Genomic DNA, 72,089 nt, shown 5'->3' with positions numbered 1-72,089 from the left:
AATCCTTAGAATTTGGGAAGCATATATAAAAGATCTGTATAATCAGAAGATCCGCCCCAAAGGTATTTCGATCGAAGCAGAGGAAGAGGTACACCTAGTATTTTGAAAAGTGAAGTAGTACAAGGAATCAAAGACATGCGAAGAAGAAAGAGCACTGGAGACGACGACATATCAGTAGATTTGCTCAAGGGATTAGGACACAATGCAATGAAAGTACTGACTTCACTTATTAACAAGATCCACGTGAGTGGAGAATGACTGAAGGATTTTCTTGATGTTACAATGATTGCATTGCCCAAGAAAAAGCAAGCAAAAGGTGCAGCGATTACAGAACCATTAGCCTGATTTTATACACTGGAAAGATCATCGCACGCGTACTGGACAGGCGACTCGAAAGTAAGGTAGATGAGAGTTTAGAACAAGATCAATTTGGATTCCGGAAATGAAAAGGCACCAGAAATGCTATTGGATTGATGAAAATTATATCAGAAAGAATTCTTGATGTAAAGGAAGAGTTGTGTTTGTGCTTCATCGACTGGCGGAAAGCTTTCCATCAAGTCAATTGTGCGAAACTTCTGAAAATACTGCTGGTGGAAAAGGGATACTACTGGTGGAATGGCTCCCTCCCAATACGTCCATCGACAATGAGAGCTACTGCAATTCACTGCATAAACTCCGCCAACGCATCCAACAACGCCGACAAGGAAAATGGGGCCGTGGCGTTCTTCTCCAACACGACAATGCACGGCCACATGTCAATCGCTAGACAATTGCCACAGTGCATGAACTTGGGTTTAGGGTACTGCCGCATCCTCCATATTCGCCGGATCTGGTTCCTAGCGACTATGCTTTATTCGACACAATGAAAGAGGGCATGAGAGGTAGAAAGTTCAACACAAATGATGAACTCCACGCATTTGTCCGCTAGTGGCAGTGAGATACCCCCAGAGAATGGTTTGGTACACAAATAAGGAAGCTCCCAGAACTTTGGCAAAGGTGCATAGACATTGCCGGGGAATACCTCTAAAATAAACTGTAATCGTTTGTTCAACAAATGGTTCCTGTGAAAACAAATTAATTGTAGTGCCAATCATTTCTGAACGCCCGAAGTACCTCTATGTGGAGCTCCTTTCAAAGCTTATAAGATTTATGTCCAGATATTGCAAATAATTTTTACAAAGTAAAAAAAAAATAATCTTTTTAATGTAAATAAGGATACAGTACAAACTTCACGTCTGTTTTTCTCGCAATTTTGATAACTGGATTTGATTTCCTTGGACAATGAAGACTACATATCACCAAGGTTTCTTAATCAATCTGCACAACCAAACGAACATAAAAGTCATTTTCATCGAAGAACTATATGTAGCTGATCTTAAAAGTAAACATTTGCTGAGCACTGGCGGCGGTGAACTTTGTGGTGGACAGACACCGTGTGCTTTGGTTTTCTCTTGGTTCTACCGTTTCCTTTCGCTTTCACCATTTCATTCAGTTCTCATCATCACCGTCTCCTTTAGCCTAGCCGGCATAACCATGGCACGTAAAACTGAAAGATTTGATTTCATTTTCTGAGCACATACGAAAGTTACTGACCTCTTACAGGTATAAGGAGTATTGCCCACGAGACTCGAGAAACTTCTAGTCTCTCCTTCACTATCATCTGGAATTTTGAACTAGAACTGTGCAGTTTTCCTTCTCGTTTCGAATTTACAGATGTACTTCGCGTCTCATGAGCGTCATTGTTAGTACTTTCAACAATCGATTTTCATAGCCGGCTGGCGTCGCATTCACAGGTGTAGCTACCGTGACATTTCTTGTCTTGTGTGTTCTGGGTAGTAACTTAGTTGTATCTTGATTAGCATGGTGCAGTCTGCTACATTTTACTTTCGTTCCCATGGTATGCTGCTATATTTTTTACGAGACAAGACGAGACGGGACAAAACCTCTCGAGACGAGACACGAGTCGGGACGAACACATTTTCGTGACGATACGATACATGCTTTGCACGAGACGAGACAAGACAGCCTGAAGTCTCGTCTCGTCTCGTCTCGTGGCAACACTAAAATGCATGCGTGTAAAGTAATTGTAAATGTGTATAAATGTTTTCGTGTTTAAATGTGATGAGTGTAGATGATGTATGATGAATATTTTTCACTTTAACCACTTCTTCTTCAGCAGCTCACTATCGGAGGTGTTCACACTTTCACAATCACCGCGGAACTCCATCTTGGACTTGGTCACCTCCAAGGAGGTGTTTTATACTGGCACAGATGTTGAAACCCGTCTCGCCAACAACGCTAGAAAGGTGCTTTCACTAATTTGTACAAAACTTGTTAATCTTGATAAACTTGATGAGTATCCGGTGAAAATAAATAAATTGTCATGATTTTTAAATTATGGTTATTATTAAATTATTATGATTGTTATTTTTCATTTTTAACCAGATTGGAATTTACAGAAAAGTATAGTTTACACGTCGTTATTGTAGTTTCCAGTCTTTTGAGCTTTTTTAAGAAAATATTTACATTGTTTGTAAGAAAGATATTAAAGCTTTATTAATTTTTACATTGTTTAATGACAAAAGATTTTGGACCTTATGAGGGCCAATGCCGTGATATTTTTTGATTATATCAAATAGAATATTTCTGTATTTACTAGTGGAAGAGTAGTTAAAGATAATATGGTCTATATCAGCCTTTTCCTCCCCTACACCAACAGCCGGGGGTGTCTTTTTTTTATTGATTTTAAATAATTGAGCTGGAGTTAGTTCCGTATGTAGACGAAGCTTAAAGAGGTTTATATTTTCCGAGCGTTTACAGTGTTGAATTTCATCCCATGGTTTACTACTTTGTGGTTTTGAGATATCCCAATAATATATACCGGGGCCCATCCTGATTTTTTGTCGATATTGATCTAAGTATATTTTAAATTTAGCTTCACTAATAGCCATAAAATTGTCATATGGGACTTTTATGTTAGCAGGAATCCTTCTCTAGGTGCTAGTTTGGTTGCTGTGTCAGTTAGTTCATTAAAAATAATGTTATTGTGGGCTCTTGTGTATAAAAAAATGATTTCTACTCCATTAGAGTGGAGGGATAGAATATGCAGCGAATATGCAGATTATTAAATCACATTTCACATGCTTTCTTAACTATCAACATCAAATACAGAAGTAATATCAGACTTCTTTTTTTTTTCTAGTACTTTTCAGTACTTTTCTAATAAAGCAGTTGCCTGAAATGCACATTTATCCCTGATAATAATTTAATAATTTAATTGTAGTTAGACTTCATACTTTCGAGTTCAACTACTTAAAATTAAATTACATATACACTGGAGCTAGAATTGTCCGAGGTAATGTAGACCTGATTATCTAAGGGCTATAGATAGGGGATATTCATAGGGAGGACTCGAGAAGCGACGGTGGGTATGTGCATAACGTAATACAATTACGATGACGACGCACCAGCCTGTGCTAAGTCTGTTCAGGGTAATGGGTCCGTGCGAGTGTGCGCCAATAGAGAGTAGACGCGAAGAAACAATGGATTTGTATATAAAGTAAGATTTGCTAAAGATTCAAATACGTGCTAGCTGATCACTTCAAGCTAGCTTGGTTGTACAATTGCATATATGTTTACATTGTTTTACCTGGTTGTTCATGCACGAAGATAGAATATATGTATAGGAGATAGTTTTACTATATATATCCGAAACGGCTGAGAATAAAAAGATGAAACAAAAACTGAGATAGGAAAATGTCATAGGGCGCATCACATGGTGTTGTTGTGGTGACTAACAGGGCCCTCCTTCAAGGGGTCCAGGGGCCAACTTCAAATTTTCAAATAGGAACATGTATTGATTCATACCTCATTCAATAGCACTGTAAAAACGAAACAACTTTTGTAGGAAACAATTTTCGATTTGGGCCACCGTTTTTAAATGGCCGCAAAAAGTGGATCCTATATCAGATAAAACGTCCAGTGCTTATAAATCCGAAATGGCTGAGAATAAAAAGATAAAACAAAAACAGAGATAGGAAAATGTCACAGGGCGCATGACATGGTGTCGTAGTGACCCACAGGACCCTCCTTCAAGGGGGCCCAGGGGCCAACTTCAAATTTTCAAGTGGGAACTTGTATTGAATCATACCTCATTCAATAGTCCTTGAAATACGAAACAACTTTTGTAGGAAACAATTTTCGATTTGGGGCACCGTTTTCAAAATGGCCGCAAAAAGTCCTGTATCAGTTTGAAGTTGGCACCTAGGACCCCTTCACTGAGTTTCCTGAGGGTCACCACAACAGCACCACTTGATATGCTTTATCATCGTTTCTATCTCAGTTTTTGTTTCATCTCTCTATTATCAGCCGTTTCTGATTTAGGCTTATAAGCACTGGACGTTTTATCTGATACAGAACCCACTTTTTGCGGCCATTTTGAAAACGGTGGCCCAAATCGAAAATGGTTTCCTACAAAAGTTGTTTCGTTTTTCAAGTACTATTGAATGAAGTAGGATTCAATACGTGTTCCTATTTGAAAATTAGAAGTTGGCCCCTGGGCCCCCTTGAAGGAGGGCCCTGTTAGTCACCACAACAACACCATGTGATGCGCCCTATGACATTTTCCTATCTCAGTTTTTGTTTCATCTTTTTATTCTCAGCCGTTTCGGATTTATAAGCACTGACCGTTTTATCTGAAACACCCTATAAATATTATATATATATATATATATATATATATATATATATATATATATATATATATATATATATATATATGAACAAACTCCATGGCTCTGGATAAGTAGAGTAACAAATAAAACACAGTTCTGACCAGAGCAGAATGAAATATATTAAAAACTATACTTACAATGTTACAGTTTCAAGGACCTAACGTCCTCTTCATCAGACACAAACACTGAGATAAGACATGTGACAGCAGATCTTATATACATGAGAAAGTGAAAGGCCACGCCCCTTCTTCTCTCTCATTGGTCGGAGGGAACCAATGAGGATAAAGTTACTTACGCGCAAACAGAAAAATATAATGAGCCCTTTCACTTTTTCTAACAGTTCCTTAATGAGATGACATACAAAGAAAGTAAATAACAAATAGAAAATATTAAATAAGAAAAAAATATATATATATATATATATATATATATATATATATATATATATATATATATATATATATATATATATATATAACTAAATATATAAATATATAAATTTAAATAATTAAATAAATAAATATTAATAGCTTATATGCACTTTTCTTGTTCCTTTTCTATCCCATCCAACAAGCAATGGGAGAAATTGTTGGATGGGATAGAAAAGGAACAAGAAAAGTGCATATAAGCTATTAATATTTATTTATTTAATTATTTAAATTTATATATTTTGTAGTGGGAAGAAAAATTCGCAAACTATTTTTTGCGAATAAATATTCTTTTTTTTTATTTTTTAAACCTGCAACAGAATTCGTATTCCATTTACTTCTTTTAAAATACAAATTCGTGTTGAGTGTTCTTTTTTTCTCTTAGTTAGAACGAAAGACTTCTTGTCTTTCCGTTCTGGAGTAACCGAGTTCCCCCTTCTTGACCTCAGGGTCAACCGTCTGGTAGATAACGACATTCCCTCTGTAACAGGGAGATGTCTGGCTCTTTGTCTGATATATATGTATTCTTGTTATTATTATTATTATTATTAGTGGTAGAATACTGTTAAGAAAACCCATATAGTTTGTGTATCTTTAAAATGTCATTTTTGCTTCTGAAAGAAGATTCTTTTTTGTTCTTCGAAACATTAAATATATATGTATGTCTTTGGTTCAAAACGAGCAGATAAACTGTCAAAGGGTCTTGAGTTCATTATGTATAAAACCTTTCAAGTTTATTACTTGAAATCTTTTATGTTTAGTATATGTTTATAGTTTAAGATACTATTTGTACAATTCTCTGTAATATCTCGATGTAACCTCATTCTTCCAGAGGAAGGGGCTCACACACATAAACTCAAGGACTACACATCACATGCACACGCATGCGCACACACAAAATCTTATCTTTTGCCTGGCTCCGCCCAAGGCACCTTGTTCTAGCCAATCTAGATGTTAATGGCATGGCTCGTTCCAATAGCTAGCAACTCCACCCCTCAGAGTGGAACCCTTCCGAGTACTTGTGCACTCGAAGTCGTGTGTAAAGCCAATAATATTTCTTTTCAGGATACTGGTCCCCCTCGGGCTCCACCCTAGGTACTTTTTAGATCTCCACGCATGCTCAACCTCTGACCTTACGGTCCTCGTGCAACGTTTGCTCACGTTACTATTTTGCACACAGACCGTAAATTGGTGCCGCTTGCACCTCCGACCGAGGCCCTTAAAAACGCATGTTTTGGCCTCTCTCGTCGGACAACGTCCCTCTCCTGAACCCCTCAGAGACGTGCAGGCTACGAGGAGTACGCAATTCGTTAGGCACGTTTCAGTTCAGGAACTTATCACGAAGAAGTCTCTAGTTGTCCATCCTTCTGCCTTCCAACCTCTCTGCCTCTACGGAGGCCTGCCTACTCAATCTCTTGGTTACCTACCTCACTACCTTGGTTTACCCAGTACTTGGCAATCTGTTTCCGAAAGCTCGATGGCTCAGCCAGGGTTCTCCCATAATTGCTGGTCGGCTTAGGAAACTGACGGTCAAAGTACTACCCTACCTAATCCTCACGGTAACTTGGCAATCTGTTTCTGAAAGCAAGACGGTTCAGCCAGGGTTCTCCCATAATTGCTGGTCTGCTTAGGAAACTGACGGCTAAAGTTACCTCCTTCCGAACTTGGCAATCTACTTCCACAAGCTTCGCTTCAGCCCGGACTCGCTCCAGAAACTGCTGGCAAGCTTAGGAAGTTGACGGCTAAAGTTCTGTCGCACCCCTATTTGATGTGTGTTTTGACAGACTCTAAGTTCATTGCTTAGCTGGCCTAAAACGCACCGGTAATCAAATAGTGACTCCCTGTTTGATGTCTGTTCGCAGACCGGTAGATCAAACGGTAAACCCTTACACCTTCCTTGTTTGATGTCTGTTCGCAGACCGGTAGATCAAACGGTAACCTCAATTCCTTTTGGTAACCAAATTTGTTCAAACGGTAAACCTTTACACCTACCCTATTTGATGTCTGTTCGCAGACCGGTAGATCAAATAGTATACCTCTTACCTACCTACCCACTAGGACTGATTCGTGCCCTCCCAGTCTAGTGCAGTTTTGTTTTATTTTTGTGAAAAGTGCTACAGTCAATTTTGTTTGTTTATCAGTGACATTTAGTGAGTTATATTTACTACCTATTGGAACGTCGCCACGTAAGTTAAAACTCTTTTATATAAATAGACACAGTACTTACACTATCGCCCCGGCTCTGGTTCTTGTAATTTGTTTAGAGCCAATAAACTGCAGGCTTACTGCAAGGAACATATTTCTCGAGTTTTGTTTCAAGAGATATCCCAAAGGATTGTTGGTTATCAAACCTTAATCAGGATAACGATTCCATTGTTTCCATTAGAAGATAAGTCTTGGCCACGGCCAACGCTACCGTGTAATACTAAGATTCTTCAGACTGTTTTGTTAGCTGAGTTCCTGTTTCCAGTATAACTTTACCGCTCGAGTTATAGTTGGTGTTTTGCAGAAACTTTGGTTGACTAAATAGAAGTATTTTGGTAAATTACAAAACTCTCTTGTGTGGGTGCCGGTCTACGCAAACGCATACCGCCGGCCCGCCACATAATTTGGTGTCAGCTTTGTGGGATATCTTGAACAATCTAGGATATCTTGAACAACCTAGGATATCTTGAACAACCTAGGATATCGTGAACTTTTTGCACAGCCTTAGGATATCAGGAATAATCGTGACATCGTAAACTTTGATACCAGTTTAAGTTATTTAAGTGAACTGTGTTTTGTGCATGTGCATTTTGCATGTGTGATATTTATTGTGTGCTGAAAGTTTTTTCCATCTGTTTAACTTTCATTCCATCCTCCTTGGCGGAAGCGAAAAAGAAAAAAGGACGCTTTTGTTGTTTGACTGGCCATCAATCAGCAAAACATCCTGCTCACTGTATCGTGACGCCAAACGCACATTAGTGATTTCAGTTCATTAGTGTTTAAATAAGTGCAGTGCATTTTAGTGTTGAAATTAGGCATTTTAAAGCCCCATACAGGTGATAAACCCATCGTAAATTTAGATTTAGTTAGGTTAAGTGAGAAATTCCTCTCAGAAACCATTATTGCTCAAACCTTCGAGTTTTCGCAAATCTAAGAGGTTCATTCATTTATTTAACTTGTTGTTTCCACATAGAAACGTAATTTGAAATTTTTAATCATGGCAGAAGCTGACGGAAGTAACGCACAGCCAGAATATGTTAAAGTTTCTCAGGCAATTCAGGTTATTGCAGAACCATTTACAGGAGATCGTTCTAAGTTGAGGCAATTTATTGATAGTTGTGAAATTGCTCAAGGGTTAGTTAATCCCCGTGATAAACCTGTATTATTGAAGTTTATTAAGTCGAAAATTTTAGGAGAACCTAGAAATCGTATTTTAGTTAGATTGAACGTAGATACTTGGGAAGCAGTTAAGACAATTTTAGAAGAGAATTATGCTACACATAGATCTATTGATTATTATGCTTGTTTATTGTTTTCTGCCAGGCAAGGCAAAAATGAGGGTATTAGCTCATGGGCTAGCAAGTTAGATACAATTCGAGCTGATCTGAAAGCTGCTGCTTCGAAAATATGTCGTGAAACTGAAAGAGCTGGTGCTCATTCACTTATTGATCATTTGACAAAAGCATCTTTTGTCCAGGGAATTAGCGATCCCCGCATTCAAACAGTAATTCGTGGTAAATGTACAGAAGATGATAGTTTCGCTCAATTAGTAGATTTCGCTCTAGTTGAAGAATCGCACATATTGTCTCAGAGACGAAAGCCATTAGATTCCAAGAATGAAGATAGGGCAAATTCTTCAAATCATAACCATAAGTCAGAGAAGAAAGGAAATAGGAAATTTTCCCAGAAAAAGCATTCTGAAAGTAAATCTAGAGATTCTCATAACTCTTCTCATTCCCGTAAGGATAGTAGAAATTTTAAGAAAAAGGTTCATTGTTTAGAAGATTGTGAACATTCAGTAGACTCGCATGAAGAGCCGCATGATAAACATTGTAGTGAAAATAGTGACAAATTTGAGGATTCCAATTCTTGTTGTGTTTTACGTTGTACACACTCCTATCACTGTCGTGCAAAGCGTACCCATACTTGTGCAAAGAAACGCATCCATGTTTGTACCCGGCAGAACCTTAGTTCTCCGCACCGCCAAACGCGCAGTCCTTCTCCGCGTAGTTCTCGTTGCCGCAAAACGCGAAGCCGTTCCCCGCGTCGCATTCAGCGTCGCCCAGCGCGAGATCCTTCTCCGCGCCGTCCTCAATGTCATCGCCCAGCGTGTGCTCATTCTCCGCGTCGCACTCAGCGTCGCCGATCGCATAGTCATTCTCCGCGTCGCACTCAGCAACGCCCAGCGCGTAGTCCTTCGCCGCGTCGCCCAGTGTATGTGTGTCCTCAGCGCCGTACACCGCGCAAACCTTCTCCGCGACCAAAACCGAATAATGTCTCACCGCGTCGTCATCCCGCCTTTGACACGCATGATTGTGAATTGAAAGAGAAATGCCGTGCTGACCACAGCACCAAGCCAAAATCTTGTAGCAAGAATAAGTCTTTATGTTGTTTATCGAGACACAACTCCTCCAGAGTTAAATTAGAGAAACGTTTTGATAGTAATGTTAAGAAGATTTTCCTTTGTTCCACTGAACAAACGAGTGATAATTGTACGAAGGTGTCCCCACCTCAGAAACCTGATCGAAATTCTGTTAAGTCTGATACAATTGGACGTTACGCCCAATTATGCGAATGTTCCACTAAGAGTATAATCGATGAAAAGGGTAAAATTAAAGTACGAATGATGGGTTTAAATAAGAATTACGAAATGTTATTAGATTCAGGCTCAGATCTATCGCTTATTAAGTATAGTCATTTACGTGAGTCAATGTTGAGAAAGATACATAGATGTGACTCCACTCCAGTGCATGGATTCAATAATTTTCATGCCCATACTTTAGGTACATTAGATCTTAGATTAGAAATAGGCAAGAATAGAGTGACTCATACTTTTCATGTAATGCGTAGTGATTTATTACCTCCCAATGTAGCCGGTATAATAGGCAGAGATTTTCTTCTTGAACATCATTGTGTAATTTCGTATGACGGACAAGCTGAATTGAAAATTGATGTAGGAACTAAAGTAAAGATCCCAGCACGTACCGAAAAGCTAATTGAAGTTAAGACTGAAAATAATGGGATAGGATTTTTGTCCAAACGTACTTTGGCAGACGGTGTATTCCTGCCAGACGCTATAGTTAAAGCATCCGATAACAAATGTGTAACTAGCATTTTGAATTCGACTGAAAATGAGGTAGACGTACGAATTCCTCCAATCTCTTTAGATTTTGAACCACTTCTTGATATGACAAAATCTCATAGTGTTTATGCATTGAGCAAATCTGACAATGCAAGTCAAACTAAAGAATTAAAATCGCGTTTAGAATTACTTAGGCAGAACTTGCGATTAGACCATTTGAATCCAGAAGAGAAAGCGTTAATACTGTCGCATTGTGAAGAATATCATGATTTATTTTATTTAGAGGGAGACAAACTCTCCTATACTGATGTGATTGAACATAGCATCCCCATTCATCCCGACAAACGAGGTACAGTCGTGACTCAAAAACCGTACCGTATTCCCGAGGTACATAAGGCAGAAGTACAAAATCAAATCGATAAGATGTTAGATGAAGGTATAATTTCCCCAAGCAAGAGTCCTTGGAATTTTCCGATATTAATAGTGCCGAAAAAGATGGATGCATCAGGCAAACCTAAGATTCGTATATGTTTAGATTTTCGTAGGCTTAATCAGATTACTATTGGAGATAGCTTTCCTTTACCGAATATTACAGAAATACTAGATCAGTTAGGGCAATCGAAGTACTTTACGACCTTGGATCTAGCCAGTTCGTACCAACAGATTAGAATTAAACCTGAAGACCGTAGTAAGACCGCCTTCAGTACACCATATGGTCATTACGAGTATAATCGCATGAGCTTTGGATTATGCGGTACCCCCGCAACATTTCAGAGAATGATGAATATTGTTCTATCCGGATTGCAAGGATTAAAGTGTTTTTCGGATTTAGACGATTGTTGTATCTATAGTAGAGACTTAAAGGAACATATGTCAAGATTGAAACTCGTATTTGATAGGTTTCGAACCTACAACCTCAAACTTCAGCCTGATAAGTGTGAATTTCTTAGAAAAGAAGTAACATATTTAGGACATCAAATAACAGATCAAGGTCTGAAGCCAGACCCTCGCTTAATTGAGAAAGTGTTACATTTTCCGCATCCGAAAAATGTCAAGCAATTGCGTGGATTTTTAGGATTAAGTTCTTATTACCGTAGATTTATTGAAGGCTATAGCAATATAGCCAAACCTCTCACTCTTTTGTTAAAGAAAGACGTTCCATTCAAGTGGGAAACCAAACAAGAACTAGCGTTTCAAACTTTGAAGGAAAAATTGACATCACCACCTCTCCTTCAATATCCTGACATGAGCCGTCCCTTTATTATTACCTGTGACGCCTCAGAAGTCGCAATTGGAGCTATCTTGTCTCAGGGCCAAATTGGCCAAGACAAACCAATCGCTTACGCTAGTCGTACACTTAATAATGCTGAAAGAAATTACTCCACAACCGAACGTGAATTACTTGCGATAGTTTGGGCTGCCAAACTATTTCGCCTATACATCTTTGGAAAGGAAACAACCTTTGTGACTGATCATAAACCTTTGCTTTGGGTGTTTAGTGTAAAAGATCCTAGTAGTAGACTTTTAAGATGGAGAATTAAGCTAGAAGAATATAATTATAAGATTGTTTATAAAGCAGGTGTCCGTAATACCAATGCTGATGCATTGAGTCGTATTGCATATTTAGACCCCGATCTAGAAGGTCAACCTTCTACCCTTGACGAAGAAACAAAGAGTAGGATTCTGAAAGAGTTTCACAACCTTCCTACCGGTGGACACCAAGGTATTCATCGAACTATAGCTAAAATCAAATCGTACTTAGAATTGAACAATATCGATCCGAAATCTTGGAAAAGACTAAACACCGATGTCAAAGAATACATAAAGAAATGTGAGTCGTGTCAAAAGAACAAACTCACCCAACCTAATGTTAAACTTCCTATGGTTTTGACCACCACTCCTGATGTAGTATTTGAGAAATGTGCTTTAGATCTTGTAGGGCCGTTTCCTGAGAGTTCTCTCGGAAACAAATACATCTTAACATGCCAAGATGAATTATCGAAATATTTAGTGACCATTCCCCTACAGCAACAAGATGCAGAAACCGTAGCTGAAGCCTTTGTGACGAAATTTGTTTGTGTTTTCGGTATACCCCAAACCATTTTAACCGATCAAGGTACTAATTTTATGAGCGATACCTTTAAGAAAATGTGTCGCATGTTCCAGATTCAGAAACTACATACTAGTGCATTCCACCCTCAAGCTAACTTCGTTGAAAGAGTTCATAGATCTCTTGCTGAGTATCTGAGGCATTATGTGTCTGAAAATCAACTGGACTGGGACGTCTGGTTGCCATACGCTGCTTTTGCTTACAATACAAACTCCGCATTCAGTAACTAACTATACTCCACACGAGTTGATGTTTGGCCGGATGGCTAACATCCCTGGTATATTACAGAAACAAACTACCGACATTAATTACGCGTATGATGATTACATCAAAACCCTAAAGCAGAAGCTTCAGAACAGTTACAAGTTAGCTAGATCAAAACTGAAACAATCTAAGGTTAAAAACAAAGAACAATATGATAAGACCGCCTCTCATAAAGAACAATTGTTTAAAGTAGGCGATCAAGTGTTACTTAAAGATGAATCTGTTAGAAGAGGACGATCCAAGAAATTGGGTTCACAGTGGATCGGTCCATACAAAGTAGTTAAAGTTAAAGGTGTTAATTGTACTATTGCTAATCGCAGAAAAACATTTGTAGTTCATGCTAATAGGTTAAAGTTATATTATTAGTAGACTTTATTAGTAGGTAATATAGTTTCCATTTTTGTTCGCAGCCATCATGAGACATCCTCTCTCGTTGCTTGCTTGCTTGGCGATAATTCTTCCGATTATCCAGACAGCAAATGTCACTAGCTCTCAAATTCAGACAATAACAAACACTGTTGGTATATATTATGACTTCTTAGGAGAAGCAGTTTTATATAACAGACAATGGAAGCTTGTGACCTTTGTTAATCTGTCCGATTATGAACAAACTTTGCACCGTGTCTCCACCTACTTGGGAACAGCAAACGAACTATACAAATCAAGAGTTATCTATTCCGATCGTTCTCGTCGAGAACCTCGATTAGACGTACTTATCCGAAAACTACACAAGGTTGAGCAAACTAATTCAGTCATAAATCAAATTGTCAAAACCAAGGTGAAAACCAAAAGAGGAATATTTAATTTTGTTGGTGAAATATCGAAAATTTTGTTTGGTACTTTAGATTCTCAAGATGCTACTTACTATACAGAACAAATTAGTAAATTAGAAAATGAACAGTCAAACTTTTTGAAATTAACTAAAGAATCAATGACTATTGTAAAAGCCACTTTGAAAACTATTAATAATACTGTGTTGTCTATTGAACATAATGAACAAGTTTTACAAAAAGGTTTGGAAGATGTTAAAAGAGAAATTAACGCTCGTAGTCAAACATTTATGCATTCGATAAACGAACTTGAAGTGAAGGTCGAATGGGATAATTATCTACATTCTATTTCACTTATGTTAGAAGAATTAGATGTCGCATTTGAAATTTTGTTACAATCCATTCTAAATGCTCAATCTGGTATTTTATCTCCTCATGTAATTACTCCTAAAGAGATATTAGAACATTTTAAATTAAGTGCCTCTGTGATTCCACAAGGCATGTCATTACCCATTCCACCTGGCTCTTCAATAGGTTATGCATTATTAAAAATTGTAGATTTAGATGTTTTCATCAATCAGAAAATTCTTGGTTATGTTATTAGTTTACCTTTGACTGATGGTTTAAGATTTAATATGTATAAATTAATTCCATTTCCAACTGAGCTTAAAGACAATAAGTATTTCTTTATACAGCCTCAAAATCCGTATTTGATTATTGAAGTATCAAAACAATATTATGGTAAAATTGATGAACATATGTTTAATACTTGTAAGGAATTAACTTCATTTTCAAGGGTTTGCAAACAAACATTTCCGTTAAAACCTACACATAGTAATGAAGACTGTGAAGTAAAACTTATTGATTTTGTTAAATCAATTCCAGCAGATTGTAACAAACGTATAGTAGAATTAAGAAATATTTTATGGATTTCATTAGATAATAATGAATGGCTATTTGCTTCGCCATTCCCAGAAAAATTAACAATAGTTTGTGGAAATGATGTGTCGAAAACTGTTTTGATTCATAAAACTGGAAAATTAACTTTAGATAAAAACTGTAAAGCTTATGGTCCAAATTCCTTAATCAGTTCTCAGGAAATATATGTAAGTAACAGTACAAGTAAAGATTTGCTTCCACTACTAAATGATAGCATTGATTGTTGTATATTCTCAAACTCAAAGATCAATATTAAGAATATGGAATTTACTTTACCGTTAAATCATATCATACACAAAGTAACAGATTTACAATATGCCAGCCATCGTGTTGAGGATGTTGAAAAATTAATTAATGAACAAGAATGGCAGATAAGACAAAGTAATCATGTATTTTCTTATTCTATTTTGACTTATATAATCATGTTTACTATTTTGATATTTCTTTGTGTGTATTGTAGTTTTAAGTTTAATTGTTGTAGACATAGGAATAAATGGTGTAATTCAGACTGTATCAGAACCATATGTTTTAAGCCAACAATCATTGCAGGTGTACAATCAAATAGTCCAGCTCCTAATGCTACTTATCGAGCTGCCTCTGGTGAAATAACTTTTAACGAGGAATCACAAGATGATGATTCACCTCACCTCAATCAGAGAGTTACTAGGTCAAGGAACTATCGTTAAAATTTAATTTTGGAAATTTTTTTTTCTCAAATTTTGATTGTAATTAGTACGAAAAATTTTTGCCTTACAGTTAAAATGTAAATTTTTGCCTTACAGTTAAAATTTTTCTTTCCCTAGGAGGAAGGACTGTAGTGGGAAGAAAAATTCGCAAACTATTTTTTGCGAATAAATATTCTTTTTTTTATTTTTTAAACCTGCAACAGAATTCGTATTCCATTTACTTCTTTTAAAATACAAATTCGTGTTGAGTGTTCTTTTTTTCTCTTAGTTAGAACGAAAGACTTCTTGTCTTTCCGTTCTGGAGTAACCGAGTTCCCCCTTCTTGACCTCAGGGTCAACCGTCTGGTAGATAACGACATTCCCTCTGTAACAGGGAGATGTCTGGCTCTTTGTCTGATATATATGTATTCTTGTTATTATTATTATTATTATTAGTGGTAGAATACTGTTAAGAAAACCCATATAGTTTGTGTATCTTTAAAATGTCATTTTTGCTTCTGAAAGAAGATTCTTTTTTGTTCTTCGAAACATTAAATATATATGTATGTCTTTGGTTCAAAACGAGCAGATAAACTGTCAAAGGGTCTTGAGTTCATTATGTATAAAACCTTTCAAGTTTATTACTTGAAATCTTTTATGTTTAGTATATGTTTATAGTTTAAGATACTATTTGTACAATTCTCTGTAATATCTCGATGTAACCTCATTCTTCCAGAGGAAGGGGCTCACACACATAAACTCAAGGACTACACATCACATGCACACGCATGCGCACACACAAAATCTTATCTTTTGCCTGGCTCCGCCCAAGGCACCTTGTTCTAGCCAATCTAGATGTTAATGGCATGGCTCGTTCCAATAGCTAGCAACTCCACCCCTCAGAGTGGAACCCTTCCGAGTACTTGTGCACTCGAAGTCGTGTGTAAAGCCAATAATATTTCTTTTCAGGATACTGGTCCCCCTCGGGCTCCACCCTAGGTACTTTTTAGATCTCCACGCATGCTCAACCTCTGACCTTACGGTCCTCGTGCAACGTTTGCTCACGTTACTATTTTGCACACAGACCGTAAATTGGTGCCGCTTGCACCTCCGACCGAGGCCCTTAAAAACGCATGTTTTGGCCTCTCTCGTCGGACAACGTCCCTCTCCTGAACCCCTCAGAGACGTGCAGGCTACGAGGAGTACGCAATTCGTTAGGCACGTTTCAGTTCAGGAACTTATCACGAAGAAGTCTCTAGTTGTCCATCCTTCTGCCTTCCAACCTCTCTGCCTCTACGGAGGCCTGCCTACTCAATCTCTTGGTTACCTACCTCACTACCTTGGTTTACCCAGTACTTGGCAATCTGTTTCCGAAAGCTCGATGGCTCAGCCAGGGTTCTCCCATAATTGCTGGTCGGCTTAGGAAACTGACGGTCAAAGTACTACCCTACCTAATCCTCACGGTAACTTGGCAATCTGTTTCTGAAAGCAAGACGGTTCAGCCAGGGTTCTCCCATAATTGCTGGTCTGCTTAGGAAACTGACGGCTAAAGTTACCTCCTTCCGAACTTGGCAATCTACTTCCACAAGCTTCGCTTCAGCCCGGACTCGCTCCAGAAACTGCTGGCAAGCTTAGGAAGTTGACGGCTAAAGTTCTGTCGCACCCCTATTTGATGTGTGTTTTGACAGACTCTAAGTTCATTGCTTAGCTGGCCTAAAACGCACCGGTAATCAAATAGTGACTCCCTGTTTGATGTCTGTTCGCAGACCGGTAGATCAAACGGTAAACCCTTACACCTTCCTTGTTTGATGTCTGTTCGCAGACCGGTAGATCAAACGGTAACCTCAATTCCTTTTGGTAACCAAATTTGTTCAAACGGTAAACCTTTACACCTACCCTATTTGATGTCTGTTCGCAGACCGGTAGATCAAATAGTATACCTCTTACCTACCTACCCACTAGGACTGATTCGTGCCCTCCCAGTCTAGTGCAGTTTTGTTTTATTTTTGTGAAAAGTGCTACAGTCAATTTTGTTTGTTTATCAGTGACATTTAGTGAGTTATATTTACTACCTATTGGAACGTCGCCACGTAAGTTAAAACTCTTTTATATAAATAGACACAGTACTTACACTATCGCCCCGGCTCTGGTTCTTGTAATTTGTTTAGAGCCAATAAACTGCAGGCTTACTGCAAGGAACATATTTCTCGAGTTTTGTTTCAAGAGATATCCCAAAGGATTGTTGGTTATCAAACCTTAATCAGGATAACGATTCCATTGTTTCCATTAGAAGATAAGTCTTGGCCACGGCCAACGCTACCGTGTAATACTAAGATTCTTCAGACTGTTTTGTTAGCTGAGTTCCTGTTTCCAGTATAACTTTACCGCTCGAGTTATAGTTGGTGTTTTGCAGAAACTTTGGTTGACTAAATAGAAGTATTTTGGTAAATTACAAAACTCTCTTGTGTGGGTGCCGGTCTACGCAAACGCATACCGCCGGCCCGCCACAATTTATATATTTAGTTATATATATATATATATATATATATATATATATATATATATATATATATATATATATATATTTTTCTTATTTAATATTTTCTATTTGTTATTTACTTTCTTTGTATGTCATCTCATTAAGGAACTGTTAGAAAAAGTGAAAGGGCTCATTATATTTTTCTGTTTGCGCGTAAGTAACTTTATCCTCATTGGTTCCCTCCGACCAATGAGAGAGAAGAAGGGGCGTGGCCTTTCACTTTCTCATGTATATAAGATCTGCTGTCACATGTCTTATCTCAGTGTTTGTGTCTGATGAAGAGGACGTTAGGTCCTTGAAACTGTAACATTGTAAGTATAGTTTTTAATATATATATATATATATATATATATATATATATATATATATATATATATATATATATACAACCTATACGAACGGTGTTTGCATCCTTCCTGAGTGTTCTCCCATCTTCGTGCATTGAGATGAACCTGCATCTCTTTCGAATAAGGGTGACGTATGCACCCAAAACAAAAACACGTATTTTCGTTCCTTCTTTCTTCCTGCTCCCATCCACCCTTTTCGCTCATTTCCGTACCACATTGTGACAATGTTTTGTGTGTGATTGGTTCATTTTCGTATGTTCTGCTTTCTTCGCATGGGTACGTTCTACCTCATCGCCTTGCGTCGCCTATGGGTAGTATTTCATACATTTAACCTTTTCCCATACCTCTTTTCATTCTTGCTATATTCCACATAATCTCATTTTGACCCATTTTGACCCTTTCAATGCGTTTGTTGGCCGATATAAAAATATATGTCGCTTCTTTTTCGATGTTCTCTATGTCTGTAAAATTTTATCGCAATCGGCGTGTTACACGAAGAAACCCTGCCTTGTAAGAATGAATCTTGAAATTGAATTAGCATATAATTATATTATTTTTGTACTTTAGAGCAGATGTTAGCACGAGGAAATTGCCATACTGCATCAAATATTAACGAGAATATAATTAATAATAACTCGAAATAACAATAACAGTAAATTAATGAAGTGTAGTCGTTAAGTCAGATGATTGTCATTTGTTCGTTGAAGTATATTATTTTTATTATTTTCACATCTGACAAATTCACTTTGTTCTTTACTGTTTTCACACAAAGTTGAATTTAGATGAGAACTGGTCCAAATAAAATCATATAGACTTATAAAACACTGGTAATTAAACTCGAAAACCGAGTACCCAAAACAATCGCTCCCATTCATATTCACGCCCCCCTATGTAGTCCTACGTCGTTCGTTTTCAGCTATTAAAAACCATTTAGAACCTAATAACAATAAAATCACTGGATGAAACCATCATGACATAAACTTCACAAAGTCAATTGTGCGCCGAGATAGTTGAAAAGTTACTTGCAGAGTGCAAAGAAGTGTGATAGACACTCGCACATTTTGCGCTGGTATATTACGAGGTGAATGGCTAGATTAAATTCTCCAACAAATGCCCTAGGGCAGTGGTTCTCCACCTAATTCCTATCACGACTCTCATTTTATCACATCCTCCTACCAGCGATCCCCTTATCATTTCTGGTATCTAAAAAGCTTTTGTGGGAGTTTTAATATAGGCCCACCTATTGCGGAGATCTCACGATATTCATCTATTTCTAAAATAGTATACTCCATTTCTTGTATATAGTTGATACAGTAACTTCCCTAAAAGCGAATGGATTAAAACCAAATTTTGTCAGTTCATTCATATTATAAACATCGAATCCGATCCGTCGTACTGTTTCAAAATGGAGGTTGTTTGAAAATTTGAAAATTTCATAACTAACTCCCTTAATTTTGTGTCATATGATAAAAATAATAGTGACTTCTAATTTTGGTTAAAAAAAAAAAAACTTGGACAGTTGTTAAAAATGTTATTGAGTATTTTAAATGACTTGGTAAATGTGCGTCACGAAGATTGATCTGGACATTACCGCACTAGTGAAATCATGCACAGGTATCTCATGAGCTTTCAATTTTAATTCTATTTCAATATGCAGGTTTTGTTGCATTTTTCTGATATTTCAATATGCAGTCCTCATTATTTTTGTATCGTACCCCTTTCATTTAAATTTTTTTTTAAACAACTCTGCACCTGCTGAAAATGTTTAGTAGACCTATTTTTGTTGTTCTCAACAATATGTATAGAAATAAAAATATGCCTATCATAATAAAATTCAAAATAATATTATAAATAATTTCTAGTATTAGATTCTAATTATATTTGTCTCTTCCACTTATCTTAGCGACTCCCAGGTTGAGAAACTGTGTAGGAAATAAGCAAGAAAAGTGAAAGAAAAATGATTTGTTTTCATTTTGCGGACTATTCTTAATTTGCATAAGATATTTTAAAACAGTGGTAGAATTGTTCCAATAAAGTAGACGAAAAGAAAAATCAATGTATCTGTTGAAGTATTTGATTTACTATTGCTATTAACTTTTATTTCACTCACTATTTATTTACGGTCACATTCCGTAAGAGTTGACGTCAACGTAACGCAATACATGTGTTTTAGTGTGTGATAAAACGCATAGCAGTTAGTTTTCTTTTTGCAGGATTTGCGTTGTGCTACGCTCCATAATTTACAAAAATTAACGGATGGCCAAAAATTTGGCCCTTTGTATGATTGCTCTTCCCAACTAGTTTGAGTATTGAAATTTTCATAATCCTTCTACTTCCGTCAACAATAGCCAATGAAAACCATCCACATATCGTGCGTTTGCTCCCAAACGTAATTGTACTTTGTCGTCTGTCTTAATGGCATGATGAATCTACGAGTAGCTTGTAGTTGTTTATTTTTGTGTCTAAACATCTTATTATGTGTTTCACCTGTATTTGGAGGGTAAGCTTCAGTCTAACAAATACTTTTCTTTCCAATCCTTTAGGAATTTTATTGAACATTATTAATTTAACCTTATTCACCGGTAAGTTCCCACCTCATCCCATTTCCACATTCTTGTCTTAAATTGAAGTTTTTGTTCTTATTTTAACAATATTTTCCTTGCTTTCAACGTATGGAGCAAACTGCTTGTTTGTACTTTTGTTTTAGAGATTAAAACTAATTTATATGCAGTGAATTATGAGCGTTATAAACCATGTCGACACGACATAACGTGTTGTTAAGTTTTTTGTATTTGCCAACAACCTATATCTTTCGAATTACGTGTGTCTTGCATATCTTCCTGTAAAATCTTTGAGTGGATGATTTATTCACAATGACACCAACGTGCACTTGGTATTTATTATGTAACATGTAGGTAATTTAAACATCAATTTAAAGACCTAGTGGAGTTAATTCTAACTTGGTTTTTTGTTTTTCTTTTTATAAAAGAAAATTATATTTTAAATAATTCTTTGAGGTGGTTTACGTTTGCATTAAGTTTTTATGGTGTTCTTTTGGTCCCGAAGATCAATATTTTCCCTTTTTTCTTTCTTATCAATAATCCTAACCGAGAAAGTGAATTTCGAAAATAAAATTGAAAGTCCAAGGTTGATCTGAGAGATTTATGAAACCTATGGTTTGACAAAGAACCGCTCGTAAACATTAAACGTGAAAAACTAAGAGCAGTTACTATGTAATCTGCCATAATAGAATCATTGGACAATTCAATCTGCCACGCAGTTTTAGGAGACTTTGTCAAGTTGAAGGAAAAAATTACACCATTTGTATTTCTTTAAATGATATCCTGGTACATTTTATGGAATTGTTTTTCTTGACGCATCTCCAAATGATTACCATACGTACAGAACGTATGTGCATTCCGGTTCAGGGCAGGACGAAAATGGTGGACCCACGTTTAGTTGGTCCGTGGGAATCAAGCTCGAAATTAGATTAGGAATAGGCTTTTTTGGTCCGTAAACACGCATCAACGTGTGGTGAGTCACTACAAGCAAGAATTTTATGTGTTCGTTTTAGGTAGGGCGGAATTAGTTGGACTCGCAGGACTGTGTTAGTAGTTAGCGTAGCGTACCGATGATGCGTATGCGCAAAAATTATTTGCGTCAAAACATGCACCTAGTGTGTATTAAGTTGTCACTATACTAATCATGAATTATTCTAGCCCGGTTCAGAACAGGACGAAGCTGGTAAATCGAAATGGGTATGCATCCGTAGAGAGTAGATGCAAAGCAACGTTAAGTGTGGATGAAAACGATTATTCTTGCGGGAAACAAGCTGATCACTACTATTAAGGATTATATTTATTCTTGTGCATACCTTACCTTGTTGGAGAATTACTGCTTCTTCGTCGGACATCATTAAACATTTCAGTTCCGATAGATTTATGGGTAGTTTTGACACTACGGTATATTGGGAAAGACCACTCGTAATGTTTTAACGTACAAATACCTATAATGTTCAGATGTTCGGACTATGTAACTTAAAGCTTGTTGTCAGTACAACAAAATAGCATATATATCTGTTCGCATCTAAAGCACTCTACTCCAAACCCATCTATTTACAAAAATTCGCATTATTAATCAGTACATCTAGTAGAGCTTTCAAATTGGTAACACTTCAGTACAATTTTTCCGAAGAACTCGATAGAATATCAAACCTAAGGTGTATTAACGGTTGCAGTCTCATTGTGATAGAAACATGTATAAACAAAAAGCTCACACCATTTTTATGACATGGATTTAGATATGGGAAAACTGATCTGGGAAAGTTCATACTTAATACCTCCCCCTTTCCCTCTCATTTCCATTGTATCCAGGAATATCGCTAAGGAAAATACGCTAGAGGAAAAGTTGATCTTAAGCCTCCGAGAAAAATGGAAAGATCTGTCATTAAAATAATTATTTCGTGGCATATATCATGTCGTTTGCCTTTGTGACGCTTTCCTATTGCTTTGGTAGGTGACGAAGCATATCCACCTCTGCCGTATTTGATGAAACCATATCCGTAAGAATTTAAATTGATATGAAACGTGTTTGCAATATGGACGAATTTACTTACTAATTAGCTGTAGCTGGTAATTATCACATCTCAGTTCTTCTTTAGGTTTCTGTTTTCAGTATTGCATAGTTTTTTTTTCTTTTCCTTACATAAATAAACTTCAGACACATTCCTTTCAAGTATTGAAAGTGGCCAATATTTCTACTTTCTTAACTGTATATTTTGTATTTTGGAGATGTCTGATAACCCAGAAACAGCTTCTTTATTCTCATGGGACTCCCTAATGCATTCCTTTAATCTGGTACCAATGTTTCGTTTCGGCCATTTAGAGAAAAGCTTGTGGCTTGTGTATTTCGGTTTTTGTTTATTTATTTATTTTTTAAATATGTGAAAGCATGTCATAATAGAAGCATAAATGTGGAGTTTTGGCCTTGTCACCCCGGTGGAAACTACGGGTGGACTGATTCAAAATGGCTGATCTAAATAAATTTGCCTTACTTTCAACATTTTATAACTTTAGATCAACTGGACGGATTTAAGTGTTCGAAATATTGCTGGAAAGTAGATGGACAGTATATTTTATTGCGATTAACATATTTTGAATACACGGTTGCATTCGCACCGGAAAAAAAAAACAACTGAAAAAATATCATGACTTAAAGAATTTTTGCTTTCGAAACAAAGGTACAAAGTGTTCATGACCTACATAAGTCACACTAGCAGGTGATTCCTAGATATAATAGTTGGAAAGTGTTATCTCTTTTCAAACACGAGATATGGCATCTCAAAAATTGAAAAAAGTGAGAAATCACATAGGCTGGCAACACTATCTCATGTTTGAAACTAGTACCAAAAACAAGATAATATCTAACAGTTACTTCAATGCTACATTAGTTCAGGGCGAAGAGTGTCAGCTTAAATAAGTCTACAGATTTTTTTTTTTATTTTATTATTATTATTATTATTATTATTATTATTATTATTTTTTATTTAAGTAAATATCACTGTCACCAACTAGTGTAAGGTAGTGTTTCTGACATCAACAGCAGTCTGTTGTGTGTATCTTAATGAAGCGGTGCATTGTAAAATTGGAAGAAAGTAAGAAAGTTGTATACTTGTGTTGTAATCGTTGTATCGTAAAAACCATTGTTGTCCAACCACAAAGATCTATGAATTACAATCTGACCACGATGTCCCACTGGTATAAGTGCTGTAATCTGTCATTTTAAATCGCAGAAAGGATGTCACAACATACGGGCTATTCGGTCACTCAAATATTTTCACTAAAGATGGTATCACTTTGCTTACTTTTAGTCCATTGTCTTGTACATCTACAACTTCACCTGAATATTCGTAGCCATCATAATGAACGACAACCTTTTCTTCAGATTTAAAACACAAAACATAATTTTCATGTGTAGACTTACATCAAAAGGCTACAGTCACTATTCTTGATGTATCACGAACATTTCCACATACTGCTGACATTTTAAGATTGTGTTAAGTGGAACAAAGCAGTGTGCTTCTCTTGTCCCGGCGGTTATAATAGTGTTCTTATACCTTTGTTGCAGGACAGTGTTCAGTACTATTGTTACACTTCTTTGGGGTATGTAACAGAACCTGATACCACTTACGTTCTGCATAGCCCATTGGTATAACTAATGCGGTGTCAAAATAACTTTACTACGTAGACTGGCCTTTGCTGCTATTTCACTACTCCACCTATATATACCAACACATGGGCTTTCACCGTGTCTAGTACCAAAAACGTTCCACGTTGCTTTCAGCTTAAAGTCCAGTTCGTGATGGAACTGAATTATGAAATTACTTTTGCTTTTATAATGCGAAGCTGCACTGAAGTAATGGATCATGGATACATGAGGCATCTCCTTTATTTCTGTGACTATGAACTGCTGTAATGTGTAAAAGGTAGCATTGTCGTGACGGGTAACGTCATTGATGACAGCATATGAAACGTGTTGTATATCTGAATTTTCAGCATATCTAAAATACATAATAAATGGGTGTATTGTGGGTTGCGAACACTCCCAGTGAAAGCCTTGTGCGGCATCCTGTATTATAAAGGAAGTTTTCAGAAAAGTCTACGAGTCACCGGCATGATCAATTGGTATATTCTGCTTTAGTGTCTTTAGATGTGCTGACTGTGTTTTATATGCATACTGATGCTTTTTCAGAACTAATAACTTTTGTACAAGTAACTTCTGTAAGTCCTTCATTGAATCTACAAGTTACAAATGTGATTCGGTGTACATATACCCACTGTTTGAATTCAATTGCATCATTTCCATTTCAAGCGACCACTGAATCCACACCTGGATACAAGTTAGACATGCTGAGTAGTGTTTCAGCGGCTCGGCTCACGGCTCAGTCACCACCGAGCCGAGCCAACAGCTCACCCAGCCAAGCAGGCTCAGTTAGGCCGAATCGAGTCGAGCCGATGACTCAACTGAGCCGAGCCGAGCCGGTTGGGCGCAACATCATCCTGATTAACAACAAAGAAAGAAACAAGTTCACTTAGGAATATTTTTTCAGTATTGATAAATAGATGGAAGAAATAAAACAAAACAAATCTCTAGATAAACACAGAGAATGCCTTTTAAAAACTACATAGATGCTGTTACACGAGCTTAATAATAGTTGTAGGCGTACTCGAACTTTTATATATTTGTATTAGTATTTCATTAGTTTTTTGAATGATGTTTACAACAGAAATCAAACTAGTGCCCACTGATTTAAGGGATTGATTAACAAGTCAGTTACTGCAAATTCAAATATAAAACATGTTGTTTGTCTTCAGTAATCCAACTTCGAAAATTGGTCTTTTGTTTTAACATTTTGTAACATTGGGCTTTAATCACAATCACAACTTTTGTAACTAGCTTTAATCAAAAATTTATTTCATTGCAAGACAACTAATTATCGTAATAAACTGCATGACATATTAACTTTATAATTACAAAGGTAATGACAAAATAACCAGACTTAGGTCCAAAATACGTATATTTTATATCATTTTCTTACTTGTTACGTGAGCCCTCTGTAGTTGAATGTATAACACACATATGTTTGACCACGGCCGACTCGATGTGTTCTTGTCCCTCGCTCTTAGCGGCCTTGACAATCGCGGTAGTAAGCTGAAATCGGACTGCTTCCAACTTTCACCGCATGGCGCTGTACGCCAAGGAACGACGGCTGCAATCCTGATGCAGTCTCCGTTCGCTCCGAGAGAACACCTCAATAAACATATATACTTCGCTTAATTCATATCAGGTTGAAAATATTTTCTATACTCAATTTCGACAACATGCACAAAAAATAACACCCTGTAATTTAATAACATATCGAAATGAGGGAAGAAGAAATAAATATGTTACTGCATTTCACTAGAAAAACACATGCCAATATAAAATTAAAACAGTACTTAGTACTTACTTTGCACTAATCTTGTAATTTCAAGTTCATATTCCAGCTAAAATCCACATTTAAAAACTTTTATAGTTTCAAGATTTTCCGGCTTAATGGTTTGGAAAAGAGATGTTTACCCGGAACTAGTTTTTCACTTTGGGTTGTCGCTATGTTATCCAATAGTGGTCTAACAAATTTTTCTGCGATTAAACGGGCAAGTTTATTACGTCCTGCTTCATCACAAATCACGCAATGCAGGAGAGGGCACTTCGAAAGCACTGGCACTATTTGTGAACACAAAACGTCAAGTACATTTTTGTTTGGGAGGTACGGTACTGCTTTTTCAACAAAAGTAAGAATGATTAACAATACTGCCACAAAAGATGGTCTCGGATAGCGAAGACTCCCCAAGTCTTGAATCGAAAGTAAATTCATTAATGGAGAACTACATGTGTTCTCAGATATACAATTTAAACATCCACTGCAGGCGATTTTGTCATTCACTGTTCTCACTATGTATCCACCAATGTATGCCAGAGTAGCATTTTTTAGTGTAGAAGGGGGTGCAGCTAAAAAAAAAAATGCAATAATTATGTATTTGGACCATTTTCAAATTTTATTCCGCTTTCAGAAAATGAACAAAATATTTAAAAACACACACACACACATTTAAAAATCTGGAATGAAACTTCAGGGGTACATACTTTATTACTAAGGAGTATGCACTTTACGTACTCCATATAGTCTACCCCAAATACCACATATACTCCGGGTACCCCCATATACCCGAGTTATTTAAATACTACACAAGATGAAATTATAATCCTTACATTGGAAATTTCGAAATAACAGCCAAACCCGTTCCAAGACCAAGACCATAATAGTCTTGAAATAAAGTTGGCTATTATTTTGAAATGGTAAACACAAGGATCAAATTGGGAGGCGCGGTGGCTCAATGGTAGAGCGTTCACCTCCAGTGCTTGGGGTCCCTGGTTCGATCCCAGCTCGCGCCGTGTGAACTTTGTGGTGGACAAACACCATGCTCGTGGGTTTTCTCGGGGTTCTCCCGTTTCCTCCCACTTTCTTCATTCCACCATCTCATTCATTTCTCATTATCAACGTCTCCTTTAGCCTAACCTACATAACCGTGGGACGTAAACCTTAAAGATTTCGTTTCATTTTTACAAGGATCATATTATAATTCCACCTTGTATAGCACTATGGTCTTGGTCTTGCAAAAGAAAATGTGATCTTGGACTTGCATGCAACACTAAAACCAAGACCAATAATGCTAATCACTATTCGTCCAAGAAAAGTTCAGAAATGTCCGTGATCAAAAAAATTTTTAACCAAGTGATTCCTCTCTCTTTCTTTCTTTCTCTGAGCTCCCTTGTGGCTAAGCGGTTAGCGTACGCGCCTTTGGCGTGGGAGACCCGGGTTCGATTCCCGGCGGGAGCTCATGTTGTTCGGATTCCACGTTAATCAGTAGGTCCACGTCTCATATAGCCTCGCTGCTAAAAGGGACGCCAAACTAAAATCAACTCAACTCTTTCTTTCTCTCTCTCTCTCTCTCTCTCACACACACACACAATGTTTCTTTCAGACATATTTTTGGAGGGCACTGTCCCCCGTAGCTTTGAGTGTCCTCCGCAGGAGACCAAAATAATACGTCAGTAATATAATAATAATAGAATAGTACAAGCAGTGCCTCTCCGAATACTAAGTGTGCCCCCCGGAATTTTTTCTTCTGAAAGAAACACTGCATGCACACACATACACGCACACACACTTATAAATAATATTTTGCAGTAAAATGTAGATAAACTATATATGACAAAAAATATTGTTTAATGAATGAATCTATCTATTACAAAAACATTTATGCGCTCTACGATTCACTTAGCTTACCTGCTTCCTGTGACAATAATTCTTGCAAGATGTTCAAAGCTGAATCAGGGATAGAGTATTGTGTAACTATGGCATCTGATGTTTTCAGTTGTCCAACGGGACCATGTCTGATGCTGGAAGGACAGTTCTCAACATTGCTGAACTTTGAGATGGATAAAATCCCTGTTTTCAATATCTTCTGCATGCTGAAATTCACTGTCCTCGCATCCAACATATCATTTGAACCTGACATACGGCGCAAAGCACTAAACAACGTTTCAACAGGATCACTAGCAAATGCTCGCGTAAGAACATATTGATATCCATTTTCCAGCAGATACTTTATACAAAGAACAGTCGATCTAGATGTTAAGGTGATTGCTTCATACGTCTCGCTGGTTAGGAATTGCTTTCCAAGCATCATGCTTGCAGATTTTATACTCTCTAAGTAAGGAAGAAAATAATTTTCCAACCATTCAAGGCGACCATCATTCAAAGAGAAAAACTCTTGCTTATCATGATTTCTGCTTTCTACATGGTGATGTGTATTGCTTACATCATGCATAGAAAACCATTTGTTGATATTGGTCATGAAAATCAATGTTGCTTCAGACTCTTTGAATTTGTATGCCTCAGGATGTGTGGTTGCGTTGTCTTTCAGTGCTCGGATAACAGCAATTACTGATGGTGAGAATATTTCCCTGGCTCTTCTGACGTTCATTTTCTCGAACGAACTAGGTTCGATGTGTTTTTTCGTCAGATACCTAACAGGCTTAATAACCTCTTCTTTCTGCAGTTTGTATAAGAGTTGTAAATACTCTCCTGAAATTACTCCAGTACCATCAGTCATTTGTCGTTCAAGAAATTGAGTCCTGACGTTTTTCAAAATATGGCACTGATCGAAGCTTAGAAACAATTTCCTGTTTTCATCTAATGGATGTATAATTTCTGGCTGTAGTGAACCCCCACCGAAATGCCTCATCATTGTTGTGTTCGTTTTATGGTTGTCAGAAACAATTCTAATTATAACAAAGCCGCATTTCTCTACTTCCTGAATCACATGCAATGCTAATTGGTACAATTCACGGCCAGACAGTTGCTTCGTAAAGAAAAATGCGCATGGGATTTGGTAACTGGTTGAAAGTCCTCTTATAACAAAACAAAGAACACGATTAGCCACCACTTGCTTTTTAGGAGCTTCAATATGTTCCTTCACGTTTATTGATGGGGTATCTGTAACACTTTCTGCTGAATGGGATGTTTCTTTATAGCCGAAGAAAGCGTCAAGTTTTCGATCATAAATAACCTTAGGGCTGATTGCAGCTTCATCTACAATCAATGAACAAAAGCGTTCTATTGCCGTTATATTTTTTGCCTCTAAAGTTAAACGTTCTCTAATCAATGGTGTTACACCGCTGGAGTAATCACTAGCACCTACGTATCTATCAAGTGTTCTCTTACACGGGAGTCTTACAAATCCTCTTGAGCGTACATGAAAATAACCCTTCGGAGAAATGTATTGAAAAATTACACATTCCCGGATTATGTCACTGCTCCACTTACCCCTTCCCTTACTATAGTTAAAGAGTTGCTCTAAAATAAACTTAGCATGCACACTACCCCGATCAGCGTCTTCCTTTACACGTTGAAGTTCTTTATGAAGCACATCTTCTGCGATAAGCTGAAGCTTCTCTTTGGCTGTACTTAATTCTTCTTGCTTCTTCTGGAGTAAAGAGTTCAGTCGAGTAACTTTTACACGTAATCTATTAATGTCTCTTCTCAATTCGTCAGCGTTCAGTATGTCCGTTTGAGTTGCTTTATTAATAGTTTCGTCTGGCGAAACAGAAGAACTTGTGTCTTCATGTTGAGGGGAGGAACGAAGAACAGCTTCTTCCGTTTTAAGTATTTTTGAGAGAGGACGATTTGTTCGTGTTAGGATTCGTCTTGGTTCCTTAACATTCTTCACTTTATAGGAGGGATAGTTAGGAAATATTGTTGGCACTGAGTTCAATTTCAGTCGTCTATACTTGCCACTTGGTAAGTAATCATCTTGTTTGAAGTGTAACGAACAAACAACTGAAGATGGGGAGTTACTATTTGGTACAAAATTTTCTCGCGAAATCGCCTTAAGCCACTTTTCACATCTTTCTTTGTCTGCTGGAAATTCGTGGAAAGACAAATTTCCCTGTTTTTTCTTCTTGTTTGAAGTACAAAATGGGACACAACAGTACACCATTATCAACAAACACAAAACACGCAAGAAGAGACCAAAAACCACACTAACTTGCACTCACATTACCGCCAAAATTGAATAATATGAACACAACAATTAAATATAACTATTACTCTATAATAGAAATGATCCTTGGAAGCCAGCGCCTCTCGCGGCACTTGCTGACACTTGTGCGATTACAGACATAGCATGAAGCGAACGAAGGATTGTCAAGGCCGCTAAGAACAGCAAGGGAAGGGAACATCGAGTCGGCCGTGGTTTGACGCAGTGGTAATTGAAGTTGAAATCGAACCGAGTGAAGGTCAAGAAGCAGTCGGAGTTTGAAGGTGAGATCGTAGTTTCCTGGAACTAGTGTTGTCAACGGCTCGAGCCCTTGGCTCAGTCGGGCCGAACCGAGCCGAGCCGATGGCTTACCCAGCTGAGCCGAACCGAACCGGCTCGAACCAATGGCTCAGTGGAACCAAGCCGAGCAGAGCCGGTTGCATCACTAGCGAGCATGCAATCTTCGGAGTCCATGTTACAAACCATTTTTTACATCAAACATTTGCAATCGTCTTTGATACTAGCAGCTTCAATCACGAGCTTCATATTCTAATGGTATACACAAACACAAATATTGTACGTACTTGAAAAACCAGAAAGCACACACTGTTTTGGACGCAGGGCAGCAAATGATGATAGACCTATTTTCATGCCACGATATGTTTGCATAAACATGTTGTAAACTTCCTTCACCTCTCCAAACATCAGATGTTTCGACTTAACTTGTTTACCGTGCTGGATAGTGTGTCTTTCTTTCCAGGATTACATCTGCTGATATTTGGATCTTCATAGAACTGTTGAACTGATTTCACAACATCCACACTAATACCATGATCTGGCTTTGAAGCAGGGTTTGATAACACATCACTATGATACAATAACTTCTTCGATTGCGTAACAACATATTTTGAAGCACCAAAACAGTTTTTTACTTCCTGTTTAGTCCAGAATGATGGCGCTAGTGTGAGGATTTGATATTTTAGTTCTCAAGAGGTACTTTCACGATATTTATTTCGGAGACTTTCCAGTTGTTTGTAGTCATTTGGCAAAAATTTATGCGTACACTTCCTTTAGACACAGACGTACTAGGTGATTCTAGTACTTTACCATTTTTTCCCTAGCTCTCTGTTATTTTTGCAACCTTCCTTTGACGGTAACTTACTGTTCAAAGCATATTTTTTATTTTATTGGACTTATTCCCAGTGCAGTAAGAGACGTGTTGATTCCTTCCATTCCATCCACTACTTCCCCATCACTATCTGAGCCACTACATGACACACTAGCATGGTTAGATTTATAATCCTGTAGTTTTTGTATTCACTTGGGACAGAGTTTGTAGCCAGGTACAAGTTTAAGATGAAGATATTTTTCAGCTAGCTGTGCAGTGATCATTCTAGTTTCTTTCACAGAATCTTCCAAATGTCGCAACAACTTCTGCTAACTTTTTTGTCGAAATATTTAAGATGGATTTGTATGTAATATGAACAGATGATTCGTGAATCAGTCACATGCCTGCACCCTAAAGTTACTAGCGTTTGTTCACCCGATTACAAAGTATTTACTGCAACTAACCTACGCATTTGCTTCTTGCTGAGATGTGATGTTTGATGGCATACAGAACCAGATTCACAGAAGTCACAGTTAGCAACTGTAATCATTGCTATATGCTTTTCTTTTGCCAGTTAAAAGCTATTGTAAGGCACTCTTTAATCAATGCGTAATCGCCTTTTGTTCCACTGTAACCTTTTCACGGAATATATGGTCAGACTGTTTCAATAATGGTTCTTTTTGTGTATGTATGTGTGTGAAAAGCAAGAATAACTGCACGAACGTTAAAGGAGTTTAACTAGAATAGTATGTGCATATCTAGCGTCTACTGCGATCATCCCATAATTATCTAGAAACTCCGAGAAAGTCTTGGAACGTTCCAGAAGTGGAGAGAGTAAGGTTCTAGAACATTTTAGAGACCTCACATAAGTACTTGAGCATTCTGGCAATTTCAGAAAAGTACTCGAATATTCTATAAACTTCAGGAAGACAGTCGATCATTCTAGAATGCTCTAGTTACTTGAAAAAGTAGCTACCACTCTCAGCTTTCGAAGAACGTTTTCAATGTTTTGTATATGAGATGGGGAACTCTGTCAGTACAGGTGAACAGACTCGCTTAACTTTCATAATTGATGGCAGTGATATTTACAAGAATTCATATTTATGTAGACTGTCATTTGTATAAGCTGAAGCTGATTCCTTTTGCTCTGAATTAAGGTAGCATTAAAGCAACTGTTGGATATTATTTTGTCCTTGGTACTGATTTCAAATATGAGATACAATATTGTCAACCTATGTAATTTTTCACTTTTTATAGTTTTTGAGGTGCCATATTTCTTGTTTAAAAAGAGACAACACTTTTAAATTAAGATATCTAGGAATCACCTGCTAAGTGACTTATGTAGGTCATTGAATACTTTGTACCTTTGTTTCAAAAGACACAAAAAAGTTCTTGAAGTTATGACATTTTTCTTGTTTTTCACAACATTTTTCGTTGTGAATTGCAACTATGTATCTAAAATGTGTTAATCATAATGAAATATACTGTCCATCTACTTTCTAGTGATATTTCGAACACTTAAATCTGATCAGTATATATATATATATATATATATAAAACCTCCCCGCAGTCACCACCGGGGCGATAAGGAATAAAACTCCACACTTATGCTTCTATTATAATATACTTTCACATATATTTTTAAATCCAAATCGGAAACGCGCGCCACCACCATTGTCCGATTTGACATGGACTGACTCAACTGCTTGAATACCTTGCAATGAAAAGAAATAGTTTGTAGTTATAGTATGATGAACCACTTTTTCCAGGGCAGTTGATTTTAATATGTTTTCTGTTGATAACTTCCGATAATTCAAAAAATTCCACTTGGAAGATTTTTCTGCTGTGTTATACCATATTTCTTTAGTTGGTGTAGATATATATTCATTATGCAGATTGTTCCATATAACCTGACATGTTTGCTTTATCTATGGTTTGGAGTAGCCTTTTCCATTCGAAAACAAAAACCTAACGATCGGAAGAAGTGACCAGTAACCAGAAGTCTTTAAGACAAAAACAAACAGGTTTAATGATAAATGATATACACACGCGTTTAATGATATATAAAACTAAATTTGAACATATGTTAAAAACACACCCAGCTGCTTCATTGAACAACTTAGTCGCTAGAGTACCAAGGCGTGAGAAAATAGAGCAGCCGACATTTCAAGTCTTGCTCAGGCCATCAGTTCTGAGAGATTTATCCTGGGCTTTTCTTCCTCCCATTTAGTGAATATCAGGATAGTATCTTTGTTTTATATGTAGGGCGATTCCTCTCCCTCCTCTTTTCATCTTTGAACGTGCTTACACTATAGAGCCATGGGGCTTTTTTTTTTATTTATTTTATTTATTTATTTATTTATTTATTTTTTTTTTTTTTAAGGGGAAAGGGAAGCATTTGCCCAAAACATACACGACCGAAGTAGCCAAAACGGAGATCCCTTGGCTAGGATCGTAAGCCTCCCCGTTTCAACTATGTATAGTAATAATTTAAATAAACCCTAGCCTACTATTTATACAGAGAAGTATTTTTTTTTCCGTCTCTGTAGCACAAGCTGAAAGACGTTTGAAATCATTACGGGATTATTGTCGACAAGGGATTAGGAGTCTGGCTCCGCTGCAGAAGTGCTAGAAACAGTTCGTAAAAATGACGTTTTTGTGGACGATGATAGTATCAAAACTTAGATGATGGTTCAATGATGCTTCGGTTTGATGGAATCAACCGCTTCAAAAAGTTATCTATGAGACTGTGAGTACAATTGAAGAGAGTGATACGGAATCACTTTAGATTTCCATTTTATCATTCATCTTGTAGTCTACAGGACATATGTATGGTCATTATATCTGAGTTTTTTTTTTCTTTCTTCCATGTTTTAAAAATGATATTAATGTTTTCTGATTTAGCTATTCCGCCCTGCTCTCTCTATCCTGTTCGTGATTTTCGATCCCAGGCAATGTGAGTTCGTGATGTGTTTCTCGGAACTCTCCCATTTTCTCCTACATCTTCAGTCACCAAATTTTCCATAATCATTCACTTTCATTAGTTGTCGGTCTTCTTTTAACTTAAAGGACATAATTAAGGAGTTTACAATAGGGGCTTAAGTCTGAAACATGCAGTTGGAGAAAAACGATGTTGAAAATTTAAGTAGTTTTTTTTCTTTCTTTTCTTACATAAAACAATGTAATATGCAGCATTTTATTCCGATCTTGAACTGAAAAGTTACCAGGAGGCTAAACAAGCATGGCAGAAACCACAAATGCCTTTGATGCAAAAAGGGTGTAAACTCGCTTACGCCCTTATTACATCGAACTCCTCAATTGTGGGACGTTAAATGAAGATTTTTAGTAGAGCATAGTGCAATTTATTTCTTTGTTCTGATTTCAGGTCATTTTGCTTCCTTTAATTGCACAATATTATAAATAATTTTTCATTTTATGTTATTTTTGCAAAATGCTTTCCTTGGAACGTACTTTTCCTTTTCGTGTTGTTTCCTTAGAGCTTCAACATTTTTATTGGTGGTTTTACATTTTCACTCTCGATACATACCTATTATTAATCAATGTATTATGTTATTTACACTTCATTTCCTTCTTTTAGGCGAGATTTTTATGGAATCTTAGGAATTTCGAGGTCAGCCAGCACAAATGAAATTAAGAAAGCCTACCGTAGACTTGCAAAAGAATTACATCCGGATAAAAACAAAGATGATCCGAATGCAGATCAGAAGTTCCAGGATCTTGGTGCGGCCTATGAGATTCTGTCCGATCCAGACAAACGCAAAATGTACGACCGGTGTGGAGAAGAATGTGTAAAAAAGGATGACTTGATGTCAGGAGGAGATCCTTTCGCCAGCTTCTTTGGAGATTTTGGTTTTCATTTTAGTGGTGGAAGTTCAGAGAGAGAAACGCCTAGGGGAGCAGATATTGTAATGGATTTATATGTAACACTCGAAGAATTGTATAGTGGAAATTTTGTAGAGGTATTTTTCTATATATTTACGTCGCCTTTTTACCTAAAGAACGTAAGGAATACTGATTTATGTTTTAACTCTCATTTTCAAGTTTCTTAAGGATATATTGGTGAATAACCACCAGCTATTACCTAAATACATGCCAAAGACTAATTAATCTTCTTCTTGTATCGTCAGATTGCGAATTTTGCATGTTACTATTTCTTCTTGCATTTTAGATTCATTGAAAATACGGATCCATGACATTTGGACGCAAAATCTTTTATCCAAATAGGTTTACATGTGTTATAATATATTTCATAACTAGAGCCCGGATGTTTAGGCACTAAAATATGAAAGTAGGCACTGGAAATTTCGAAAAACTTCCACAGATAATTTTCAAAAACTAAAAATAACATCTTGAATACAGCAAAGTTTCTGCACATCATGCACAACCAGTTGAAAAGAAATGGGAACTGCAGCAGACTCTCGACTATCCAGGTTGCGAGCATTTGGTCTTCGTACTATACAGCTTAGTTTTAGAAGAATATTTCTTTTTAATAAGATAAGACATATGTAATAAAGATATGTGATTTTTTTTAAGGTACGTTTTTCGTTAATGTTTAGTTTTTTTGAAGACTTGACTATATTCGTACTGCACTGTGTACTTGATTTTTTGAGTCAGACATAAAGTTTATCTTAAAATGTGTACAGTACTCTACATATTTTCATATTTGCACTTTATTTTTCTATGATAAATTATTTAAAACGCATGGTACAAAACATAAGAAATGTTTGGTCTGTACCAAGAGGTCAGAAAAAATTAATAAAAGGTAGTTTTGGAATTAAAAAACTGGTGTTTTTTAATGTTATGGTTCAGGAAGTAATTATTTTTTATTCAATCTGCCCATTAAGCTGGATTGTTAAGAGAACATTGTATTAATTGAAAGTTGTTTCAGATTTCATAAAAATAGGCACTAGCTGTACATTGAAATAGAAAGAATAGTCCAAATAAAATTTACTGTAGGCAGCCTGTGACAGCCCAGAATAAACTTCTGTCTTTTATAATATATCTAATGGATGAACGAACAACCACGCGAAGCAGTTCATCGTGGACTGCAGTCCACCCGTCGATTTGACGCTTTATTGATGCACTTCCGAAGGACACAAAAATGCAAGGCTTAAGTGTACGAGGCAATGCCTCGTGGAAAAGACCCGCCCAAGAAAAGAATATAATTCAGGCAGATGAAAGAATTCGCCATATTGTACAGAATTTTGAAACTGTTAACATTGTGGCATACTTGCTAGGTTTGACCCATAATTCCATCATGGAATGATAATGTCATGCTAAATATAACATAAGGCAAAATAAACTATTCAGTATCTATATTAGATTTCACTGTTTACTTCTTGTTTCACTCTTGTTTTCTTTCCAATTATCTCTATTGCAAATACATAGTTATAAGTGGTATCTAATACAATGTTATGAATAGCTATGAAGTTGTGAATATCCAAAATGCCTATTCCTTTACGTTAGATATATTATAAAGGTAAATTCGCAGAGGTTTATTTAGGGGTGTCATAGGATGCCTACAGCAAATTTTATTTTAGAGAGGTACAGATTCATGCTGAAAAAAAATCTGCAGGACCTGGTCTCTAATTTCCCTGAAATTAGGATAGCTATATAATTCTAGAAACAAAATAATTAGACCCGTATTTTTTTTCTTTCTGCGTTATACAAAAAATTACTAGAACTAAACCAAGCATTTAATACAACTGAGACTTTCAGTAACTGTTTACCGAGGACATACTATAACGTAACGAAAGTTTAAGTTGTTTTAAGATGTCGTTTTAAAGAGAATAGGAGTCAAGTTTCACCTTCCTGATTTTTTAAATTTTAAGTTGTGCAGTTATTTTATATGACTGAATTTTTGTGATAATAATATCTATTTTCAAGGCTTTTAGTGCGTGAAGATCCGGATTCAAGTTATGAAGTACATCATAACCTTTTAAAGTAGATTAACCTATTCAGATATACGACGTTGCGTCCAAACTCCTGCTCCGAAAATACTTATTTTCATGAATCTGAAGTATAAAAAGCAATAGAAGCATGTAAAATTCGCAATCTAATGCTGCCACTAGATTGGTAGATTAATCTCTGAAATATAGAGCAGGTGATTATTCCCAAATTTACGTTTCCATAGAACATGAAGATGAGTGTTAAAAATATATTGGTTTTATTTGCAAATGTCCTAGGAAAAAAAGTAATGAACGTGCATTAATGTGGTTTATCAGAAATGAAACTGTCAGGAATGGATTATTTATTGGAGGTCGTTATGATGTTTCTGTTTATTTTTTAGATACACTACCGCTCAAAAGTTTTCGAACACGCCAGATTTTTGTGTCGAACACGACAGTCAAATTATAATTCTTAAAACTGATGCCAAAAAAGGATATTTCATATAGATATTTCATAGAAAAAAACTGTGCAAGGCGAGGCAACAAATTAGTTTTGTTGAACAATGTAAATACAGTGAGGAAATGCAACGACAGAAATTTGAAAGAAAAATGACTTTTCCAAATTTTGCAGTTCTCTATATCTTATAGATATGCTAGCTTTAAAAAAGCTAAAAACGCCATACTTTGAAAAATGTTTACGACGATCAATATACATCCTTCTCTTCTCAATTGTCGCTCAGTGAAACATATATGTAATGCTCGTCTTTTCTATTTCAACGAGCAACGAGAAACCATCATAAACACTTCTCAAAGTATGGTATTTTTGGCTTTTAAACATTAACATATTAACAATTTATAAAGAACTGCAAAATTTTGAAAACTATACTTTGGGACATGAATAAAGAGGTTTTTAAAGGAATTCTAAAAACCCTGTTCACCCCTCTAAATCTTCCCCTACTAATCTTCGCGACGCATGGTAGAGACATATGATCCCTTCTGGCTTAAAAGCAGTGTTGCCTCAATTCCTTTCCTTTTTTCTAATTGAAATCTTTATTTTTGTTGCTGTTAACTGAAAATAGGAAGGAAAGCTTTTTCCTTATTTCTGCCGGACTTTAACTACACAAGCGGAACAGAGGTATGACAACACTGAGAGCAGTGACAGCTTACATGCTCGCGAGGACTAATCGAGGGTTGTGGGGGTGAGAAGAAGCAGTGATTGGGGAAAAAGTCCTTCTAAGCCTGTCCCGATCTATACTTTTTCTTTCAAATGCTTGTCACTGCATTGACCCTTTATGTCTACACTTTCCAAGCAAAACTAATATCTTGCCTCACCTTCCACACTTTTGTTTATACTATGCAATATCTATATCAAATTGTCTTTTTTGGTTTTAGTTTTAAGGATTATAATTTGACATATCATCTGCAGTACCTCTCAGACCTTGATTCAACTGTTGTCAAATTTGATGCTATGGGCAAGAGTGAATACCTCTCATGCAGGACGGTAAAATTCTCGTGCCAAAATAATAGGATCACAGTAGATGGTTACAAAAATCCGGGGTGTTCAAAAACTTTTGAGCGGTAGTGTATGTATGGTATTGTAACCGTGATTTGAAGCCCCGTTTCCAAAACAGAATAGTGGTGTGTGTGTTGTGTATCTGTACCCTTAAGCCTGCTTTCTAAATCTATGTATTTTACCAAAGAACAATATATTTACGTGACTGGATGGAGGCTATGCAAACTATAAACGTGAGGCATAACAGTAACAATTAATTAAAATTTTCCGTTTCAAGCATTAGATTTATCTGCTATATGGAGTAACTATATCTAAACACACGTAAACAGTGAACAATAACAGTGATATTTAGTACGAATTTAAATAAACCACAGAGAAATAAGTAACGATATTATATCAGTTTGAAGTAGAAGCTTCAGGCGTTATGTGGTCATTATTTGAAAGCTTTGCGAGCTGGGGAAGCATTTATTTCTTTAGCTAACAAAGGGAGAAAATTGGTTCATAAAGATGGATGATGTTTGTTTACATCGGTAAGGAAGCAGGGTGTCTATCGGTCACGAATGTCATGAAAAAGTTACAAAATCAGAAAATGGTCATGAAAGTCACGAAATTTAGCTTGTGGGTCATGATTTTTTTAAATTGTTCAAATGTAAGTACATATTGGAAAATTTTGTTCTATAAAACGTCAAAGTTCACAACCAAAAAATTTCTATGGTCGCCTTTAGACGCTACCAAATCGCAAGCAAAGTACGTTTTAATCGCATGGATGAAAATTCGGCCTAATTCGCATCGAAATTCGCTCTTGAAAATATTAGGAAATTTTATGATTTGGTAAAGAAAAGGTCACGAAAAAGTCACGAAATTTCATTTTGGAATTTTAGTAGACACCCTGGGAAGCAATCTAGTACCAAATTCAAGACTAAATTTGTTGAAGATTTTATAAAACAAATTAGAATTATCTGGAAAAATGTGAAAATGTTTAAAATAAATGTAAATTTTGATATATATATATTTATTAGATTATTTTGTTATCTTTTGGAAACCGGATAAAAATTTGTTTACAGCGCTGCGAAGCGAATTGACATCTTGAGAGTAAAATTGGAATAGCGTTAGTCAGAGCCCGTGCTTGAAATAGCATTTGAGTATAAATAACATGTGGTTTTTAAACGTATGTTACAATGAGAGGTAATTTGTGATTAAAATTAATTTAATTCAAAATTGGCATTATAGTGTTCTAAATATAACTAAATATCATTTTGGTCGGTTAATTAGAAATTGTTGTAGTAAAAATTAAAGTCGAAGTGGGACTATTGCGGGATGACTTGAAAGCATCACGTACTGTTACCTACACGACCGTAGTTCAATATAATACCCGGAGAGTTGATAAGAAAGTTGCATTGAAAATCTTCTCTGAAATGTTTGGAGTATATTTGCCAATGTGGACTGCCGTGTTCCAGAGCAGGTAACAGATAAGTCTAAGTGACTGGATCAGCTAGTACTGAATTTCTAAACTAATTATTGCAGTTTTGATTCGTGGCAAGTGAAAATTTTGGATCATGGTTTGTGAGTATACGTCCAGATGTTCGTCGATCGGGGTAAACTTAGATTCTCTTTCTATACAATCTTTCAATATATACTTGAACCACAATGGTAACCTCTCAATATTCCGAGTATGTAGCAAGTCTCCTCGACGCCACTTTTATTTTCTTTCGGCCTTTAATTCAAAATTAAAGTAGATATGTTCAGTAAACCAATTTAGATACCAAAAGTGAACAAGTCAAATAATTCAGCACAGGTGCATGTATTCTTGTGGTTGGCATGCCAAAATATAGATATTAAAGGTTTATTATGATTTGATGCAAGTGTGGTGGCATGGATGTGTGAGTGTATTTAGGTAATTAGTGAATATAGGAAAGTGATTAAGTTACAAAGTATTTCATCGTCATTGAAGTGATGGATATCATTGTCATGATCATAATGTTTTATGTTTTGTGTGTGTATTGATCGGTGGCTCAGGTGTGTAATCAGGAAGCAGCTGCTATTAGTAAGCAATATGTGTACAAGTCAATATGTTAATTGTGGAAAAATATGCATGCACACTTTACTGGAAGATTATACGTAGTTCATTGAAAGAATGCTAGAGGTAATTTCCAAGAGGAATGGAATGCCTGCATTCGGACTGTAAATGTATATCCAGTGTGTAACGCTAAGGGGGACAATAGAAGTTCGGAAGATAAGTACTGCCATAAGAGGTAGCCAATAAATAGTTTTTCTATTTCTTTTTGTGCGTTCTACTTCTAAGCGGTTAGCGCACGCGCCTTTGGTGTGGGAGACCCGGGTTCGTTTCCCGGCGGGAGCTCATGTGGTTCGGACTCCACGTTAATCAGTGGGTCCACGTCTCATATGTGTGGTATAAGTAGAGTAGTTGTACATATCACTTTCCCCATATTCACTAATTACAGTGCATGGTAGGTTAAGTAGTATTTTGTGTGTTTATATTATACTAACCAAGTAATTCATGTGAACTAATCAAAAAGAATCTATTAACGTAACTATAAACTTTTAACTGTGCTGATTCAATATTGTAGAAGTTATTTGAATATTCCACACAAATATTTTGTTAATCTGATTATTCCGAAGTTTCTAATGTTTACTGAAAGTTGTACGAGAGGATTTTTTTTCTTTCCGCGGATGTACCATGTCCGAGATATCAGTTTGTAGTTCCAAATTAACAAACCAAATGATAATTAAAAATAATCTGGAAATGAAGCTAAAGGTTTCTTCATCATTTCGTAGGTGTTAGTGCATTGAATTACTTAACTAATATATAGTAAAACTCAAATATTAGGTACTATTGAAATTTAGCTGTGCTTAATGAAGAAAGCAATGATCCAGTGGATGGGGGAGTTCTGTCCCTGACAAGAATGAACAGCGTTTAGTATTCTTTTAAATTATGATAAATTTCGGCCAAATGAACCTAGAAATTCCGTTGCGCAATAGTTGTAGGGTTGTTGTGTATTATATTTGATTCCGTTAATGGTGTTCTATGTTATCTTGAGTCTTCCCTGATTCTAAATGGACTAGTCCTGTTCTCTAATAGGTATTCATATTGCAATAATTATTTGTGAACATTAAGCAATATTTCCAAAAATGAATATGTGAATTATCGATCTGTGTAGGGCCTTTGTAGTCATGTCTGTTCAGTCCAGATTTTAAATGCTTTACAATTTCTTTTTCGGGTTAAGATGTTGCAGCTATCATTCAGTATATTTCCATGAAGGTAGTTTTGGGATTCATATTAGAAAACCGTACAGGTCCACGAAAGAATGTTCAACTTTTCTACAGTAAAAGAAATAATAATAAAAGAAAAAATGTAATGATTCTTTAGAACACAGCAGTTTTAGAAACCACAACCCCAACGTATAAGTGCTCGATTATATAAATATTAAATTTAAAAAAATAATTATAAAAGTGACATGAACCTCATCATTTATTCCAGTTGTTATGACAATGTTGAATCATAATAATAATAAAAACAACAAATGATATGTATTTTTATTTTATTCATTATATTTCGTTTACAGTATAATTAGTATTGAAATGGCGGAAATCGTGATGAGTATAGAATTCTAACTTAGTAAGCATCTATATATTTGCTTGTGTAAAATTGCTGCAAAATGCTGATATTTAATTTTAGAGTGATATTGTCAGTGTAATACACTCTCTTGATAATGTAAGTAGCTTAAAAATGTATCTTATAAACGAACTGTAAAAGTACTCAACTTACTCTTTTCTACTGTATTACACATTTGTGGAAGTCTTCAATCGTTCCTGATAAATTAGAGAAGGTCAAGTGTGTACTTCGAGTTTATTAAAAAACATATTTCTATTTTGGCTGGTTGAGTTGGGGTTGAACGGTCTTTTAGCAGCGGGGCTATGTAAAGAGTGGACCTACAGCGCAACGTGAAGCCTGAATCTATGAACTCCCGCCAGGAAGCCAACCCGGGTCTCCCGCGCCGAAGACACATGCTAACCACATAGCTACGATGGATTCGGATTGTATTTTTATTTAGTTAACTTCAAAATTTTCACTGAAAAGTTGCTTCATTTTGTCTTGGCTATTGGGTAATACTTGTTTGAGATGTAATTACTTTATACTTAGCAGTGTATTTAATAAAAACTTAAGTATCCATATAGGAGAGCAAAGTGTGATTCTGTCTCCATCTTAGTTCCACTCAGGACATACTAGGTGGTTTATTATATAAATGCCATTGAGTTTTCTCATCGCTGAAGGCCTACTTCTTTTTAAGTAAAGCTGAAAATTAATGTTGTTGATTATTATTATTATTATTATTATTATTTTTTAAGTAAAGCTGAAAATTAATGTTTATGTTGAAGTAGTGTGTAGCTTTAAATTACCTAGCATTAATATATGTAGAAATATTTGTGTGGTTAAAACAAAGGAATTTGAAGCGGCTATTTTTTTTTTTAAAGTAAAAACATTATTACATACAGTAATTTTATAGTGATTTGCTGGAAATATTTCTTTATATGCTGATCATTTATCTTACGTTATTATTATTTGTAGGTTAGTCATAATAAACCAACGATAAAACAAGCAAGAGGTACAAGAAGATGTAATTGTAGACAAGAAATGGTTACAAGGCAGCTTGGTCCAGGTCGTTTCCAAATGACACAGCAGGAAGTATGTGATGAATGTCCTAATGTTCGGTAAGATTTTTTTCCTTTCTTTTTTGTAAAACTTTCTCATTAACTTCGTATGCCTATTTGAGTCAAATCTTTTGCTCTGTTTTTCATCTATTTCCCTGTGCTCAATAGACATGAAATATTTTACATATGTGTATCTGATGACGATACTAGAATCAATTAACAGGGCTTATGCATGAAACAAAAGAAAGGATACAATTTCAAAATTTAGTATTAAATTTATTTCTACTCTTACGTAAACCCAACCCAAACCAAATCTGTTAGTACAGTGCAGGATGAGTTTTGTACGTATTAGAGACTTATTGGAAAACTGCTTGTCATTCCAATTAAAAACTAATTAGATGATTAGGTCTACATGCTTCAGTTGATACGAGGTTGCGTGAATTAGTGATGATTTCAAGAGGTGGCCCGTAGAGGAAATTTTCTCCTCTTCCTCAAAATAAGCTACGAAATTTTCCTCAGTGTATATCTCTGATCATGCTCAACGTGTATATTCTTAGTACTGTTTTCAGCCCCCTCACATAAAATGTAGTGTTGCAATCCCTGATTTCGTACTACTGTTGACAAGGGTATGTTTGTACAGTCGCGCAAGCATAGTGCGATAGCTCGGCGAGCTGCAGAACAGTTTCTCAAGAATTCTTCACTACTGTACATTCTTAATCTGACACCAATTGAACTTAGCACTTCATTCTCCGCTACCACTGTTTGCTGCTTACAAGACAAAAGAAGAGACCCTCTTGCTGCTTTTTTAGATAAGTAGTGGACAGCATGTGGATTTTAGTGTTACCAGTGCCCTGCAAGAAACGTGTAATAATAGCTTCTACTTCATAATGATCCATCGATTCTATTGCGCAAGTGGTGGGACATGTATTTTAAATAACAGATTTATCGTACATAATGGTAAACAGAGGTATCTTGAGATGTAACGGAATGTTTATTACGTTTTGCAGAAGTAATTGTTAGACAATGAGTATTGAAAAACTTTTTTTTTTTTTTTTTTTAATCATAAGACAATCTTTATATTTTTGTGGTTGAATTTGATGTGTCGTCTATTCGAATGCATAGTCGTAACTTTAGAGGCAAAAATTTAGCACCCAAAAAAGTTTATATATTACATTTGAGTAAACATGGTATATTGTTTGGTCGATTGGGATTTGTCAACCTACTGGTATATGTAATGCCACCTGGATTTTTCAGTTACTTTCTTTAATTTTTCTTTCGTCTCCCACTGCTTCTGCCTATCTAATAAAGCATATGGCGAAAGCACCTGAACTCCCCCTTTCCTAATGTTGGCTAAGTACAATAACACAGTTTACCTTCACTTCTTCTCTACTCTAGTGGCTAGCACCCGCGCCTTTTGTGTACTGGGTTCCTGTGAGAGCATTAAATTTGAACATATTGTGGTGTGTCGGAATCCACCCTAAACTGCAGGTCGAAGTCTCATACAGTCTCGTGCTGAAGGAGATGCTAAAACTCTAATCCAATCAATGAACAACTTCTTACCTTTGAGCCAATGGGAGCCTTCACAAGAAACTCTTACTTTTCATAAACAATGAATTTATGAAATATAAGTGACATAGTGATTCAGTGGTAGGAAGCTCAGCTGTGTATGCTTGTTCAGTCTTATGTCATGTAAGCTTACGGTGGATAACGTGTCCGTAAGTTCAATTTTGTTGTTTGGTATGTAATTCATTTTCCATACATGCTTCGGGATTCTCGGGGTTAGGAGATAGAGCGTTAAAAATGAATTAAATATCAGAAAAGAGTGATATAGACTACAGTTGGAATGGGGATGTCCCGGCTACAGTGCTAACGAGAGGATTTTGAAGTAGTTGTTGACGAACGTCGTGAAATAGATATGACTCTCCCACTAGCTAAAGCATAGAGTAGAGAACCATTGATGTACAAAAGATAGAAACTCTGTTCTGTACATTATTAGTATGTTTGATGTACATGTCAGTCTCGGGGCAACCACTCTCAAGATAGACAACGGTACAAGAAAATTACTAGACAAATTTAACTCGGTGCTTCTTGAGCAAGAATTAAATAACCGTATCTTAAGCTTCCTTTTCATAAATTAATATTGCAAACAGTTTCTTTGAATCCCTTTCATCTTTCTCAGTGCGATATGCTGGCCCTTATACAAAGGTTAGAAGTGGTTTTATCTTTGGAACACTAGTGCCATAGAAAGTATCTCTTTCTTAACTTTATAGTTTCCAAACTACAGTAGATACTTATTTATCAATACGAAGAGCTTTTAATACTTACGTTGCGGTTCGTTCGTATCGCATTGATGATGATGAAGGGGATTCATCGAAACCGTCTGCAATATTAGTTCATCTAAAGGACGCTTAAGATTTAACTATTATGTCTCCAATGTTCCCGTGTAAGCTTCAGTAGAATTAGTTTTAAAGCTGGTAGCATGTGGGACATGTCAGAGGTAGGGTGGAGTTAGTGTTGAGCAAATTACTTGTTATTACAGTTGTTGCATGGAAACAAATAAATTGACGAAAAATAATGAAAACATTATTATAACAATGAAAAGGGAAATACAGTATCTTTCGCTGAATGCTTCATCAAATAGGAAGAAGTACTGTAAGTGAAGGAAAAAGTAAGAAGAGAAGGAACGAAAAACAAGATAACATAACAGTAGTTGTGAGAGTCCATGAGCACGCTGTATTCCAAGACAGTCGTATAATATTATTGCCAAATTGGAAGTAGGAACAGTTCTAGTGGAGGTAGATAGAAGCTAATGGGTCGGTAAGACTACTGGTGAAATAAAAAATAATAAAGGAAAGAGTGGTCCTTTGGGACAGGAGTCCGGGTTCAATTCCTGGTTGAAGATCATATGGTTCGATTCCACATTATCTGTAGGTCTATTTCTCACATAGTCTTTGTTCTGAAAGAATAAATACCAATCCAACTAGTGCCAACTAACAATAAATGAAAAGAAATATATGTATAATTCGTGAAAATTAACTACAACGTTTATTACTAAGAAAGAATATATTAATAATTTTCCAATAGCATTGAAATAACGAAAGTTAATACAGAAAGATATGTACAGTAATAATAATAAAACACAATAAATGACATTTACAAATATAAAATAGGAGTATATCAGATAGGTGAGTATAGTGAAGCGTAAGGTATAACTTGGATGATTAACATATTAACATAATCTCTTTTTGGAAATAGTTATGCAGGATCATTAACTCATTTCAAGTGAAGTGTCCTTTTATTGTCTATGAATGACTTTCCAGATGTTTATATATCGCTAAATCGGTTTCTTCCACATGAAAAAATATAGATTTATTAATGGAATCATTAAGCAAAGTCATTTGCTTCATCGATATTTCATTGGCAAATTTCGTACAGTTACGTTCAACTAATTCAGAAAAGCACTATTACCCCATTGCTGGGCGTTCGTCAACTATATTAAATTCATCTGGTTGATAAATTCGTATTCTCTCAAAGGGAATCAAATTTCGTGCATTTGTGTCCAGTAGTTCACTTTTCTTTCTTTCTTTCTTTCTTGCCTCGTTCAGATTGCGTTTCCGGAGCTGCTGCAAGTAAATGTAATATTTATTGAATGTGGTGGAATAACTTGATAACCTTCATTGAAATCTTGTATACAACTGAGGCACCTTACATAGAACGTTATTGAATCAAGATAAATTAAAAAGGTGGCTGGAAGATGCGGTTTTGCTCACTAATTTTTCAATCCCCTTATTCAACAACTTTTTCGAGCAGATGCCTCATTTGTACTTTTGTAGGAAGAAGTTCCTATATGCTAAATTTCATACCTGTACGCCCAGCAGTAGAAAAGAAGCGCCTAATAATAAAATTTCTCCCTCCAATTGACCCGTTGCCCTGCTCAATATTCTGCTTGCGCTAGTGAATTCTATACTTATGTCCTCTGTGATACAAAAATCTTAATGTATCAAATTCTGTGGTTTTATGTTTAACGATTAACAAACATATAATGTTGATAAAAGAAATTCCCCCATTTGGGGTGAAATTTCTATAATTCATGCATGTGAATGAGATATTTGTATTTTGTATAGTACTATATAAAAAAAATTAAAAATCCAAATTTTGTGCGTGTACGTTCAGCAGTTCTAAAGTTCCGTTCGGCGGATCAGAAGAATCAATCCCGTATTTAATCCCGTATGATACAGTGAGCAATCAGTTATTGATATTTCGCTTGTGGACAGTATATGTATTAGTGTAGATAAAAAGTGTGTACACTGATATTTTAGAACTTTAAAATAATATGTGAAAGTTTTTAAGTGGAGTGGAGTGGAAAGAAAACACATTGCTTGACTCAATTTCAACTTAAGAAGACCGAACTCCCCCCCCCCAAAAAAAAAAAGTTTCTACTTTGTTTCGCTGTAAAAGGAAGGAACGCGTGTCGTATGTGTAAAATGAAGAAATTCTGAGAACTTACACTAATAGGTACACACACATTTTTCCACACTAATAGATACACATATATTTTTAGCTTCTTTCTTCGAACGGTGTACATGTTGTATTACGTTATTCTTCTATAAGAAATAAAAAAGCAATTATAGTTACGTATAATCAAAATCAGTTTGACAGATAAATCTCCCTGCGGATTACATAATTATTTTGAAGCTTTTAAGATTAAGCCCAAACGTTAACCTAGAGGATCAAAACGAAAGACAGATAGAAGACAAGAGTACTCCAATTAGATTGTTTTTCTGGTTATTGTCCATGATAACCCAATATAACCTTTTATTGTGTATACTTTTTTCAGTAATAATATTTGAAGAAGCATCTGTTCATCATTCTGCTCTTCTAGTTTTAGTTCCTAAATAAACTATTGCAATTTCAAGCTTCAGGCTCTGCCTGGCGGAAGGGGAAGGCCACAGAGGATGAAAATAGAGATAAGAGGAATAAACAAGGAACAGATGCATCAGGAAAAAGCCGTGCGGGAAAACCTTGTCCTATACTCGACAGGTGATAAAATAACATTGTAGAATGGGCTTTCGGTTGACATGTGAAGGTTGCTAACTCATTTAAGAACAAAAACTTATCCTAGGGTGCGTCTTACTTTATAATTCCCTTATAGTTTCAACAAATAATCTTGTCTTCGGTGGATTTGGAAGTTTCTAGTGCAAGCTTACATCGCGTGTAATGATGGAGAAATGTCATCTTGTAATCTTTTCCTGGTACTAATCAGTTGAAGAATGAAGTTACTCGACTTAATTGAAGTTTACAAAGTATTCTTCTAAACTTATGTATGTACTGTGATACAAAGTATTCTGAACTTCTGTATGTACTCTTGATTCTTGGAAGTAATTTAAAACGAAATTTTGAACTTTCTCAAAACCATCTGAAAGTAGAGGGAAACACACACTGGTCGCCTGATGATCTGTAAAAGTCTAGGAAATAGATCAGAATTTGCTTTTCTTCTTCTTCTTCTTAAGTATAAGAAAAACTAGCATTTATATTTAACAAATGAGTACATAAGGCTATGAATTTTGACGACGGACTTAAGATTACACTTAAATAATTTTGCAGGTACTCCATATGCTTTTTAGACACTGGTTCCTTTGAGCCACCTTATCAACCACACTGCGCTCCGTTCCTCTTTTTTGCCTTTGTTAAAATTAAACGGCCTAGTTTCCAAACCTTTCATATACAGGGTGTTCATTTCTTATGTAGCCAAAATCCACTGGTGAAATCCTTTTACCTAAACAATTAAAATAAAAAAGAAAAAAACATGGAGATAAGGCGAAAACCGCGCTGTTTCAAAGTTATGCGATGCCGAAAAGTACGAAAGTGTAACTTTGAGGCTGCCTAGCTCGAAAATTATGACTGCGGTTAAAGAAATATCACAGAAACTAGTACACTCTATCTAAATATTCATGTTTCAGAGTTAGGTCGTACCGGCACATCAAATTTTATAGAGGGAGCTGCGGTATCGGAACCCCTGATTTAGGTACGGATACAAAAAAAGAAGATATGTTTTGATAGAAAATGTCTAATTTTCAGTTTATTAAGCTGTTACGTCGTGTAAATGAGTATTATCATTTGTAAATTTCACATTATCACTAATTTTAGTATTTGCAATTATGCAACCACACAGTTTAATATCAAAGAAAAGTGGTTGATAACACTTGCAAACCAAGTTTCAACGTTAAATATCATTTGATGACTCTCATCGTCAATCTTCATGATAATGAAAGCTGATAAATCTGCATCGAAATTGTCACAAATAGCACCAAAGTCGAGTTGTGGCAAACTGTATCCAACCTTTCCTTTGGCTGTTTGTAACAGTTCTTAACAAAAGACCTACCAAAGGGTCATTTTGACCAAACAGCAACATCCATAATTTTAAAATTTGAACATAAATTACAATATTCTTCCTATAATAATGTTTATACCATAGATATTAGTTTTCAGATTTTGTTAGTTTTCTTAATAGATTTACCTAGAACTACCAGAGAGGTCTTGCTGACTACCGCTTTATTTTTCTGTCTGCTTATTCGTGAGTAGTAAGCAGGCAGATATGGCTTTGGAGGATGATTGTTGAAGTGAAGAATAAATTTAGTTTAAATAGTTTTGCATATATAAGATATGTCTTTCTATACTTATGAAACCTATCTTACACTCCAGACTACATGTGAAATGTGATAACTTCTTATCTCTGCACCTTGCTAGAAAACTAAAAAAGATAACCGAATAAGTAAGTTCGGTACTATTCGAAGCAACACAAGGATATTTCAACTTATATACGTTTCCATACTAAGTAATTATATACCATAAATGACTCAAAACCGTGGATGACATCAGACGTACAGCATACCAATGTTAAGAAAAAAGAACTACTGGTATTATGACCCTTTCAAACTGAAATACTGATTATGAGTGACCTCCAAAAGAAAAAAAACACGTAACGATTTTGTATCACAATAAACAAAGTTGGAATAGATATTGTAGATCAGATGGCTCATAAATACTGTCAAGGCGTGTAAGAAAAGACGTCAAAGCCCTTACAGCTCGTTTATAAGAAGTTTTATTAGCATTAGTACCAATTTGCACTAGAAAAAGACAGAACTATCATATATGGAGTGTAGAGTATACAAAAGTCTGGACTAATGTTTTCGATGCAAATTGGTTTGTGAATCATATATGAAAGTGGTTTCAAAGTACAATGTATATCGCGTGCTGCATCTGTCATAAATAAAAAGTCCTCTCAGTATGGTGGTTTTTGGTTTTTTGTAAAACATCACAAGTGCGAGCCAATGTTACTATTCTGGTATCACATTCTTAATTTCAGAAAGAAAAACTGGATTTTTTAAAAGATCACTCGCACTGAATTTTATACCTATGTATGCGCTTCAATGTAGACTATATTCAAGATATAGATATGTTCTTGAAACTTGTACCCGTATAATGCATGTATAATAAATCAGAAAGTAAATATATATTATATTGATATAATACATAGTCCTAAGGCTATCTAAAAATGAAAATTCATATTAGTTTCCAATCGTAGATTCGAAAGATCAAGTTTAAAAATAACCCCTTTGGTAGTTTTTGTATAATTTACTTGCCGATAATTCTAGTGTTGGATGACATTTTGGTCCAAAGGTTTACTGGAGGGCAGGTTCGGTGTTGTTTTTCTGTGGTCCGTACTGTAATTATAACTTGCTGCAATTTTCAATCTTGGGAATATAGATCGATTAATTTATTGATTTTATGGTACCTGTATGTCAGGGTTGTTTATTCCAAAACTGCTCTCAGCCTAACCATATATGTTTAGTAAATTTATTCAAGCAGCCAATCTTGAACAAATAACCTCTTTTCTAAATCTAATACAAACAAAGTGAACCAGTAACTAGAAGCTGCACTTAACGATTTCTGGTCTTTGTAATCAAGGTTTCCTAAGAGAAGGGAAAGTTTAGAATTGAATTCAGGGGTAAAATGATTAGTAAAATATAATGAGCACGCTTCCATACCAATTGAAGAACATCTCTTCAGTTTCTAATGGCAGTCAGATCTTTCACGTTACTATTTTTATATTGAGTTTTCAAGATAAGAATTAATTAATTGATACATCATCTACTGATAGCACTACTATTTTAATTTCACATCTGATTCAAATTATAGAGTGTTTATATCTCAAATGTATAATTGGAAAACGATAACGGAAAACATTTACGAACACACTGGAGAAAAGAAAAAAGTTTATTTAATCAGCGGAATTAGTGAGAGTAATGATGAGTTGTCTTTGCTTTTTTAAGCCTGCCAAAATTGCACAGAAGAGATATATGCGAGATCGAGGTAGATATTCGATCAGCCGTTGAAAGAATAGTTAATGAGCGTTTAAGTACAAATTAAGTTAAGAGTTTACACGTCACATTTTAATGTGTTAATTTTTTTTTTCTTTCTTCAGGTTAGTGAATGAGGAGCGTGTTCTTGAGATAGAAGTGGAACCAGGAATGAAAGATGGTCAGGAGCAGAGGTTTGTTGCTGAAGGTGAACCCCATATAGATGGCGAACCGGGAGATTTAATATTTAAAATTAAAACATTGCCTCATCAAGTATTTGAAAGAAGGGGGGACGATTTGTATACGAATGTTACTATCTCCTTGCAGGATGCTTTAGTTGGATTTAATATGGAGATTGAACATTTAGATGGACATAAAGTGAATATCAATCGAGATAAAGTGACATGGCCCGGGGCACGGATACGAAAGAAAGGAGAAGGAATGCCTAATTACGATAATAACAATCTGTATGGGACTCTAATTATAACATTCGATGTAGAATTTCCAAGAGGAGAGATATCAAACGAAGATAAGGAAGGTAAGAATATATTGCTGGAAGAATTTAGTGTATATACTGTACTATATCTCTGAGATGGGAAGTCACATTTTCATTCATATTCTTGGAACATCCCACCACCACGAGGGCCCTGGTGGTTGACTGGTAGATCCTTCACCTTTGGTGCGTGAGGTCTGGTTCGATCCCAGCTCGCGCCAAATGGGCTTTGTGGTGGACAAAAACCATGTGTGGGGATTCTCGGGAGTTCTTCAGTTTCTTCTCACTTTATTCATTCCACCATTGCGTTCGTTCATTCTCATTACTGTCTCTAATCTGTAGGGCATAACCGTAGAACGTAGAATTCACAGGGAACGGACATGAACGTGCCATCCGGATATCCGAATCTAAACTAATCCTTTCGATAAACATAACAAAGATATGTTCATTCGCAAAAAATTAGGTGTCATGGGCAACGGAGGAAGTCCCTGGGGGCCCATTAACCCTGTTAGTATGAAGAAATTCGTAGACTCGCAGTGAAATATCTATTGCATCAACACTGTTCATTGGAAAATCATGGTTTATAGTTCATTCTCTTCAGCATGAAATACGCTTTTCAGAGGTGCTATATATTGGGGCCCATAACGTACTTGAGCAGGAAAACTTGGAAGAATGTAGGGAAAATTCCCTCCAAAAATTCCTGTCATCAACTTTGGACCCCTCTGGAGTGGCTCCGGGTAAAAGCATACAATCCAAATGTATCTCGAAAAATTCTATAAGGGATAAGAAATGAGTGTACCAAGTTTTGTTTTCATAGACGGAATAGGTATGAGGGGAAAGATTGTATACCAATACGCTCTGTACATATAAAATCGATCCTATGACCTGACCTATAAAGAGAACATAATATAAAAAATATAAACGCAGTACTATTTATCCTTATATCAAGAATTGTACCATATTATCTGTAAAATGAAGCAAGCGTTTCAATAGTTATCACAAATCTTCCGATATTTCCGACTCCGACTGTTATGAAGTTCTGTGTCCTCTAAAGCGACACCGTAGCCTGTAGGAGTCAGTGTGCGAATTAAAAGGACATTTTAAGGGGGAATAAAGTACATATCCGAGACACTTAACATGGGGAAGTTCAAAATTTATGGGAGACGTCCAATTTTTCAGAAGGGAATTTCCCCTTCATTCTTCGTGGTAAGTCGCACACTTGTAAGGGTATATAATTAAAATATATATTGAAAAATATTATGAGATATACGGATAGGAGGTATATCCTTAAAACGGGAGAAGATATAGTATGACACAGTAAGAACGGAATAGAGAACAAAAGGGCATGGTGGGGGTGTTGGTAGATAACGTGGGTTTATCCCAATACAACTGTAGCACGGTTGCTTTTTAAAACGCTTGCTTCATTTTACAGAGAATGTGGTACAAATCTTGATATCAGGATAAATAGTACTGCTTTTATATTTTTTATATTATGTTCTCTTTATAGGTCAAGTCATATATTCGGTTTTGTATATACATAGCACATTAGTGGTATAGATTCTTTCCCCTCGTACCTATTCCATCTATCAAAACAAAACTTGGTATACTCATTTCTTATCCCTTATAGTATTTTTCGAGATACATTTGGATTGTGTGCTTTTACCCGGGGCCACTCCAGAGGGGTCCAATGTTGATGGGAGGATTTTTGTTGAGAATTTTCCCTACATCCTCCCAATTTTCCCTCTTCAAGTACGTTATGGGCCCCAATACATAGCACCCTGGAAAGCTTGTTTCATGCTGAAAAGAATGAACTATAAACCATGATTTTCAACTTCGAGTGTACGATTTTCTTTATACTAACAGGGTTAATGGGCCCCAGGGACTTAACTCCACGTCCATGGCACCTAATTTTTTGTGTATTAACATATCTTTATTATGTTTATCGAATAAACGAAGTTTGATTCGGGTGTCCGGATGACACGTTCATGTCGGTTTCTTGTCAGATATTTCATTTAATTTTTAAGCATTCTTTCCGTTTCCCCGGTCTTAACCTTGTTTAACATACTGTTTCACTACACCTTCCTTGCACTACTATGAGCAAAATAAATGACGCGTCTCTTTATTTTGAAGTTTTTTGAAAATATCTCCGTTTTCTTTATATGTTCGAAATTTCGGAAGGTTTCCCCAGCAGGACAGGTTAATAACAAACCCGTTTTTAATATTTGTGTTAGATATTAACTTAAAATAAATAAATTAGAAGCAAAAAACATTAAATCGATAGAAATCTCGAGAATTACCAACTCTGCTAAAGTGGGAAATTTTCAAGAACGTGAGGAAATTCTGCAGTTCAACACGAAGCAGCGACATCTATGTCATTGAGAGAAATGTGGATTAAATCTACAAACGAAAATTTTAACGAAATATTTCTAATATGTCTTATTATATGCATTATCAGCGAACTCCAAATATATGAATCTATGCTAAGTATTAACGTATAGTTAGAGCAAATAGTGGAAATTGCCTATGGAAAAGAACGAATTGTTAGCACAATCGTAATGAAAAATCGTCTTTACTGTAGAACAGGTTCAGTTCACGTAAGAAAACAAATAGCTCGGTTAGTTAAAGCGACTAGTCTGTATGCCAAAGGTAGTGGGTTCGAACCCCATGGAAGTGCTGTTGTCATTTTTATCACTATGGTTTTTTTTAATTTATTTTTTATTTTTGAAAGAATCAAATTGTAACATACGTGTAAAACTCATGACGATACCAAAAAAAGAGAAAATATCGTTGTCGCATTTGCATTAGTGTCTCTAATTTTTGTTTGCAAACAATTTCGTAATTATTTCCCCTGTGCTCACTGCTCACTACATGCTCACTGATGCATAACGAATGTTTTTTAGTAAATGTTCATTCTAACTTGGAGAATTTTATAAAGTTTCACAATGTTTATCACTAGATAGTCTTCTATCTACGTGTTTGGATATTTTTTTTGATAACAGATTTCCCTAATAAATGTTTATTTTCCCTATAAATATTTGTCTTAAATTGAAAGTGTTTTGAATTTACTACATGAGGAAAGTTGCCCGAAGGAGAAGAACTAAAGTACTTGATATTCTACGTAAAAGCAACCTATTGTAGAATGATGATGCTTCTTACCTTCAGCACATAATCTTTACGTTAGAGAGTCAGACAGAGTAAAATCCTGTTTTTTCCTCCCCTATGACCACTCATCTTAAAGCTCTACATGTAATGATTCGTGTCACATAATTTCGGCTCTCCAAAAACATTCATATTTATTATTATTATTATTATTATTATTATTCCTGAATATGCCACCCCTACATAATGTAGTAACTTGAGATATCTTAGTTTAAAGTGCTTTCTTTAGTAATAATTTGAGCAACCACGTCACAAAATTTAAAATATATGAGGGGGCACGACGTTTTATTTCCCCCCTCTCTTTTCAGCACCCTCCAACAGAAAGTATATAATTTCTGAGAAGCAGGGCAGACAAAATAAATAAGAAATATATTTACAGCATCCATTCCTCCTTCGTGAATGGAATATCACGTAGCATTTTTTATTCTACCGAAGACGACCCTAGGCCGTTATGGTTAGGTAACAAAAGAAATACCTAATATATTTATAGCGCCCCTTGACTGTAACATTACCTCTTCTTTAGCGGCCCTACACAACCAAGGGTGACAAAAAGAATAGGGAAAGTGTCTAAAGATTACAAAGCACTTTATATTTTGTCAGAAACAAGGCAGTATATACACAACATTGCTTTCGTTAACAAGTGTTTCACCCTTGAGTCGCTTATAAAATTAGACAGAAAAAACTTTTGCCGATCATTGTTCTAGAGGGATTTGTCCAGGATGGTTCGGTGTCGGGCTAATAACAATGAGTATGTTTATTTACATCACCGTTAAAGAAATAGTAAACTTTCTGAAAGGAACTTACTTAGGAAACATCAGATCTTCCTTCTACTTAGCCAGAGCACACTCTGAAAAATTGCATCTGGCGATCTGAGTGAAAGTTCTATGGGACTATTAGAAAAATATATATTCCCGTTTCCACGCTGATGGTAGAATTTCTTAAGCAGTTATTGAATTACGTTCGAAACATAGGCGTAAATAGCGCCCCCGCAACCCTGTTGCGTGGGGATCGCACAAGCCGCAAGACCAAAAAATATACAGAAAGTACGCAGGGGCGGACCAGGCCAAATTTTCACACGGGCAAAGTGACTTTTTGGCGCCCTCCCCCTAGTACTAGCCTATATTTTACATTTTATATTGTTTTTAATATTTTAAACCCATTTTTCAAAAAGAAATTCATTACCTAGGAAAATTTCACAAAGAATATGGCCCGCTATAAACAATACGAACTCCCCCCTTCCCCCCGCTTGGTCTAGTGGCAAGCACGCCTGCCTTCTGTGGTGCCGGGTCCAATTCCCGGTGGATTACTGTTGAACGACAAAAGTGGTTCGGATTCCACTATAATTAGTATCCACATCTCTCCTGGCCATTAAGGCATAACCTTAGAACGCTAAACTGAAGCAAAGAAACAATACTTACTTCCCCGCCACTCTTTATTCTACATGCCCTCTCTCCATTTTTCGATACAGCCCCCTTAATATTATGAAACTCTTCTTCCATGGTGAAATGGAAAAAGATCATGTAATTGCCACTACTTTACAAGAATATAACCAAAAACATCAGTAGAAAACACATAAAATTTACTTTTTGAGTCTCGTTTTGGCGTCCCTCTTTCTCTGGCGCCCCGGGCAGTCGCTCGGCCCTTGGTCCACCCCTGAAAGTACGGACGCATAACTAAGGACTGCGGAGGAGAGGTTAAGCTTCATGTTATGCCACTGGTTTCACGTGTTTGAAATGTTCAGTAAGTGATCGGTTAGTGAAATAATTTCGACGGTTACTGATGTTTAAAGTTTAGCTAAGACAAAGTTACCTAACCAAATACATTTAATATCGCAATGCCACAATTTGATTTTTCCTCACATAAAAAAGATAAAAACAATAGTAATAAAAACCCTTACTCATACTGGGCTCGAACTAACAACCTAATTCGTACAGACTAGTTGCTCTGACCAACTGAGTTTCGATTTCTTACGCGAAAGAAGTCTGTTATATTACGAGGCATGCTTTTCATTATCAAAACTGTTCGAAGTAATACGAACATGGCTTAAGAACAGACACGGAACTGAATTACCACTCGATTGACCTTGAGGGCAAATCACCAAAGGGTAGCTATAAACGTAAGTTCAGCATGCATTTCTGTGGAGTTCTGTTCAGTATTCCTATCTGCCAATCATGGAAGTGAAATGACACAAACTAAAACAGTTTTAAATCAATAAATGTCTATGTGTAAAAGTAGGTGTCTCTTATCTGTAGTTCTGAGTTCCTTTTACTTTGAAGTGACAAATGAGAGAAGAAAGTATGGTGTTCGAAAAAAATCAAATTTGAGATTTCAACGAATTTACACGTATTAACTTATAGCTCCTAACGCCGAAAAAGTTATTTTTCGATACATGTCCATCTGTTCGTTCGTCCGTTCGCTACACTTTTCTGTGCACTCGCCTAGAGGCGGTACGTTCAACTTATCTGCACCAAATTTTAGTTTAAGATTTTCATAGTATTTTCTATAGTTTTTTTATTTCCCTCCTACTCCCAAAACAAGGGTAGTTTCCTGTATGATGAAAATAGAAAAAAAGATATTTCTAACGGTCTTGTTTTCTTTCTTTTCCCCGTGGGACGTAAAACTTAGATTTCATTTCATTTTTTCTTTCTTTTTTTTATAAATCAATATTTAATTAGCAACCCTATTTTGCGGTATAAGGCATTTATCTGAGAAAAATCTACAAGGGGTAGTTTATACTAAGGGGTGAGTTTTTTCTCAGTGATTTTCTCAAAATGGACTCAAGTGTTTTCGTTCATATTTTATAAATAAATATTTCATTAATAACTTAACAATATGGCATAACTCGTTTGTCCTAAAAAAATGCGAGGGGTAGTTTATTTTTGGTGGAGTGTGTTGTCTGGGCGATTTTCTCAAAAACGACTCAAAAGAGTTTATTCATATTGCAAGAATAAATATTTCGTTAATAACCGAACAATATGGCAAAACTCGTTTGTCCTGAAAAAAATATGCGAGGTGTAGTTTACTCTTGGGGGTGTTTTTCCTCCACAGTTTTCTCAAAAATGAGTCAAGCAATTTTGTTCGTACTCAGAAATAAATATTTCATTAAAAACCTAATAATGTGGAATAACTCGCTTACCCTGAAAGAATCCTCAAGAGATAGTTTATTCGGGGAGTTATTTTTCCCTCACGATTTTCTCAAAAATTACTCGGGCAATTTTATTGATAATTCATAAATAAGTATTTCATTAATAACCCTATATTTTAGTATGTCATTTCTATGAAAAACAATTACAACGGATAGTTTATTTTGGGGGTCAAGGTTTTTTCCCGACTATTTTCTCGAACGACAGGCGATTTTGTTCAAATTTCGCAAATAAATATTTCATTAATAACAAAAAGTATATCTTAACTCATTGTTCGAAACAATTCACAAGAGGTAGGTTACTCCTGACGTGTTCTTTTTGAACGACTTTCTCAAAAATGACTCATTTGATTTTTTTTTCATATTTCATAAACAATGATTGCATTAATTGGTATATTATATGTCTAATGAAAATGTGCTCAAAGTGTGAGTTAGTTTTGTAGTGTGGATTTTCTTCAATCGAAATTTTTTATTCGATAATCTGACATTTGATGTATTTGAATAATACGCTAATTTTATTCGTATTAGCCAAATGCACACTTCAGTAACAACTGCGGCCTAACACAGTTAAGAAATTGAATTTAAAAAGTTTAGTGCGGTGGCCCTGTAACTGAATATTTTTTGGTAAACTCCCTAGCTTTTTGTGGTAAACTAAGGCTTTTCTTTTTCGAGCGACAAAAGAGAGAAGAAAATATAGTGATTGTGAAAATAATATATCAAATTCAGATTTCAACGGATTTACATGTTTCATACCGAAAATGCGACTTTTCGACACCCGTCCTTCCGATCCGTCCGTTCGGTACACTTTTCTATGCACTCGCCTAGAGGCCATACCGTTCAACGTATCTACACCAAATTTTAAACTTAGGGTTTACATAGTATTCCTACAGGAGATTTTCCAATTTTTTTCCTACCACCTAAAATAAGTGTGGTTTACCAACAGCCGAAAATCGAGAAAAGCTATTTTCTCAAAAATGGTTTTAACAATTTTGTTTATTTTTCATTAATCAATATTTAATTAACAACCCTATATTGCAGTATCAGATATTTCTCTTAGAAAAATTTACGAGAGGTAGTTTATTCTTGGAGGTGACTTTTTCTCGACGATTTTCTCAGAAAAGACTCTGGCAAATTTTGTACACACTTCATAAATAAATATTTAACCTTACAACATGGTATAAGTCAATTGACCTGAAAAATATATGACTAGTAGTTTATTCTTGGAGTTGAATTTATTCCCAGTGAGTTTGTCAAACACGACCAGTTGGCAACCCTGTATCTCGACAACGAAGCTAAATTCGAAAACTACAAGAGGACCATTTGTCTCCTTTTGATGTCACGAATCATCTCCCAAAGTTTGTAGACATCTTTCAGGTTCACCCTTAATGAAGCTTCTTTTCGAAAAGTTAACTATTAACTTTAGGCATTGTTTATCTTTTTTAATCACAAATGCCGTTATTAATTTTAAGGCAGAGAGCTATTCTGAGAGAATAATCTTGAAAAATAATTTTAAAACTTAGACTTTTGTTTTCGAGACATTCCAGACAAGACGAGACATTTTACAAGCTATCTCGTGTCCAAAACATTTGTCTCGTCTTATCTTGGATGTCACAAAGCGCGTCTCGTCTTTCTCGAGACATGTTTTATCTCGTGCGCATTCGTTAACACTTGGGAAGAATTATCTTTCGACTCAAAGCATTGTTTTTATGATGATTGCATATTTATGATAATTGCTGTCAATATAAATTACAGTCAGTTCGTGGGAGACCCGGGTTCGATTCCCGGCGGGAGCTCATGTGGTTCGGATTCCACGTTAATCAGTAGGTCCACGTCTCATATAGCCTCGCTGCTGAAAGGGACGCTAAACTAAAATCAACTCAACTCAACAATAAATTACAGTCCTTTCAGTTGAATTAATTTTTATTTTTATTATTGAAATTAAAATTAAATGCAATATCTAGTTTAACGTTGCACGAATATGCACCTACGCTAAGGGAGAATGATGATGAATGAAATTGTGGAATGAAGAAAGTGGGAGGAAAGTGGAAAACCCCAAGAAAACCCATACCCATGCACAAGGTATTTGTCCACCTCAAATTTCACTTGGCGCGAAGTGGAATCGAGCCACGGACCCCATGCACCAAAGGTGAATGCTTTATTATTATTATTATTATTATTATTATTATTATTGTTAATAGTAATAATAATAATAATAAAAAAAAATAATAATAATAATAATTGAAGCAAGCTTAACGCGTTGATTTTGAGTTTAACGTCCTGTTCAGCAGCGAGGCTATATGAGACGTGAACCTACTGATTAACGTGGAATCCGAACCACATGAGTTCCCGCCGGGAATCGAACCCGAATCTCCCACGCCAAAGTCGCGTACGCTAACTGCTTAGCCACGGAGGAGCTCCGAGCTTAACGAGTTTCAACCGTTCGACTCAACCAACGTTTGGGTGCCTGTTCGTTCGTCCGCTCCATGACAACTTCTCATAAAAGACATTTCATTTTAATGAAACTAGTAAGTGCCATCTTTTAGCTTTGCGAAGTAACTATTGCTTGCATTTTAATCTGCAAAATATGAGAGGTTAAAGTAACCAAATGGTGCAAGTTTCCACTCATGTATACAAAACAATTTTGCAATATCAACTACGTGAAACCCCTACACCGAAGAGCCCTCCGAGATTTGATCATTGTCCACACGGACTGAAATTGTCGTTTGAAGCCAAGTCTTTAATATGAAGCCAATAATTTCTTTAAAATAGACGAAAAATTTGAAAGTTATAAGCATTTTCATATTTTTGCCTTTTCCCATAGCCGTAGCTCCCTATACTGAAGAACCCCCCCCCCTTTCCCCGAAATTTGATCAGTGCCCACTCGGACTGAAATTGTCATTTGGAACCAACACTTTAATAAAACTAACTCTATGGCCTATGGAACCCGGAGGTTCAATGCCGGGTTCACAAAAGCTCTCCACTGACTTCTATCCGTAGCTAACTTCATCCAGTTTCTACTTTGTATTCCAATCTCTGCGAGATACCAACACTTTAATACGAAGCAAAATATTTCTTTAAAATAGACGAAAAATTCAAAAGTTATAAACATGTTAATATTTTTGCCTTTTCTCATAAGGGGGCCGTATTAGCCTACACTGAAGAGCCCTACGAGATTTAATCATTGACCACTTGGACTGAAATTCTCATTTGAAACCAAAACTCTAATATGAAGCCAAAAATTAAATTTTTACATCAATTTAAACTGACTGAGTTCCGGTTCACCCCACTATTGTTTAGTTTAGTTATGTGGTCATTTGTGACAGCTTCACATCATCAAAAGAATCTTTCACTTCCCCACCCCCCCCAGAAGTTCGTGCTGGATCCGCCACTGGAATCAATAGACACTTTTCCTATTCTTTTTGTTACCCTTGATTGTGTAGGGGCTCCCTCTTACAAATAAAGAAGTGGTAATATTACAATCAAGGGGCGCTATATATTAGGTATTTCTTTAGTTACCTACCCCTAACCGCACAGGGCCATCTTTGGTAGAATAAAAAATGTTATAATGTTAAAAATGTAATAAAAAATATTCCAATCATGAAAGGGGAGAGAATGCTGTAAATATATCTTATTCATTTTGTCTGCCCTGCTTATCAGAAATTACTTTCTCTTGGAAGGGTACTGAAATAAGAGGGGCAAAATAAAACGTCGTACCCCCTCCTACATGGTTACTCAAACAATTACTAAAGAAAGCATTTTAAACTAAGATATTTAAGATTTAAACTAAGAAACTAAGATATCCTTACATTATGTAAGGATGGCATATTTAGGATTATTATTATTATTATTATTATTATTATTATTATTATTATTATTATTATTATTATTATTATTATTATTATTAATGAATGTTTTTGGAGCACCGAAATTTTGTGAGACGAACAATAGTATGTATAGAGGTTTAAGATGGGTGGTCATAGGGGAGGAAAAACCAGAATTTTTCTCTGTCTGACTCTCTAACGTAAAGATTATGTGCTGAAGGTAAGAAGCATCATCATTCTACAATAGGTTGCTTTTACGTAGAATATCAGTTACTTGAGTTTTCCTCCTTCGGGCTACTTACTTTATGTAGTAAATTCAAAACAATTTCAATTCAATACAAATACATTGTAAAACTTTTCCGTAATTAAACATCTAGGGAAAATTAAACATTTAATAGGGAAATCTGTTATCAAAATATCCAAACACGTAGATAGAAGACTATCTAGTGAAAAATATTGTGAAACTTTATAAAATCCTCCAAATTAGAATTATCATTTACTGGGAAACATTCGTTATGCGCCAGCGAGCATATAATGAGCAGTGAGCACAGGGGAAATAATTACGAAACTGTTTGCAAACAAAATTAGGGATGCTAATGCAAGTGCGAGAAATTAATCATATTCACGGAGAAATTAAATGTCGACTAAAAGCAGGGAATTCGTGTTACTATTCGGTTCAAAATCTCTTATCGCCGCGAATTCTGTCGAGGAATTTGAAGCTTAAAATATACAAAACGATAATCATGCCTGTTGTTCTGTATGGTTGCGAAACATGGTCACTTACTCTGAGGGAAGAACATAGACTGAAAGTATTTGAGAACAAGATCTTGAGACGAATATTCGGACCCAAGAGGAACGGGAATAGGGAATGGCGGAAACTTCACAACGAGGAACTACATAATTTATATGGTTTACCCAACATTGTTAGGGTCGTCAAGTCTAGGAGGCTTAGGTGGGCGGGTCATGTAGCTAGAATGGAAGAAAGTAGAAACGCTTTCAAAGTCTTGACTGGAAGACCAATCGGGAAACGACCATTAGGAAGACCTAGGCGCAGATGGGAGGACAATATTAAAATGGATCTCGCAGAGATAGGAATACAAAGTAGAAACTCGATGTAGTTAGCCAAGGATAGAAGTCAGTGGAGAGCTTTTGTGAACGCGTCATTGAACCTCCGAGTTCCATTGGCCATTTTGTTAGTTAATGCAAGTGCGACAACGACATTTTCTTCTTTTTATGGTATCGCTATAAATTTTACACATATGTTACAATTTGATTCTTTCCCACATAAAAAAAAAAAATAATAAATAAATAAAAATAAAATAAAATAAATAAAATAACCATAGTGATAAAAATGACAACAGCACTTCCATGGGGACCGAACCCACTATCTTTGGCATACACACTAGTTGCTTTAACTAACTGAGCTATTTGTTTTCTTACGTGAACTGAGCCTGTTCCGGTAAAGACGATTTTTCATTACGATCGTGCTACCAATTCGTCCTTTTCCATAGATAATTTCCACTATTTGCTCTATCTTTACGTTAATACTTGGCATATATTCATATATTTGGAGTTTGCAGATAATGCACGTAATAAGACATATTAGAAATATTTCGTTAAAAGTTTAGTTTGTAGATCTAATCCACATTTCTCTCAATGACATAGATATCGCTGCTTCGTGTTGAACTGCAGGATTCCCTCGCATTCTTGAAAATTTCCCACTTTAGCAGAGTTGGTAATTCTCGAGATTTCTATCGATTTAATGCGTTTTGCTTCTAATTTATTTATTTTAAGCTAATATCTAACACAAATATTAAAAACGGGTTTGTTATTAACCTGTTCTGCTGGGGAAACCTTCCGAAATTTCGAACATATAAAGAAAACGGAGATATTTTCAAAAAACTTCAAAATAAAGAGACGCGTCATTTATTTGGCTCATAGTAGTACGTACCTTTTAATTTTCACAAAATTTTCATATTAATGTGTTCTTATTTTATGTCTGGGTGAGTTAAGAAAAAAGGTTAAAGTAAATAAAGACTTGAAGAATGAGCTTTGATAATCTTGATTAAAAATTCTAATCTTTTTATATGCCCTAGAAATCCTAATCGGATGATTAGTTTTCTGGAATGATTTTGCCAACTAATCCTATTGCCATCAATTGCCAGAACTAATTGAACAACGTAAGTTTCACAAAGATCTTTACATGATATTAACTTAGTCCTTTTTAATGGAAAACACGAACATCAACAATCATTTTTCTAATTTTTAGTGATCATCTACGCCACTAGCTCAAAACTTGGAGGTAACAGTTAACATATTCACTCGAGTAGGATTTCCAGGGCACATAAAAATATTGATTAAGTTGAGTTGCCCAGGATAGAATCCAATGGAAGTTTTTTCCTGTGGGGCACGTTGGCTTAGTGGTAGAGGCTCGATAATTGTTGTGTGGTTCAGGCCATGTAAACGTACAGTGAGGGAATAAACTAAACTGTTCTATAATGAGTCATTGCGACTTTACTGTGAAACTATTGAGAAAATTATCTTACTGGTGAGTGGGAACTAGAGATTAAAATATTAATTTTAAGCAAGTCTAGAATTTGGGATAACATCTTTTAAATAATTAATATTTTTCTGACCAGAGTATGCACTTCTTTATTAAAAGTTAACAGTTTCCGTAACGTAACGTCATATTTCTCAGACGATAATGAAACATATTAACGTCTGAGGAAGATAACTTTATGTTAAGGAAACTTACGAAATAATTTATTTTTAATAAATAAGTGCATACTCTGGTCAGGAAAAGATTAATTATTTAAATAATAATTCCAGAGTCGACATGGAGGAAGTAACTTCTTTTACTTCAGTAAATTTTTGATTAAAGAATCCGAGTTCGTACCCAAATAAATCTTCATACAGTTGCGACGAAATTTACGTATATAAATTTGAAAATGAGTTTCATAACTAGGGTATAAAAATTATCTTTGAGTTTGAATCGAACCCTGTGTTTATATGTGGTTTACTACCAATTAGTAATCTTTTGACAAGAATTACTATTTTGTTTGCACTAGTGAATTTAAATGTTACTAAATTTTATGCTGATTGTTTTTTAACGATTTTTTTCAGCAATAAAAAATATTTTGAAACAAGCGTCGAACAATAAAGTTTATAACGGCCTTCGAGGATTTTGATGGTTGTGAATCAGTTTAAGTGTCCAAATGTGATGAGCATGCCAGTTAACATACGAACAGTGCAAAAATTACTGCATATTTATAAACGACAAAGGGTGTTTGTTAGGAAGTGCTTGGACTTCCACCGAACTTACTACTATTGATGGGGAGTGTCCGTGAATGAGTGCTGTGTGTAGAAGAAAAGAACCCGAACTGGAAAATCGTATCAGAATTGTGAATTTCTGGTCAAGAGCATTGTGTGAATGTTGGGAACGAGTGTCATAATTATATATCAATGATTTGCGTTCCTAAAATCTTACATAAACACACATCTGTGAACGGGTTAAACAAAAAGACACATGTTTCCTTCTTGGCTGTTGAGCTACTGATACTACCAATTGTATTTACTTAGTATATAGTAGTCAGTGTAGAGCATAATCTGTAATGCCCATTAAGTCTTCAATTATGTATTAATAATACTTTATATGTTTGCGAAATTGTAGACTTGAGAAATTTTAAGAAGGGATTAGTTGGTAAAAAATATATTAGAATATACGAGTGAAGAAACTGGAATAATAAAAATGTACAACTATACAAGACAACCCCCGCTCTTTTAATCAAGTACACTAACATATGAATATTAAAGTGATCATTTAAAAATTAGTAAAGGGTGGGAAAAGAAAATAGTATCTTTGATATATTTAATGATATATATATTTATGAAGGTCATCCAGAAAATAGAGACCGTTTAGTATACAAAATGAAAAACAATATTTATTGAAAAAAAAATATCGGAAGCTTCCTTATTTTCTCTACATAATCACTTCTTACATCTAAACATTTGTCATATCTGGTCACGCCGCCAGTTCATTAAACCAGGTGGTAACTGCATTCTCCAACTCTTCATCACTTCCAAAACGTTTCCCACCAACAAACTTTCAGCTTAAGGAAACGGCGGAAATCACTAGGAACAAAGTCCGGGCTAATAGGGTGGATAATCAAAAATTTCCCGTCCGTATTGATCCACGAATTCTTGAGTTGCAGCAACAGTGTGAGGTCTGGCATTATCGTGAAGCTGCACAATTCCTCTAGAAGTATTCCTCATATGTTTTGGATGCCTTGCCGTAATTTTCGTAGTGTCTCACAATAACGATTTACGTTCATGAAATCCACGAAAAAAACACCTTTACGATCCCAAAAGAGTTGTTGTGGCCTTTCGTGTTGAGTCAGTCTGTTTTTTTCTCGGGTTTTGGGCGATGAGGAATGATAGTGCTTAAGGGATTGGCGCTTGCTCTTTGGGGTAATGTGACGGCGTTTCCATTTGTGTGATATAGTGTGAAGAATGTCAGTGCTGAGCCAATTCTTTGAATTTTGTGTTGGTCACTCAGTTGCCGCGAAACCATCGTGCACACATTTTGTTGTAGCTGAGATGTTGCGACACTTTCATCAAGCAAAGAATGGGAAATATCTGGAAACACAGTGTGCAATTCGTCGATAGTAACGCGCCTATCTTTTAAGGTTGTGTTGTTCACTACAGTCTTTAGATCTTCCCTGATGAGTGATGTAGTCCAGATCTAGTTTCATTGTGTACATTTATTCGTCCATTGTTGAATATTTCAAACCATTTTTTTTACATTTCTTCTATTCATTGCATTATGACTATATACTGCTTTCAGTTGCCAATAATTTTTTGCCGGTTTTACTTTTTGAGCGTTCAAAATCCAATAAGACTCCTTACCTCACAGTCTGCCTGATTTTCAATCCCGTCGTTCATTTTGACCAAGTCAACTGCACAAGGTCAACTTCTTGCAACCTCTACTTGCAGCATTATGAGCATAGGTATTACGGAAGCCAGTTGACCCCGCAAAGAGAAAGAGGAGTCAGCTGCGCGACGAAAATGCACGAGCGGTCTTTTGTTTGAGTGCGGTGACCATCTAACTTAATAAACTGGCGGCAGAAGAATATGACATAGGAATTTTGAAGCTCGTGAACAGGTACGACAAATATTTAAATGAAGGTGATGATTATGTAGAGAAGTGAAGGAAGCTTCAGGTATGTAACAGAATGTTTGTTTTTTTTTCAACAAATATTGTTTTTCATTTTGTATAACTAAACGATCTTTATTTTCTGGATGACCCTTGTATATATATTTACTGCATATGTCTCAAAAGTTACGAGAATTGCATTTGTTTTAAATAACGATTAATGTTTATGTAAAGGTATTATTTGATACATATATATATTTAATTCTTAAATATGAGTTGTTCACTCACCTATTTACTGTGATTAAAATGTACTGTGAAGCTTCTCTATTTTTCTAGCAGTCACCGTCTCTTTCCTCGGTAGCCCTGAGTATTTAACATAAAACTCTTGTCTATGAGATTCTTGTGAGTTACGTAAAGTTACTTAGGAAGGAGACGGTGAGATAATTGAAACGTATACTTTAGACCCAGCAAATAAAAGGTAGGTGAACAGTGTGTTATTTAAAAAATATCGATGAAAGTGCCCAATTTGCGGTGTACATCTTTGCAATTTTGTACCAGTTAAATTTGTTCCATGAGTATTTCTTGTACTGATCTGCTGTACTTTTAATTGACGAAGATAACATGGAAGTTAAGATGTACAGTTGCTGATTGAATGAGCATAATGTGTGTATATAACTAAATGACAATACATTAGGTTGTTATGTAAGGGAATTCCTAGGCCGTCAACTGTAATCATGACAGTGATTAGTTTTGAATTGTTATGGTTAATTCGGGGAATTTTATTTTTGTTTTGTTTGTTGTAATGAACTAATTAGTGTTAAGTTTTAAACTAGAAGCATTCTTATTACCTTAAGGCTGGTCCTTCTCACAAAGCTTTTAATGAAATATGGGATTATGTATTAGGTGTAGTTTCCGTTTTCTGTATAAAACTCTTTTTTTAGAGTCTAATTTCTCGTCTCATTCTCGGTTAGAATTTTAATTTCGTAGACTTGTCTTGTATCATCTGATCCTATTTCTTAAGAAAAATTTTCCCTTGGGGAGAGGTATTCTTGAAAAGGTAGCATTGGGAAAATCTAATGATGGGGGTTTGTTCCATCGGGCAAATACAAGAAATATTCTTTCACCTGGTGTGAATGAGGGAAGTTGGGAAATTAAAACTTCAACCGTTCATCTTCTCATATGGAAGACCAACAAACAGATTTAAATAATTTCGAGATCCAAGGCAGTATTACATTTTCATTTGGTTGTTTGTATTCGTTGCCATTGAATGTAAATAGTTCTCATGAGGGATTTGTAGTTATTTCATGCAAAATTATTGTATCCAGAGAATTGAATGTCTGTTTCTCATTAAATGTTTAAAATTAATTTTGAATATTACTATAATGAAATTGTAGAAAATATACATTCCAAATACAGCTGTAATATACTGGTCATGTAAGAGTCCTTTATTGTCAGATCAGGGTAATATTTCCTTTGATTTCGAAACTGTTCACTGTGAAAGAGTATAGGGAAAATAACGAGAATGTTGAGATTGTGAGAATATTTTGATTTCTGTGTTACCTGAGATGTGCTATAAGGAAATGCTCCACTGACTCATGCTCAACGAAATAATAAAAATATCAAGACTTGTAATGCTTTGGGACATATCTTCCCGTATTCTGTTTTTCTCTGTTGTCACAGGAGACAATAGGCTAAAGAAGGCATAGTTAAAATGCCTGAACATTACAAGAACAGCATGTATATATTTTATCTATCAGCCTTGATTCATACACAGTAAGATGGAATATTGTGTGCAAGTAATTATAATCTGTTGAAATGTGTACGAGAGGGAAAATTCACAAACCTGTTAACCAAAGCGAAACAACAATAACCTTAGTAAAAGATTGAATTGTCAGTAGGCTTATGGATGTTATAGTTACCCTTTCGTAGCAGTTGAAATTCTTCCGCTTGCCATCTTGTTAGTCAATAGACACCTTTAAAGGATAAGTATTCTCATGAACTTAATTTTTTCTTTGAAATTATACACTGTTTATAAATAAAACTTCAAGCATTTGCTGTGAATGACAGTTTTGTTCTTTCGTACTTTGTCGTACGATTTTTTCAGGTCCCAGTGGCATACGTAGTTTTTAATTTTAAAATTTCGATCTAAATTACCAGTGAGTATTTGTGATATACGCAGAAAGAACCAAAATTTTTGTACCTTCGTAAATAAAACGATGATAAAGCACCTTTAAAATTGAAAGACTGAGGGTATTATTATTATTATTATTATTATTATTATTATTATTATTATTATTATTATTATTATTATTATTATTATTATTATTCGAAATATAGAACAAGCAATAATAAAAGTTTCACTTACTGAAAATACGAGGGAAAAGATAGGGAAGCAAGACAAGCTGATACTGAAGCATAATACGCTTTATGTCATAGTGACTTTGTAAAACTTATAAGTTCAGCAAATGATTTTAAAATTGGTAAATGTAACAGAAATACTGAAGTAATAATAAGAAGCATCTGTAAATGTACGTGTTATCTCTAATTCGTCATAATTTTATGGTGTGTACAATTGTAAAAATTTTGATTTATTATCAGCTTTGCACTAGCATTATACTTTTTTCTGAAAGAGACTCCTGATGTGGACTTCATTCTTTATTATTCGAATGTATTTGTTTCTTTAGATTGGGGTGTAGGATCAAAAGCAAGTATCCTATGTGTTTTGTATGAGAGGTTACGTTGTAAACGTTAATGGGAAGTTTAAGAGGCAATGGTTATGTATAACAATTAAGAAGTTCATTTTCGGTGAACTTCACAGTTAATGCTACGACATCCATGTACGCTTTGTGTGATAAGTGTATAGTTCGTCATGGATGTGTAATACAGTGTATATTTAACAGCAAAAGTCTCGATCTCCCCTTTCGTGTTCTTTTATCCAAATAAGGAACCATCCTTCAGTTCAAATTTCAGTAACTTAGAGCATTACGTCATCTGCATCAAAGGAAAGTACTCAGATGGTTCGGAGTTATTGATAAACTAATAAATAGACGATATATATATATATATATATATATATATATATATATATATATATATATATATATATATATATACGTTTTGTTTGTGAATTAACGTTTATTGTAATGCGTGCACATAAAAGCTAAGAAATGAAAATTTATAAGTGATTCCAGAATGGCAAATTTGAAGGAATGCTGAATGACCGTATTTTTGATGTAAACAATACGCACAGTTTTATTTTAGATGAAGTTCCACGACGTGTCTACCAATTGCAAAATAGTCGATTTTTTTTTTTAAAAAAAAAAAGCAGAAGTTTATTGAAGCATAAAAAGTAATGGTAATTATACATACTTGAATTATGTAGAAAGAAAATTCAAATTATATCTGTAGCTGAAAGGCAAAAGAAGGGATGATTTGGTACTCAGTTATTGAAGGATTTGCTGCAAGTTAGCATCGTGTGCTGCGGGAATGTCAGTATTTACGCTCAAATTAAAAAGTAGATTTGAAAAATCACAGTGCAGTTATATCAATACGCCATTACTTCGCGAACTCTGGGCTACTCCTCTTTTGACTATCAGGTATAAATAAAGGGCAAAATGTGGCAAGACAGCCAAGAAGGAAACGTCAGATGGCATTTTTTATTAACTTACTAACTCAACATTGAATGAAGATTATGACATTGTAATATATACATATGTACGTACAGCCAAATATATTTATTGGATTTTGCATAATAAATTACTTAAATTTATATACAGAATATATTTATTGTAAATATTGAGAGAGTATTGTGGTTGCTATGACAAATGAAACTTTTCCCAAGTACACTTTTGCTGTGGTGCGTGAATGTGAATTATACCAAGATTGTAAAGATGTTTATATATAAGTATAAAGATACTTAAAACATGAGGTTTTTTTGAAATTTCATGACGTATCATATTTGTAATGATGAGTGTTTATTGTTGAAGATTTTTTTGTTGTTGCTCGATCTCAGCATGGTAGATAAGACAACTTCATGGAGTGAAGTTGTTTATTAAATATTGAAAAGCAGTATTTTCTTGTGTTTTTATTTATTGAAATGTTTGTTTCTACTAATATTAAAAATTCAGTTTGTTTCAAATCGTAAGGTCAGTTCTAAGCGAATCAAAACAAAAAGAAGGAATTTTACAATATTATAAGTGTTTAACGAAAAAAAAGTACAGTAGAGTGGAGTAAGATATTGTCTGGGTGCATCAACGGCACGGTATTTTTGCACCCATGCAAAGATATATATTAATCATAAAAATACATCAAAGACAACATCAACAATAATAAAAACTAGAAATAAGTTAATTAAAATACAAGATAAACATCCACACACGAGCTAAAATTAAATCGAATGCAAAATCTGAAGTTCCTGTAAAAAGAGCAGCAGGCGAGAGATAAAACGAGTGTCATCGCCAAGGAGCAAGTGTAGGTCGGCTGGGAACTTAAACTGTTGTCGATGCCGAGCCAGAGCGGGGCAGTCGACAAGATAAC

The 72,089-nt window shown here is 35.6% G+C and overlaps 1 protein-coding gene across 1 annotated transcript; it reads left to right on the top strand.

The window, feature by feature from the left end:
* The first annotated feature begins 20,425 nt into the window (after window positions 1–20,425).
* On the top strand, window positions 20,426–71,624 carry shv (DnaJ heat shock protein family member shriveled). The gene is made up of 5 exons (XM_081760367.1): window positions 20,426–20,582; window positions 34,932–35,313; window positions 43,344–43,486; window positions 51,912–52,324; window positions 65,525–71,624. The coding sequence occupies exons 1-5, from the start codon at window positions 20,503–20,505 to the stop codon at window positions 65,587–65,589; spliced, it is 1,083 nt and encodes a 360-aa protein (XP_081616493.1). The 5' UTR covers window positions 20,426–20,502; the 3' UTR covers window positions 65,590–71,624.
* The last annotated feature ends 465 nt before the right edge of the window (window positions 71,625–72,089 follow it).

Source organism: Thermobia domestica, chromosome 1 (genome assembly GCF_964235325.1).
Source record: "Thermobia domestica chromosome 1, izTheDome1.hap1.1, whole genome shotgun sequence".
NCBI lineage: Eukaryota > Metazoa > Arthropoda > Insecta > Zygentoma > Lepismatidae > Thermobia > Thermobia domestica.
The sequence above is the reverse complement of the archived record's forward strand: the minus strand, read 5'-3'. Positions and strand labels throughout refer to the sequence as shown.

Excerpts from the sequence above, each read along its gene's own strand:
- shv (XM_081760367.1), top strand. The coding sequence starts at position 20,503 with ATGATGAATCTACGAGTAGCTTGTAGTTGTTTATTTTTGTGTCTAAAC. Across the intron at positions 35,314-43,343 it reads ATAGTGGAAATTTTGTAGAG|GTTAGTCATAATAAACCAAC; the intron begins GTATTTTTCTAT and ends TATTATTTGTAG. Across the intron at positions 52,325-65,524 it reads ATCAAACGAAGATAAGGAAG|CAATAAAAAATATTTTGAAA; the intron begins GTAAGAATATAT and ends GATTTTTTTCAG.